General features: G+C 41.8%; 1 protein-coding gene across 1 annotated transcript; it reads left to right on the top strand.

Annotated features, from left to right (window-relative positions):
• The first annotated feature begins 34,005 nt into the window (after window positions 1-34,005).
• Window positions 34,006-62,465, top strand: LOC149321574 (uncharacterized). The gene is made up of 5 exons (XM_089514543.1): window positions 34,006-34,098; window positions 47,324-47,589; window positions 51,788-51,846; window positions 53,373-53,549; window positions 60,940-62,465. The coding sequence occupies exons 1-5, from the start codon at window positions 34,006-34,008 to the stop codon at window positions 61,008-61,010; spliced, it is 666 nt and encodes a 221-aa protein (XP_089370669.1). The 3' UTR covers window positions 61,011-62,465.
• The last annotated feature ends 9,624 nt before the right edge of the window (window positions 62,466-72,089 follow it).

Here is a 72,089-nt window from a genome sequence, read left to right as displayed (position 1 = left end):
GCACCATTTTGGCGTGTGCCAGTCCACATGGTGCACACTGTCATGACACACCTCTGGTGCTGCATCCACATGATGAAGCATCGAAGGGATATCATAAAGCTGTGAGAGCCGCAGCTATGGCGCCCCTTGGAAGGTGCCTTTTGTGGCTCTTTTTTGTGCTCTCCAGAGGCAGGATCGGGGCCACAGCATGAGGTTGCCACAGCCCTGATCCAGCCAGAAAAGGGGCGGCTGCATGCCACCCCTTGGGGCAATCTGTACAGCCCCTTAATCTTTTTCTGATTTCCTAGCTGCAGTCCCTGTTCCTATCAATGTTTGATCCCATATATGAGAATTATTGTACTATTTCTATTTCCCCATTGTCTAGGTTGAATTTGTGTAAGTTCTTCCTGGTCGTTATTTTTGTTTTCTTTATGTTCAACAGTAAACCTGCTTTTGCACTTTCCTCTTTGATCTTCTTTAGTTGTTTGAGATCTCTGAGGTTTTCTGCTAGTATTATAGTGTTGTCAGCATATCTCAGATTATGGATATTCCTTCTCCTGTTTTCACTGCTCCTTCTGTGTCCAAGTCTGCTTTCCTTACAATATGTTCTGCATATAAGTTTAACAGGTAGGGTGATAAGATGCAACCTTGTCTGACTTCTTTGCCAATTGGGGACCATTCTGTTTTGCTCTGTTCTGTTCTGACAGTGGCCTCTTGTCCTGAGTACAGATTCCTCATCAAGACAATCAGATGTGTTGTCACTCTCATGTTTTTAAGGGCATTCCATAGCCTTTCATGATCCATGCAGTCAAATGCTTTGCTATAGTCTATAAAGCACATAGTTAGTTTCCCTTTTTCCTAGAGCACAGCGGTGGTTTGTATGAGATAAGCCCTTTGCAATTTCCTCATTTGTATCACAGCAAAAAGTTTCACAATGGCCTTTTTCTCATGATGAAGGTGCTCTGCCCCTCTGAATATTTTGGGTGTCCCTTTTTGTACTTTCCCAGAAGCCCTGTTGTATACATTTTGAGAAGGGATGATCAGAATTGCAGACAGGATTCTAAATACAGCTAATTTTTGTTAGTAGGACAAAACTGGCTAATAATAGTGGAGTGAGGAATCTATTTCACTGGTATAAGGAATAGAAACACTGCATATTTGCTAAGACAAAGTGAAGTGCTTTCCTCTTTTTATTCTCTTCACAGTCAACAAAATGGTCATCGGAACAGGGCTGAAACATGGAGATTATAGTGTAGAAACATCCCTGGAGACATCATAGGAGCAGCAATCTGTATATGTGTTTTATTTATCTTGGTTAGTTTATTTTCCCCCTATTTCAGTAGTGTCTTCCTAACATAAGAAGAACAAACAAATATGCAGTGCACCTATAAGCATAAACCATAGTCAGTACCTCAGGCATTCTGCAAACCAATACTCACTCTCCCTCTGAAAAGAGTCCTCCTCCCACCCCCTTTGGTACTAACCATAGTTTAAACTGGAATGACCTCTGTACTGGTGTTGATTATGGCTAACACTAACCTTGTAGCAGTGTGTAGTAACTTGGGGTAGTTACTTTTTTAAGATGACAGCTTCCAGAATCTCAGTCACCAGCTGAAAGGCAAGACTTTCTGGGAATTGTGGTCACTAAAAAAAATCATCTTGCCTTTGATTATAATTCCACTTCAATTTCTGATTTCAAATTCTGATTAATGAGGGATCCCATGCTGCCAAGAATGGGGATGGGAGTTTTGTTTCTTTATTATATCTTTAAATAGTTGAGCCAGCACTGTTTGTTGGTTTGAACTTTGGACCAGGACTCTGTTTGTAAATTACTGTTTTTTTCTGGCATCCGAAGGAGCTGGCCAGGTGTCATCAGAGCCAAAATGGTGTAGTGGTCTGAAGGCTGGTCCAGGACTCTGGAACTGAAATTCCTTTCAGTCACAGAAACCCAGTGAGTTGCTTTGCACAAGTTACATTCTCTCAGCTTAAGAGGAAGGCAATGGCAAACCATCTCTGAAGAAATCTTGGCAAGAAAACCCTACAATAAAGTCAACATAAGTCAATCAGTTAGAAGGCATACAACAACATATTTCACCTTACTGGACAACATCCATGCTGATTTATTCTGTAACAATAAGGAGATAATGCTGCATGCATGCCTCTGGGGCTGGTTTCTAGTCAGTGAAACAGAGGTTATTGGAGAAGCTGTGTAGTAGTTGCCCTGGACCCGATAGCATGAGGCAAAATTGTTGTCATGATTGTATTCAGACATGTACGCAACATTTTAAAATGCTACACAAAGCAAGATCAATCATGGCTTGAACAGCACAATCATAACTTCCAAATGTCATAAAAATGCTTGCAAAATATTTAGCTCAATAAAAAAATAACTGAAGAAGCTGCCATCTGTTTTTTAAATATTTATTTATTTATTGCTATGATGCAAATGAGGAAATTGCAAAGGGCTTATACAAGCCACCACTTTTAGCCCACTTTTGCTGTGATACATTCAAGCTCAAGCTTCTTTGTCATGTGAAACTCTTCTGTCCATCCACTCTACTCAGATTCTGAATATGGAAGTCATTTTTGGGGAGGTTTGCAGTTTTTGGAGCTTCACTGGGAATACAGACACGGATAGTTCTAGGATCAGTTTCTTTAGGCAGTTTGATGAGGAATGGGAGGGAAGAAAAAGACTGAGAGGGAAACAAACAGGAAAGTGACAGTACTCTTTACTGATGTATAAGTTTTGAGATGGGAGATCCAGAACAGCACACAAGATTCCAAATACAGCTGATGGGGTTATTCTGGGAAAGCAAAAGAAAAAAAGTAATTTCCCAAACTCTGCCAAATTTTGGAAGGCAAATTGTTGAATGTCATCATGACAGTGTTGTTTTTATTGTTTTTGCATTAACATTATTCATGCCTTCCACCCACCCACACAAACCTGTGTGTGTTTTAAAACTGTTCGCCTTGAGTGAATAGAGAGAGTGTTTCTGCTTAGCTTCGCCTCTAGACCTGTGGAGGGGTGAGGGGACCCTGCCAGAAAATGATGGCTTTCTGCCATTGCAAGGTGCCAGGATTTTCAAGTAAAACTATTCAGAATACCTTTTGGATCTAGTTTTGAGCAGGTCTTATTTACATATAGGCCAAATTAATTCTGTATGTCAATCAGCAATAGCTGATTTTCTTCCTCGAGGAGGAAATGCATTCTCATTTTTGTTTATCTCAAACTTTAAAAATCAGAGGTTAAGTACAATGCTTCACTTTCCCCACCCCCTAATTTCTCCTGTTATTTCCTGGAAGTAAATAGGTACAAGGCATCAAAGACTGGAGTAGATCATATGCCATGGGAAGCTACATAAAACTAGTAAGCTTGCAACAATGTGAAGAAAGCAGAAGTAGTGACAAAAAATAGGAAAAAATCATTTAGAGAAATTCATAAGGGACATTACCATACAAATCCATTCACTTATAGTGAAAAAAGCAGTACTATAATGTGTAACTGAATGTGTAAAATTGTGCCAGAATGTATTACATTTTTCAAAACTGCCCAACAAATATAATTTTCTGGGCAGTGTACAAAAAGAATAAAATAATAAAATTATTGTTTAAATCGTAAGGTGTAGGATAAGACTACAGGTGGAAAGGCAGGATTTTTAAAGGATAATTGAGAGTAGTCTGGTTGTGTCTATTTTGAAAAGCAACTAATGAGTGATTTCTTTAAAATGTGAGTTGCATTAGTTTCTTTATTCCTATAAGCCTTCTTCCAACCCCCAGCCCTTTCTTAATGCCATTTTTACCTCTCTGTTTCCTGCCCTGCTCCCAAGAGAGGCTGCTTACAACTGTTGTACTTCATGAGTATCTATAACTCAACATTACCATAGCGTATACCCAATATTTCTTTTGTCCTCCTGTACCTCTGGTCAGAGAGCTTTTTGAGCAAAAACCTGCTTAACACAAATGAAAGTGGGATAAATGTTCATCTTATGAAAACCAGCTCCTCTTTCAACCTCCTTTCACCTCTGTGGAAAAAAAGTCATTTGTCTGTAGCCTGAAAGACCTTGGAGAGAGCTATGGAAACAGCTTATGTTTGATATGCATAATAGGGACAGCTTATTATAGGCGAAGAAGAGACAGACCCTTTTACTCCCTCTCTTGCTCTTATGTACAATACACCTGTCCTGAAAATAGAGCTAGAAAAATTCCTGTTTAAATGTAATTCATTCCCATTATACTTTATGAGGGTCTGAAATTAATTAATGCATTTGGGTGGCAGAAAAGTATCTCTTCTTGTTACTCATTGCCTTTTTATTATTTTTGTTGCAGAGGGGACAATGACACCATTAGGATTGCCAAGAGAAAGGCATAAAATCTGAATCAAGGCCTGGCAAAATGTTTCTAAAATGACATTAAATGATAATTTTGAAAAACAACTTGAAGACCTTACTTGTTACACAGATGGAGTAACTGCACCCCATGCATTACATTACTTTTGAAATGTAATGTCGTGTAACTTTGATGGAACTCTTAAGCAAGTCCTGAAGGTGATCACTTGCTCCAGATATTTATCTATACCATCTAGAGAGGTAGAATGGCTCTAAACATGGAGGTTCCATTTAGCTACTATTGTTAACATCCATTGATAGGCCTTTCGTCCATGAAGTTGCCCGTTACTGTTTTAAAGGAATCTAGTGACGAACTGCCTACATACCCCAAAGGTATCAGATCCTATCTGATCTTGTAAGTTAAGCATGGTCAGCTCTGATTAGTACTTGGATGGGAGACCACCAACATATGCCAGGAGCTGTAGGTTATATTTCAGAGGAAGGATGGCAAAACTACCTCTGACTATTTCTTGGCTAAGAAAACCCTGTGAAAGTCATGGAGCTGCCAAACGTTGACAGGCAGCTTGAAGGCATACACACACACACACACACACACACACACACACACACACAGTGATAATGACTTCTGTAAGTTAATTATAAGTTGTGTGAAGAAGTGTTTCTTTTATTTTGTCTCTACAGAATATTCTCTGGTTTTGTTTCCTAGCTGAAATATGGTTTTCCCAACAATCGTGAAACCTGGTTGGGAAAGATAACAGAGTGGTTAGAATTTCGCCCAGTGTTCATCTGGTTTTCACATGCCTCAAAGTGTTTTGGGCAATGATTGTGTACAAAAATACACATGGGTCCTTTGCATGAAAACTGTCAGGTCTGGCACAAAAAACATTGTTTCCATTTGCGCAAGAGTGCTCGATTTTGTGCACAAAAAGCCAGTAAGCTTTTGGGGGCGGCTGGGGGGGAGGTCATTATGTGGGAACAATGCAAAAAACAGCCATCTTGCACCAAAAAAGCTACAGTTCCACAAAGAGAGCAATACAAACCATGGGATTATCTGGAAACAGTGTTTTTTGCACAAAAAGGTGGCTCTTACACAAAATCACAATTTTTGCACAAAAGTCCCAGCTGCATTTCTGCACACAATAATTTTTCAGAGCACTTCAGGGTACACACAAACCAGGTGAGAACTGTGTAGAAACATTTGCTTTCTATGCAATGGGTTGAAAAGTGCAGAAATTATTCACTCTCACACTGTGCAGACAAAATACTAGAATATTTGCATCACTAAAACATAACTAATTGTGCCTGATGCTAAGTATTAGTGGAAAGGTGCTCCCCTTTTTACTCTTTGTACACCATTCAGTTTTGTAAGCTTCTGTCATGTTTCCCCTTTATTTTCCCCCTGGCTTCACATGCTTCCCACCCTTCTATGAGTGTTTTCCAGATCATTCCATGAATGAGAGATTTTTTTAAACTGAGAACCAACAGCCAAACTATAGTAGAGCCCATAGACAGGGCTATGGCAGTCTTTCATGGGGGAGAGCCAGCTGAAGATATGCTGTAGCTGTGTTCTTTCAATTAATTCACTTCTTAGTCTTCCTGTAAATGTGCAGGCCAGGCTTTTATATGGTGACACAGAGAGAGAGAGTACCAGGCAAGTTATCTGCCTCCTATCAGTGCTCCCCATGCTGTCAAAACTGAAGACATATGCTGCTTTTTCACACTGTGGAAACAACAAATGTTCCCTTTTCTGTGTAGTAGCTGCTGCTGCCTCATGATAGACAGAAGGGGAGCAGATTTCCTAGGCCTCCGTACAGATAAGTAGTCCATGGGTGTAGAGAAACAGGTGAGCTCTATAGCCTCAAACTTTTTTGGTGAGGATTGTGGATAGGTGGGTTCTTTGACTGACCTAATTGAATACAATAATTGAAGCAAATTCTGTGTTCTAAATATATTGCAGAAAAAAACTGAGAAGGCAAGCTCCACATGCTCTGAGATAGCTGTTTATTCGGTGTTTTTAAAATGCCCAGTGCAAGTGAGGAAATAGAAATACTCCATGGTCCTGTGTTTTGGAGAGAGTTTTCAGCTCCAGTGATTTCTTTTGAAGGCCCCTGAAGAAGGCCTTTTCTCATTGAGGCCCAAACTCATTGGGCATTCTAAAAATACTAAGGCCTGTTACAGACAGGCCAAAATAAAGCTGCTTCGAGTCACTTTGGAGGTATAGTATTTCAATGATGCATGCGTCCTAAGAGTCCAAAACCTGCACCAAAGCCATGCTCCAGTCCTAAGGACTGGAGTGCAGCTTTGGTGTGGCTTTTGGACTCTTAGGACTCATGCATCCTTGAAATACCATACCTCCAAAGTGACTCGAAGCAGCTTTATTTTGTCCTGTCTGTAACAGGCCAATATGAAAGAAGGCCATCTCAGAGCACATGGAACTTGTTTCCTCACTGTTTTCTGCTTTTCAAAGTGCTTTTCAGTGCTTTCTTTACCACCAAATTTATCTTCAGGTGAGATGTAGGGTCACCAGACTGAAAACTGGAGAGGGCGCCTGTGCCTTTAATGGCTGTGTAGAAGATGGAATTTCAGCATGTATTATTCATTACACAGCCAGGTAAGAAGCAACAGGTCCAGGAGCCTTCTCTACTTTTCACTTTGGCAACCCTCATTATTATTTGCATACACTCCAACTTTTCCCAGATGAAAACTGGGAGACGTGTGTCCAGGGAACAGCAGAGTGTGGTCAAGACGGCAAAAATTATTAACGAGGAAGGACAAGCTAGGAGAGGTTGCAATAGTTTGCTTTTGTGTTTTGCCTTTGCTTCCTCTAAGCCTACTGGGAAGGGCAAGATTCTACTCTCTCCTCTCACCTACTGAGTTAGCTGAATGAGGACTACTTTTGCTCTGGCAAATGCCATACAGAGTGAGGAAGGATCACTGGCACTATCTTCTGAATTTGCCCATGCCAGTAGAGCAGACTTTCTTATTTGTGCCACTATCTTCATTGCTTTAGCACACAGCTGAGAGAGAAAGAACTATGATAACCATTTCCATCTCATCTCATCCACAGTTAGAAGTCTCAAATAGAAGAGAATGCCTCTTGTTTTGCCTCAGGTGTTAAGCGCTTTGCAGGTGGGTACAAAACAACAACAACCCCAAAACAAAACTCTTTAGCATGTAGAAGTTATTTGTAGGAAGAAATGCCATGTACTTCCTGTAGGAAAGGTAGATTTAGGGGAATTCTAGACATACTCACTGGAAAAAAAATCCATTTATTTCAATGCTTCAAGAGTGCTTATTCCACAGCTGAAGTTATAGATAACATTGCAGTCTCTGAGCCCATTTATTATCTGATTCATTAAAAAATAATTCTGAAGTAAATACGTTCAGTATTTCTGCCTAGAATCTAGAATATTGAGACTGAGAGATCTGCAGAAAGAAACTGAACACAAACTGCAACCCAAACTTCCAATATGCTGATCCAAAATTTAAACTAGTCAGTTGTACAACAATCAGCACACATCACAGCTGCTAAATGGTTCTGCTATATTCTGCCTGCTCCTATTCCACACACTAATTCAGCATACTGTTTATGTATCTGATGATACATATGATAAAGATCCGTAAATGAGGTTCAGCAAAAATATAAAAAAGGCGCTTTGACGTAAATCCAATTTATAGTCTCAACTAGAGGAGGCACACTGATTCAGTTGCTAAAAGTTATGCCGATATGTACATAAATCCTATTGGTTATGTGTGGCTACTGGGTGTGGGTCCAGCAATTGGTTTTTGACCTCATGATCTGTAGGGTAGGATTCAAGTGTCACTCCTCATTTCCATCTTTCCTGATGGAGATTCAACTCCGTATCTTTAAAGTGTAACTACAACTGACACTCTCACAGGCTTGTTGTGACATACCCTATAACATTTCACAAATTAAAACTGGGAAGCATATGGCCAAGCAACATCAGAGTGTGGCCAAGATGGCAACAGTTGTTAATGAAGAACACACAAGCTAGGAGAGGCTGCTTTTTCCTGAGACCCATAGGAAAAGAAAGATTCCACTATCTTCTCTTCTACTGAGTTGACTACAAGCTACTTTTGCATTTTGAACTCAGTTTGCAGCAACTAAAATAAGCTGAGGACAAAGGGGAAAAGTGGGAGAAGGAGACAGAAACCGGGGCATTATAAAAGCAGCTGAAAAAGTCAAGACTGTCCCTGACAAACTGGGACAGTGGGGGGCATGTTGTGATAGTGCTGCCTGTTGTTGTTGTGAAGGTGAAAAAACTAAGGAGAGTATAACATAGTACAATGATGTGGAAAATGTATGATCTAGTAGTTGAAAACAAAGTGTATGCTATAGTACAGACAACTAAATTTACATATATACTGAATGATACATTAAAGATATTCCACAGCAGTTCCACGGCATCAAAACTAATGCAGGAAAGAGCACTCTTTCTTAAACTACTGAGAAGATGGCAAGTTGTTGTTGTTGTTATTTCTTACTGGCCCCTTCCCATGAATCAAGACAGGGAACAAGAAAAAATTAACATACGACACACAAATCAGTTAAAAACACATAATAGTTAAAAGTACACATCTGTTTAAAAGAACAAGTAAAACCAGTACACGTTAAAACAACAAATGCGTAGTTGAAACCTGCACAGTAACACCTGCATATCACTACAACAATATGTGTTAAATACGAAAGCTAGAAACACAACATCCAGTGACACAAGCATCTGTTTTCATGAATCAAGTAGACAATGGCTTTCGGAGGTAATTACGTTTTCACATTTTTATACTATCTTTCAGAGGATGTGAGTGTCAAAACCCAGGTAAAGAAACCGCTAGATTAATGTATAACTATAGATTTGGTGAAAGGAACCAGAAATATATTCTTATCTAGGTCCTTTACATCTCCCCTAGTGTTTGTAATAGCTTCCTCATGATCTACAATATCTGGATGACATCATTATGCTGTATCTTAGCATTTTGTGCCTTGGTCTCCCATGTTTTTAGATCTGATTTGTGTCCTTTTTTCAAAATTAAACAGCAGATAGTCTAGTGCAGACACTGTTGCGTTTTCTAAGGTTCCCGTTAATTTAATTTAAATATTTCCTATTTATTAAATTAAATGCTTATTTAATTCTGTTTATTGCATGAAATACTTCTCAGCCTTAGTGAGGATGGCTGGGACATTACTGTAACCTATTAATTATGCCTTCAGTAGAGTTTCTAAGCGCCCCAGTCATTCTAGGATGGGGGTTTGTTACAGTCCTAGCTTCTTCTTTATATTAAGAAGCCCAAAACCAAGAAAATGTGGGAGGATCAAGGAGAATGGAAATGGCAGCTGTAGTTGAAATTGAAATCCCCCACGCCTACCGGATGTGTATAAGCCTGGCAGTACTGTTAGGTGCTGTTGGTGTTGGATGGGTTCCTCTCAGCCTTGTTCTGTGCCCCATAGTGAGCCATTTCTGACTGGCTGCAACTGTCACTCTTGCCTAATTATGTCCCTGATCTTTTCTTCACAGTAATTAATATACAGCTAAAAGGAACAGATGGAATTTCCCCAAGACTTCTGTGTATTTGTGAGCCTGCTGCATGTTGTGGAATCCTGACAAAACTTAATGGGTGAAACTACGCCGTGTAAAAAGAAAATAATTACAAAATAGTTGTTTTGCTTTAGATTTTTGTAATGAGTCAAGTCCCTTCATTCTTCACTCTTTCCAAAAACAAATCACAGGCTATGGAAGTAATCATGATGAAACATTGCCCACGTTCAAACATTAGCACTTTTGAAGAGTTACTTTTGACATAATCATCTCAAGGAAAGTGAATTGGTGTCATTTTTTTCTTAGTTTAAATCTTGAAGTGCTTTTTAAACTTCTTTTTCATGATTGGTTTATTTTAAATTTTGGTATGTATTGTTAAATACTTGGAGCATCTGAGCTAAGGGAGAAAGTGGTTTATAAATTTCACAGACCAACAAAGCCTTCTCTCTACCTTGATTCTCTCTACTTAAAATTTTTGGCCAATTAGCTAAAGGAATTGGCGTGCTCCTCTCATAATTAATAAGGTATAAACCCTGTTTATATTTTCTCCAGTGGACAACACATTCAGTAGAGGAAAATGTCATAACAGGATATCATATTTTCCTTTATATGTCAACTCTCTTTCACATTATAAATATATAAAGCTATGATGCCATTTTAAATGCCATGATTCCATCCTATGGAATCCTGGGATTTGTAGTCTACAAAATGGCATTGACAATTCTGAGCAAAATAGCTCTTCCAGTGCCTTCCCATACTACGACTCTGTGATTCCATAGGATGCAGCTATGGTAGTTAAAGTAGAATCAGAGGGCTATAACTGTGTAGAGTGAAAAAGACTTCAGTCTTTACAGTTACTTCCATATATTGGCTTGAATTCTGGAAGATGGGTTTGCTTCTTACTGAATAATCAGGGAAGATTGGGTTGCATCCTTATATATCAGAAGCTATATGAGCTGAAGGCATTTTTATTTATTTTTTACTTTTAATACCTTCACTCATCTCCGCACCACCACCTGCCACCCCACGAAGAATAAGGTCACTCATTGCCCAAAAAGGGCATTGGATTGTGTGTCTAAAATCCAGGGAGGGCCCAGATATTAGAAAGCATGGTAGCAGTACTTGGAATGAATGTTCACAGACAGATAATTCCACAATGAAAGGGCACAATTCTCTTGTATAAGACGAAATATAGAGTGACAGCCCAGATGACTTGGAAATTAGTTCCACTAAAAGTAGAAATAATGGTGCCTTTCCCTTAAAGAAGTGTGAAGACTGCAATAAAACACACACACACACACAACCCCTTTCCTAGGCCATCCCCTCTTATACGAGTATCCATATGCCTACAAGCTTCCCATGCCACTTCCCATGTAGATTCCTACAAGCTTCCCATTACACATTCTGCTGTGCCTTAGTAACCCTGCAGTAATCAGTTTCCAAGACATTTTGGAGGTATAGTCTCTTGAATGGACATGGATCCCACATTGACAGAACCAATTTATGTGGCTCTGGCAGCTGCTTGCTTGCCCTTTCATTTTTAGCTTGAGCAGTCTGAGGATGTGGATGAGATTCTTGCAAGCCATGAAGTCAACCATTTGTGCATTTGACCTTTGAGCAATCCTGGCTAGTTAAGGCAGTCAGAGGGGACTGACGGAGAAGACAAAGAAGGCTATTAATGCCGCCCCAAGAGAGAGCCCTGCTGTTCAGCCTGAAACCTGCTCTAGTTTGTCCTCAGCTCAGGAAGTCAGCTGTAAGCCACACTGTATTGGGCAGTTACTACCTATTTTTGTCTTAAGTTCATATTTGAGCAAGATCATCAAGGATGTGAGGGTGACCCATGCAATTGTGACCCGTTTCCAGGATGGTGCTGAGTGTCTTATTTCTATCTTCTATCCAAGATAATATGAGGAGTGAAAGACCATTGGCTAACCAGGTGGATGATCTACAAAGGGAGCTGAATTAGGGGGATATTGGCTTTATGTTGAGCTGAATTCAACATGCCGGTCTAGACTGACAAAGCCTGAAACAGCCTGGGAACAAGATATCTGAAAGACCAAGTGAGTCTGCCTGAAGTCTAAGATCACCAGCAGAGACCTTGTTACATATTCCACCAGTCCACGAGGCTCAGGTGGTGGGTAGGTCCTTCTCTGTAGCAGCACTCCAAATGAGAGAGGTCAAGTTAGTCCCATCCCTTCTTAGTTCTCAGCAGTGAATGCTGTGTTGTTGCACATGGCCTTTGGCTTTGAAAATTAGGGGTGTCTGCTCTAGTTGTCTTTAAAATTGTTTGTAGAGCTATTTCTTTCTTTTTAAAAATATCTTTTTAAAAATAAACTGTTTTTGAGTTATTTTTAAGATAAGGTTTGATTTTTTTTTTCATTTTTAGTTATTTATTGCTTGTTTTAAAAGAGTTTTTCTCTCTTGTACATTGTCTCAGGGGCTCTTGCAGGCCAAGAGGTGTTAAATACATACCTTACATAAATGATAACAATCTCTTAGCAGCTTTCAGTACTATCCAATGGTGTATCCTCTCAGATCATCTGTCTGGGTTGAGGTTTGACGGCACCATACCATAGTGGCTGTAGCATTGTCTAGCAAGTAGATTTCAGAAGGTGGTACTAAGGGGGTTTCTGCTAAATATCTTGTCTATGGTGTGGTGCAGAGTCCAGTCTCATCCCATATGCTCTTTAATAGGTCCTTTCACATGACCCAATTAAACCACTATGATTTCACTTTCACTGTGTCATGGCTGCATCTTAGGGAATCCTGGGGTTTTTGGTCTGGTGAAATCATTAGAGGGGCTCTCTGGCTGAGGACTTTGAATATCCCTCCCTAAACTTCCAATCCCAGGATTCCACGGAGTGGAACTATGGCTTTTAAATTGGAGTTCTAGTGCTATAATTGTGCAGTGTGAAAGGGCCCAATATCTACATGAAACTAGTGGGGCCAATAATGTGGAGATCTGGGATATGATTATTTAAAAAGAAACCAACCCCATCAATCCTTAAATGAAAAGACCCTAGATTCAAGACAGCTGTCAATAAGGGGGAAATAATACATATGAAGCATAAGATTTTTAAAGACAATGATGGTCCAAGAGGTCTCTGTAGATGATGATTCAGATTAACAAAATCAGGAGCAGGGGTAATGAACTTACGCTAATAAGGATTTGTACTTAACCAGGCTATTTTGGACAGCTCAAAAGAAAATCTTTGTTGATGAACTCTAATACATAATGACTAACCATGGTTAAAGCTGGGGTGGGGATATTTGTCCATGACATATGCTGTTTTCAGATTGTGGATGGATACATGAAGTCAAGGGTGTTAAAGAATGCATGAAGTGAGCGTCCCTTCCAGCTGTCCCAATTTGGCAAGGAGAGTCACTTGTCAAGTATATAATTTTAATGAAGCTTGTTTGCATGTTTCTGAAAAGTTAGTTGCAGTGGGATGTGCTGAAGATTCAACACACTTCTCTGCATAACTTCTACTGAAGTAGTCTCCGTCTTATCAGATCCAGGTTAGCACTGTATTGGTTAGTTCCAGCTAGAGTAGATCCTCTCAATCAAATGCTGAATGGTGAGTTAACTGATAGGTAAATCCCACTGATTCCATGAATTTACTCTGTTCAAGACTAACAACAAGATTTAGGCCTCAGTCTCCATCCTTTCCACAAAGGGGGCTAACACCCTGGAAAACTCTAAATCTACCCAGCAGTAGTCCAAAAAAGTAACATTTCCAAACTCTGAAGCCATTATATATGCAGTCCTCTGAAATGAACACCTGGAGGCCAGGCAATCCTACTCCCCATCCATCCACAAATTAACAGGCAGTCTGAGAGAAGGTATGGGATTGGTCCTGGAAAAGAAGAACCTGGGTTCTTTAGCTGTAGCTGAGACACAGGCAGTGTTATCTCTGCACTTTCTGTTGTCCTAAAGAAGCTGAAACCTTTTGCAGTTTTGGCGGGAGACCTCAAGTGGGACAGCTGAAGCACCAGAAAAAGCTGTTAAATGTGGCTTACTCCTTGCCCTGCCCACTTTGACTATTCCTTTGCTTGTAAGCATAGCTGTACTGTAGAAGTCCGTCACCCTTAATGCTTTTGTTCCATATCGCTCCTCCTCCTTCTGCCACTACCACCCGGCTGTCTGAACCCTGCCAGCTCTAGCAAGCTGTTCCATTCAAGGCAATATTGGGTGCCAATCGATGGAAGAGAACCAAACAGCTATGACCTCATTGCCCCTTTAGCTACTGGGTCATTGTTTCTGTAATGTAAGCTGTCAAAACATAGAACTGCTCTTTCAAAGGTGAATTCAGTATCAGTGGAAAATTTGCTACAGTCAACAAAGAGCATCTCAAACAGAAGACCTGTAGCATTTGATCTAGTTCCAGTAGCATTATTTTGCTTTCTTACACAATTCATGATGTTGGGCTGCACTTTGCTCGCCCCTGTTTGAACTGGATGGCTTGGGTGATATACTGACTCTACAGACTCTTATTCTAATCCAGTTACGATCCCTGGGTTATGTGATGAATGTCATCACATCTCACATGTGTGGCCCTATGAAATCTTTAAATATGGGCAAGGTGGTCAGTTGAAATACATAGCTATCCTCGAGGCACCAGATCCTGTCTGATCTTGCAGGGTCAGCCCTAGTGAGTACTTGGATGGGAGCCCACCAACAAAAACCTGGGTGCCGTAGACTATATTTCAGAAGGAACTGGCAAAACCACCTCAGAGTATTCCTTGCCTAAGAAAACCCTATGAAATTAATAGGGATGCCATACATTGACAGTCAACTTGAAGACACACACACACAGCCTTGGTATAACTGCCGTCATCCCTAATACTACAAACAATAGAGATGTATGAATATTACAGTCCAGAAACAAAACTTGCAAACTTTTTTTTAAATTTCAACTTCCAGTAGTCATGGCCACGTTGGCTGGGGGATTTGATGAACTGTAGTCCATGAAGTAATTTTCTGAAGCTCTGCCCAAAACATATACCACATGTTGCCCAGCTCTGCCACAATGGGCTGTAGAAAACTGCTGTGATGAAGTCCTTGTGGGCTGGGAGGCGATGCAGAAATACTTTAAATAAATAAATAAATAAGAATGATCTCTTCCTTATTTTCCCCACTAAAAAATAAATATATTACTCAAACAGCATTATGTAATGTGCAGATCTAATCAGCTTCCCAGGTAGTAACAAAGCCAGAGGTAAGGCTTAACATGTTTTTTCAGAATATCATAAAACACAATTAGTTTAAATGTGCTCCAATCACAAAGGGTTTAGAAATAGATTCTGAATAAATTAACATCAAAGCAACCCTGCAGAGAAATGATTCCATTTCAATCTTAAATTACAAAGAGTCGCTGAAGAAATAATTACAACCGTTATAAAAGAAATAGAAATTAAAATAAATCCTACTTAATTAAGAAAATAACCCCTTTTCCTTTTAATGGCTGAGTTGATGACTTTCTTAAACTAGTGTTGAAGGTATAATCTAGTTTGTGGATGCCATCAAGTATCCATCAATAACCTTTTCCCTTCAAGCAAAAAGGCTTCATTTCTATGCCAAACTGTTTGTAAGCTACAACACACGTGAATGAAACAGGGGGGAAAATCCAATAGCCCATTTAGAACAGCAATTCAGCCCACGTAACTTAATTTGGATTTACTGCTGAGCAGAGCCTTGGAAGTTGCTTTTGAGAGGAATGGACATAATGGTATGTCGAAATCATTCTTAATGGAGCAGTAGTGGGATGATGCTGTAGAACTGGGACCCAAAGCATCATCCGATGAATGCTACATTATGAACAGGTTCTTTAGCATGTTACTATATTCTGTCAAGGTAAGGTAACGTTCCAAATACTCCTTCTAGGTAAACAGGCTAAGGACTGAATTTCATGAGGCCATGTCCAAAACAACTAGGAATCTTTTGTCTCCATTTTCAGTTCTTAGCCCAGTTGCCCATTGGTTCCAGCACAGCAGTGCTTCTATCTTGTGCAGTTAATATTTCTCATAGCAGTTTCTCAAGATTATGCTGACAAGAAAGATGATGTAATATTTATATCCATCCATCTATCTAGATGTCTAAATATACTAGATACCACACACACACACACACACTTTGAATGCAATGTATCCTCTCAGTAAAGATTAGACTACATATTATGCCAAATGTAAAATTAGCAAGCTGTTACTCAAAAAAGTAGAGGGGACATATAGTCCCCATCAGCAGTGACAGTGCCTTTTTGATATTTGGCGGAATGTATTAGCTCAACAGAGCCTTGTGAGAGGTTGGGTAACCTTTAGGTTCTTTTACACCTATGTATATCTCTGAACAAATTTTGTGGCTTGGTGGCATACCACCACCACCACCACCACCACCATACCAGTACTAACTGCAGAAAGACTCCAATTTTGATTAATAAAAATAGTTTATTTAGAAATGTGCAAGGGTGTAGACAAACACACAAATCTAATGCAGCCTCAAGAACCATATAGAGCTAATGAAAGAAAGGTGTGAAAGGTTAGATAGTGAGAAATCAGGAGTCAGAAGGGGTGATAATTACCAGTCCTGAAGAGGAGGTTCCACAGGAAATGGAATGGGGCTCAAACAACATCTAAGGTTTATACAGAGAGCAGAGCAGGGGAGGATGGAGTGATCAACCTTTATTTAGGCTATCTAGATCCTCCACATGTCTTCAGGTCAATGTGCCTTTCCCATGGGAAACTTTCTTGTGTTCCAAAGGTCATTGTGACCTCTTAAAAACATGAAACCCCATATACAGCGTGAAAGGGGTGTAGGGCATGCTAATAAAGCACAATAGTGGACTAAAACATTTCAGCAGTAGTCATAGGCTCCTGCAGAGTCCTGATGAAAATCTCTCTGTCTCTCTCTCTCTCTCTCTCTCTCTGTGTGTGTGTGTGTGTGTGTGTGTGTGTGTGTGTGTGTGCATGACAGAGCTAGAGTTTTGTCAGATTCTATAACTGGGGAAGAAAATCTTATCTCCCCTCCCTGTATACTGTGTTTCCCTAATATAGTTCCTAGACATCAGTTGTTAAACATTGGCCAGCATCCTGTCACTGACATATACAAATGTAAGTCCGCTTTATGCCTGTATATGTCTTTCTTTGATCATTGTGGAGGTTGTTATTCTCTTTTACCCATTGCAAAGCCTTCCCACCGCCAGACTCATGGTATCATTGCAGCAGCCCCCCAGAATGGTCAGTCCATGGCTGGTTGAGAGTATGGGGGCTGAAGAAGCATCTGGCTATGTGCCTATAACCAGGCTACATCATTTGCTGAGACCTCCAGAGCATCTCAACAGAAAATGACATGTCTCCATCTGGCTAAGAGGCATAGTCAGATTGTTCTCCAATCCCACCTCCCACTCTCCACAGTATGACTATTTGGGGGACTATTGCAGGAAAATCATGGGACCTGGTGAACAGAGAGCTTTTAAAACGGGACATTACCATAAATTTGTGGGGAAGGAGGTGCCGGGGATGCTGGATTAGGACGCTGCACACTAGGGTTCATATTCCCACTTGGCCATGGTAACTGATTGGGTGAAGCTGGGCAAATCACACTCTCTAGGTCTCAGAGGAAGACAATGGCAAATCCCCTCTGAACAAATCTTACTAAGAAAACCCTGTGATAGGTTCACCTTAGGATCACTGTACGTTGGAAAAGACTGGAAGGCATACAACAACAACAACAACAACTTTTGTATTAAAAAGAACATGTGGGGGGAGCAAAACCCAACCTCTCATCATGCTTTGCTTCTTCAATGGCATTTTTCTCCAAATTCTCTGATAATAAGAGCATATAAGAAGAAAAAATGCCTTAAACCAATGGAGGATGGCAAGATAAATGTGTGGAATGGCAGGATTCTTTCTCCACTCCTCTGTAAGCTCCTTTTAACATGAAAATGTGCAATCAAATGAATATCTGTCTTAGTTTGGAACTTCTGAATAAATGAGCAGATGGCACATGACAAGCACACCTTTATCTAATCAGGAATCATAATATGACTTGGCTGTATTATTATTATTATTATTATTATTATTATTATTATTATTATTATTTTAAAGTGTATGGGTACTCAGCTTTGACCATAAGACAAAATCCAAAGTTCATACTGTGTTGATATCCTTGCTAGGTGAACCAAAGGGTATGTCCACACTACACAGATGTAGTGCTTTAATTCCATTTTAACTGACATGGTGCCATCTAATGCAGTGGCATCACTAAGGTTGTTGTCACTTGGTGCAGTGCTCTCTTCCCTCCTCCCTCTCTCCTTCTGCCTCATTCACTTGTCCCCCAGCCAACTGGCCATCCACTGCCCAGTGACAACTGGAAAGGGGTGGGCTGATGGGCAAGCAAGGCAGTAAAAACGGAGGGAGGGACAGAGGGTGAGATTTCTTGTTGAGCTTCCCCACTTCCAGGCAGCAGGGAGGCTGGCAGGGGGGTGTGTGCATCTGTCACCCTAGCCTTCTGCCCTGCTGCCCTGGTTCCTTGGATGAAGGGAGCCAGGGCAGTGGGGAGGCTGGCAGGGGTATGTACCCACCAACCACACAACCTTCCCCACTGCCTTGGCTCCCTCAGTGGAGAGACCCAGGGCACTGAGGGAGCCAAAATGTGCCTGCTGCCATGTGGCAGCAGTGCCACACACACTTGCAGAGGGCCAGACCAGGTGTCCCCCTCCCCCGTGGTGTCACCTGGTGCGTTCTGCACTTCCTGCACTCCCCTAGTAACACCACTGTTCCTATTCAATTGTGAGATTTGTAGTCTAGTGAGGCATGTAGCATTCCTGGTTATAGGGCTCTAATGATGTAGTTCAAGGGTGGGCACTGGAGAATTCCTATTACCAGTGCAAACACAGCAGGAGGGTTTCACAAACAACACAGGAAAAAACGGAAGGGAGAAACTAACAATGCACTAAACTGTAATATGTCAAAGGAATAAATCTATCCTAAGAATAAAACTACCATTCTAACATATAAATAATAATAAATTGTTTATATACAGTACTCACATTGTAGTGATTCTGAAAAACAATAAATACACATCCAAAGTACTATAGAGAGCAGTGTATCCCAAACTAAGTCCACATATTTCCTCAGGTCCTAACAACCTCTGCTGCAGTGAAAAAGTTTCTATAAGTGGAAGCTGGCAAAAGGTTCCACAAATGGTAGATTAGTGCTCCCTCTGATCTTCACAGCTCCAATTTCAAGCTTTATTTCTACAAGTCATAGAAAATGGTCCCCACTTGGATGGCTGCAACAATACAGCATACTGAAGGTAGATGCTGTCAAAGGCAAATGAAAAGCAATGATGGCGGGAATGGGATCAAATTACTGTACTATAAATGTGCAGTGTGGATAAGTACCAAAAGATGCAAACTACATCACACTAGTTTTCAAAACTCATAGATTTTATCTCAAGGTAAGTATGATTTTTTAAAGGCATGTAGGGGTAGGAAAATGACAATGTTGGAGTCCCAGTGTTTATATTATTGATTATACAGCTCATGGAAATGGGTGCCAAGTGATAGCTCAGACTACTGCAAAGCTTGAAGAGCTGTGCCAAAAGGTAAGATAAGTTTGCCCACGTGATGTTCTACACAGCTTCCTTCACTTTTGAATTGGCTGTCAGCAGTTGCATGTTAATACAGCATTCACTTGGATCCCAGGCCTCCTGCTGTGTTAATGCATCATTTTAAGCCAGCCACTTGAAACTGGACCACAGCAATATGGAATGTCATATAGATGACTGCATTGTCAGTGTCCAGTATGCCACTGAAGCTGGGGAATATACATTTGTTGTTATGTGCCTTCTAGGCCAACTTATAGCAACAGTCCCCTAGGGTTTCCTTGGCAAGTATTATTCAAAGAAGGTGTGCAATTAACATCCTCTGAGGCTGAGAGATTGTAACTTGCCAAAAGTCATCGAGTTGGTTTCCATCCCTGAGTGAGGATTCAAACCCTGGTCTCCAAAAACCAGACAAAACCTTTGAGTAAGTGGTTAGACTTGGATTCCCTTTTCTCTACAGAAAGGAACTTATCATGTTCCCTTTCTGGGCTAAAAGAGCTGATGGGTAGGATTTCAATTTTTTTTTAAAAGTGCTATAAAAATAAAACCATATGCAGAGAGTCTAACATTTTGTAATATTTTAATGGAGTGCGTTCTCTAAAAACATACAGCCTGTACCATTTCACTGACACATTGTCCTAGTTTGAAGCAAGCTGCATCCAAGTTGAAGGGAGGGGGGATATTCCCTTTCTCAGCAGTAACTAAATGCAAGTGAGATTCAAATCCTGCCACTTTTCATAGCTGCAAGACAGTATTGGAGGCTATCAACACCAACTGAACAAAACAACAGAGAAGGCCCACAGAGAAATTGGTGCAAGTCAGTGTTTGGCCTGGCCTGGCCATTTTAAATGTGCCATCTGACTACAATACGAATGCCCAATCAACAGTCCATACAGACAGCGTTGAATGCCATAGGCAGGTCTTGGGGGAATCGATCTTATGTTCCCCCCTAAATACCATGTGGATTTTTGCTGGATCCTGGCTTTGTCAGAGGTGCCTGTGACACACCAATGCCTCACAATAGACGCAGCATGTGCAAATGAGGGATGGTGGGGGCAAGCAAGGAGGCCTATAAATATTCATGGGTGAGAGTTTCCCTGATCAAAAGGCATAATTCTGTTTTCTTTTATAATATATCTGGTTAATACAGACTTAATGAACGAATGAATAATAAATTAGTCCAATTTTGTTTTCTTTCTTTTCAGAAGTGCAGGCTCAAAGGGGGATTTTGTACGAGTTTGATTGATAGCTTAGGCTTGCTGGGAAATCTGCTACCCAATTGTTTATTAAATATGAAACAAATGATGGTGCAATCATTTTAATCTTGTTGTGGCAGCACATGCTGGTGGCGGTAATAAAGTGCAAGAGGGTGGAATCCTTACCTGGCGGTCTTCTCTGCCTTGCCTCTGTGTGTGCGTGTGTATGTTTTCTTAGCAGAAAGGGAATTGAGAGGGATGGGGGAGGGAGGATTTAAGGCTTTCCCTGGGCATGACAAAATAAGTGGGGTGAATAAAAAATAAAGACCAAAAAAGTTGTGGGGGGCTGACCTATTAAGTGAGCCTTTTTTCTCTCTTTAAAAATCCCTGAAAGACAGAACACAGCAAGTGTTTCCTTATTAGATAACTGAATCATCATGGTTCCACTTGGGAGGAAGTGTAAATTCAGAAACAGCATAAGGAGCTGTTTCACTGCCTACAGAATCTCTCTTAGGGTTCCAGTCTGTCCACACTATGTATTTAGTGCAAAATTGCTACCTTTGGTTCACTTGTTGTTTATAGGGCATCCACACAAGATTATCATTGAATCACCATCTTCCAAACTACTGTCCTCATGTCTGTCTTTTCCATCCATGCTACTACTTCTTACCCTCGAACTGTCTCAGTTTGGCAATGAGAGTCCCAATTAATGAAATTAGCTTACAGTTGTAAATGGCTTAGACACTGCTTAGGTGGTATGAAGCAGAATATAAATGAACCTTGTTTGTTTTTGTTTGTTTAATCTTCTGTCATCCAACTTTTTCAGCTGTTTTTAAAATGCCCCATTTTCTCTCTCCTGCTCTCATTATCCCTTGCTTGCTCTTCAGTAGCTGCAAATGGAGATCAAATGGCAAAAGTAGTGCTAGTACTAAAATAGTTTGCACTTAAATCAGCAGAGAGAGAGAGGAACGAAGGGATTGAAATATTGTCCTTCCCTGTAGGCTCAGGCAAAAGTAAACTACTACAGCCTCTCCTGACTTGTGTGCTCTTTCTCATTAATAACTTTTGCTATCAACCACATTCTGATGTTATTTGGTCACATATGTCCTAGTTTTCATATGTGAAATATTGGGGGGGGGGGTTATGTAGTGATTTGAGTGTAGAATTTTGGCTTCAAAAGGCCAGAGTTCAAGTAGCTCAGACATGGAAACCACTCCAGGGCATGTCACACACTCTCAGCTTCAGAGGAAGGCAATGGCAACCTGGATCTGAAAAAGAAAATCATGCTAAAAAAAGCCCTGTGATAGACTCACCTTTGGGTCTTCATAAGTCAGAAATGACTTGAGGGTACACAACAATAACAATGTACCACTTCCAGATTCTTGCCTTTTTTTACACATCAGGAAATCTGTTTAGTGGAATGGAGGGAACAAAAATGTAGTACTTGCACTACATCTGTTAAGTGAAGCTACTTTGCCTTTCCACATACTGTGGGCTTAACCTGTGCAACAAGGTAAACTATGGCCCTGTACAAACGGGCCGTTTCGTACGTACTCCGTACGTACTAGGGTTGCCTGGGGGACATCTCTTTTAGACGCCCGCAACCCTAGTACGTACAGAGTATGTACAAAATGACGGCGGCCTATCCACATGGACGCCGCCATTATGATGTCACGGCCACGCCGCCTCCAAACGGAGTGGTGCGGACGTGACATCCTGGCGCCCTTTCCGCAGCACCAGAAGGAGCTCCATTTTGGAGCTCCTTCTTGGGTTTGTGCCGTTGGAGCAGCCATTACACAGCTGCGCCAGCGACACAAAGGAGAAAGGGGCCAAGCGGCCCCTTTCTCCCTTTCCTCACTGCTGTCGGGATGTCCTTGGGGCTTGAAGCCCCAAAGACATTCCTTTCCAGGCCACGGGGAAGTGGCCTTTTGCTGCTTCCCCCGGCCTGGAAAAGGGGCGGATCGGGGCCTCAGGGCTGCCGCTGTGGCAGCTGAGGCCCCAATCCGTTGGGGAAAGGGGCAGGTACAGGCCGCCCCAAAGGGGCAGTTTGTAAACCACTCTGCTTGGCACATGCTTATATAATATTTTTAATTGCTTAATGTTTTATTTCCATTTGGGTTTTTTTAAAAAAAAATACTAAAATACTTTTCTGGCTCTATTAAAAATTAATATATTTGCAGAACTGATATCAAGGAGTGGAAGTGTTATTAATTTATTTTATAGTTTAAAATAATTGCTCTTTAACAATCTTTTTGCAGAAGAAGATCACCATCAATTTGGCATCAATGTTTTTTTAATCTAGTGTATGCATTCTAATCCAAAAGAAACATTAAACACTATGTTTATCGGCATTTCATAAACTATAATCAGGATCAGACCATGTTGCTGAAATGCAGATTATATAATATTACTGCCAGAAAATAGCAAACACAGAAAAACCTTTAACGAAAACCGAGAAAGAAAGTGTGAGCACTGGATTACAGTTGAACATTAAGAAAACAAAAATAATCACTACAGATGATTTATATAAATTTAAAGCAGGCAATGAAGACATTAAGGCAGTCAAAGATTTTCTATACCTTGGCTCAGTTATTAATCAGAATGGAGACTGCAGTTAAGAAATCAGAAGAAAACTAAGACTTGAAAAGCAGCCATGAAGGAACTAGATAAAGTCCTCAAGTATAAAGATATATCTTAAATACCAGTGTTTGAATCACCAAGACTATAGTATTACTGATTTCTATGTATGGTTGCGAAGAATGGACAGTGAAGAAAACTGACAGGAAGAGATTAACTTAATTTGAAATGTGGTGCTAGAGGAGAGTTTTGTAGATAACATGGCCTGCCAAAAAGACAATTTTTGATCTAAGAGCAAATCTCACCTGAACTAACACTAGAAACCAAAATGACCAAACCAAGGCTATTGTACTTTGGACATATCATGGGATGACATTACTAATTGGAAAAGAAAATAATATCTAATAAAGTGGAAGGCAGTAAGAAAAGAGAAAGACTGCATCATGAGTGGATAAACTCAATCAAGGAAGCCAAGGCTTCCCTGAGTTAGCAAGGCCTAAAGTTGATAACGGGGATTCTTGGAGTTCTCAAGGACAATTTTAGAAGGTTATGGAAAGGTATGTAGTTACAAAGAGCTAGTCTAGGCCATAAGCAAGCATACTTTCCATTCAGTAAAATGATGGGACTGGGGCCTGCCAGAGGGATGCATGCACTGGCAGACCTGATGCTCCTAGCAACTGAGCCAGAGAGAAGAATCATCTGTCAGCAACCATGATGCCTGATGGGGGAGAATCACAGCCCTATGCCATGCTGGATCAGAACAGAGCTTGGGAAAGCTCCTCTGGTTGTCTGGGAATGGCTGGGAGCTGTAGTCCAGAAAAGAAACTTAGGCCCTGTGCACACGGGCCCTTTAGCACGCCCTGGCGACGTGCTATGGTTGCCTCGGGGCACTGTTTCCAGACACCCCACAACCCTAGGATGTGACCAGGATGTCACAGCTGTGCGGCGCCGTATACACGGTGCGCACAGCTGTGACGTCACTGCCGCGCACCTTCCAGATGGGCGTGTGCGACAGCAATGTCATCGCGCCGCTGCAGGCAGTTTGCGGCGGCACTAAAAGGAGCCGCTTTTAGCAGTCCTTTTGTTTCCGCGTAGCCACACCGCGCAATTTGGTTGCTGCAGTGCGGTTACACAGAAAAGAGAGGCTCCGTTTCTCAAAGTAACAAGGAGTAATTTCAGAATGAGAATGGTCCCTTGCATCATGGTGACAATCATGTTCTCATTGTGATCCCTCTGTCCTAACCAGGACCCCTGCAGCTAACACCCTACCTATCACCCAGCACCCACCTGCAAGGGAGACAAATGGTAAAACGCTATTATCCTGTGTCTAGATGAGGGAAGAGCCAGAGGCAGGGGCCGTGTGTTGCAAAAATCCCAGACTAGAATGCCTAAATTTTCTCCAAATCTTGAGGAAAAGGTTGAATAACAACAACAACAACAACTATAATTTTCCATTTTGGTTGTTTTTTATTTTAATGTCATCATCCCCTTTGCAGATGTGATTGATATTTAAGGCATTGTGCATAATGATATCACCGAGGGATTCCCCTGAGATGTCACTCTTGCAATATCAACAGGGTCTGGCTCTTGTGTCACAAGGGATCATCCCTACATCTTAGATTTTGGATAGTCCTGACCTGGCACCCCTAGTTGTATACTTGAGCCTATAAATGATCTCAGTGTCTGTTGGCTGGGGCTATCTTTTGTCTATTATAATGTTGTGTCACTGGGAACCTTTTTAGCTGAAGGGGAATTCTTTAAATGACAAAATAAAAATAAATAAGATCGGTGGTAAATTTCACCCCAGACCTCCCTGAGCCTTGCCCCCATCAGTGCTGTGTGTAGAAGCACTAAGCCCCCAATAATGTGCTAAGGCAGTGGCAATTCTGCTTGCACATTACAGCAAAAGAGCAATTATTAGACAGCACTAGGAGCTGCTCATGTGGAAGATCCTTTGTGACTGGGTTAGTATTGTTGTTATTCTGGAAAGAATAAGTGACAAAGTCAGTGCAAGACAAACAAGAGCTGGTTTCACTGTTACTTAGCCAGTGTGCAGTCATGAGAAAATCTTTTCCTCTTCTTCTTCTTTCAATTAGTTCACTATGTGTTGAGAGCATCAGCCTATATAGAGTTAGAAAGGTGCAGAAAGAAAATAGACACAAACTCCATTCACACTGAATCAATCTGTAGCTGTTACAAAGTCAATCTGAGCAGCTATGCATGCAGAATACATAAATATGCAAGGTACTACACTTTGTTGTTGTTGTCGCAAGTTGTTTCTGATTTATGGTGACCTTAAGACAACTGTATCATGAGGTTTAATTGGCAAGATTTGTTCAGAGGGGGTTTGCCCTTGACTTCCCCTGAGGCTGAGAAAGACTTGCCTAAATTACCCAGTGGATTTCATGGCCAAGCAGGGACTCAGACCTTGGTCTCCAGAGTCATAGTCCAACACTCAAACCACTATGCCATGCTGGCTCATACTCCACTTACCAACTTTATTGTATTTTTTCTATAGTTCCAGATCATCACAGCAAAATGTAGTCCCAACATGGATGTTCTATGTCTACATCTATTTTTTAAAAATTGAATGTGGGTTACCTGTATCTCAGGAAAATGGTTATTTATGTGACCATTATAGACCAGGAATGCCACATTTAAAGTTTCTTTAGCACAGTAGCCAGCCATCCCTTTGACATATGCAATGTTTGTACATTAGCACTATTTTTGACAGGGAAGTACAGCACGCTAACTAACAGATGCTTCACCTACTAGGGACTGAGCATATCAGTAACATAAAACAACACTCCTGAGACATAGAGGTGTGGCCCCAGGATATCATTCTGCATGTGCTTCATATTCTTTAACCCAGCACAAGTTTCACCTCTGAGAGTACAGCCTACAGAGACTTGGCAAAGGTGAATGAATGCTGCTAGTCTTTTTTCATTGAGACGCTCTATAAAATGCAATCTGGGCCCATTTGTGTTCCAAGACAGCAGATGTCCATCCAAAGGCAACACTATTTGCGATCATTATATGGGGCAATTGAATAAGCTGTCTAAGCTTTCCAACTGCACAAGAAACTGGAAAGCCAATACCAAGGAATCGTTTCTCCCAATCCACCTGGCACCCTGTGATATTTTAAATAACCATGTAGTGCAACACTGATAGTGAAGGAGTCACCTTCATCAAGACTCAAACTGAACATTGGCAGCACTGTCCCTGAGCAATGGTGTCACTAGGGGGTGCCGGAGGTCCGGACCACAGCAGGTGACACCCTAAGGGAGGGTGACACCACTACTGCTCAAACACCTATATTTTTGTAGAAATATTGTGGCATTTGCCTGTATCTCTTTGAAATGCTTTAAGAGATTATGTGAGTGAGGTGAAGCTCAGTGGGAGAAGAAAAGAGCCCCCCCATTTATAAAAAAATTAAAAATTCAAATTTCAAAACTTTAAATGTTAATTTTTAATTGATTTTTAATATATATATTGTTTTAAACTTTTCTTTAAAAACATTTCATTTTAACTAAATCTTCACTATGTATATATAAATACATTTAGATTTTGCATATGGTATTGTAATTTGAAGGTATACTTTTAAGTTTGCTAGTTTTTTTATGTCAGAACTGTTAGCATTACATTCAGTGGTATATGGGAATGATTATTTAAGAGTAACATTAGTGCAAAAAGGCATTACTAAGGATTCTGTATGGTGTGAAACAGGAGGAGGTCAATGGGGGGGGGGGGGTGACACCAACCCTAGGGATGCCACTGTCCCTGAGCTGTGATGGCACTGTGAACAAAGCAAGAATTGACATAATTTATCTAATAGTGCAAATCATTGCAAATTTGGGGGATGAAAAGGAGTACTCTCTAGTCTAGACAGTGATGTCATTCAGCTGTTTCATACCCATTCACCAAAACTGGTTGGGAAAAATCTATTGGGTTTATGGCTGCCTCTGAATACGTGGGGCACTTCTGTATATCTCTGTATGTAAGAGAGACAGTGAAATGGGGTGTCAGGGGAAAGAAGAACAGGCAAGAACAGGATGGGGGAGGTTAAAAACTGAAGCAGTAGGGATAGGCAGGTGGGAAAATTGGTTTTTTTTCTCCCCCCTCCCAAAAACAGCATTGAGGGAAATACATTCCAATCAAGTTAACAATCATTATCGGAGATGTGGAAAATGTCATTAATTATATTTTTTTTACTTCTTCATACCCTCCACTTTCTTAATCACAATTTCCCATTTATCTTTCCATGATTCTTTATTGGCCAGGTGGGAAAATTGGAGAGGAGATGCATGCAGGTTGTAAGATGGAGATTCCACCTCAACATTAGGAAGAACTTAGCTGCTCTGATAGCCATTAGGGCTGAAGGGCAGGGTATAAATGCCATAATAAATAAAATAAAAAATAAATTAAAAACTTCCTGACAGTAAGGGCTGTTCGACAGTAGAACACACTCCCTCAGTGGGTGAAGGAGTCTCCCTCCTTGGAGGTCTTTAAGCAGAGGGTGGGTGGCCATCTGTTGGGGATGCTTTCATTGTGTGTTCCTGTATGGCACGGGATTGGACTGGATGGCCCTTGTGGTCTCTTCCAACACTATGATTCTATGATTCTAAGTGGAGGGTATGCCATATGAGAGTGTGGGAGCGAGGGTGGTCAGACATGTGGGAGCAATTCGGTAAGAGGGAAAGCAAAGCATCAGGCATGAGAACGAGAAGCTTGCAACTGAATAAGTGTGTTTAGTTGAAAAAGTAATGGGATGGGTATGTAGTTGAACAGTGTGGTGGCTAATTGGAGGAGGAGGGGAGCTGAAGCTGATAACATTGGACAAGCTGTGCCATTGGTCTTGAGTGGAGAGGGGGAGAAGAACACCCATCTCTCCTTGTCCAAGTCAGGAGTTTTGTTTGTGTGCATGGGAGTTCATTCTCATCAGGAGTTTGTTTGTACAGACACACACTTCATCATCATAATCAACACCACCACCACATGTTGTAAGGGAAGTAACAAATCATACAACAGTTGAAATTTTTGGATTAACATGTAAACATTTGGACAAAAAAACAGAACTGGAGACCAGAGTTCGAATCCTCACTAGGCCATGGAAACTCATTGCGTGATTTGGGCAAGTCACACTCCCTTGGCCTCAGAGGAAGGCAAAGGCAAACCCCTTGCCAAGAAAACATCATGGTAAGTTTGTCTTACGGCTGCAATAAGCTGGAAACAACATGAAGGCACACAAAAGCAACAACAATGAAGTCTGAAAGGTAAATGTAGTTATTTTAACTGTATTTATCTTTTTCTTATCTGTTTTAAGAAATAACCCTGTCCTTGATTAAAGTCCATAATTATATATATATATATATATATATATAATCACCAAACCCTAATTTCCTACTGCATACTTTAGTCAGGAAACTTTGTAGCTTACGTTTGTTTGCCTCAAAAATAGTGAATTTTGTTTTTTGTTTTTTAAAAAATAGATTATTATAGAAATGACCCAATATGAGCCATGGTATAATTTCAGAAATGTCAGAAAGGTAATTTCAGAATTAAAACACAAGCTTTTCTTTCATTATTCATAAGACAATATTTTTGTGTTACAAGCTGGTCTTGAGTGCTGCAAGCTTCTTTGGATGGAGAATGTAAACCAGATTTGCCAGTAGGCAAAAAAGCAGGAATCACTGGACCATCGGACAGGGAATTCAGATAAATGCACCTTGTGGAAGTAATGTCAATTTGTTCCTATGGAATGTGTCAGGCTTTTAGCTCACCCTTGTGAATTTGTGGCAGCTATGGTAACAATGAAGCCATACTGAAAGAGAGAATCACTGCAACACTTTCATGCTTCTAGTACTTCTGTCTTTTGCTTTATGTGTGTTTGTGTGCATGTGAGTGGGACAGATTCTTCTAGAGCACTCTTGTGGGCAATGCTGAGTTTTTACATCATTTATTTATTTATTTGTATCCTGCTCTTTTTCCAGAACTGGGACTCAGAGCAGCTTTACATTTCTTCTTCATCTCCCCAAACTTCCAGGTCAGAAGAGCAAGCATCTTCAGAGTGCACCTCCCCTTAGTGTTGGTGCAGTTTACTGAACCAACAAACTGGTTCCAGTTCCATGCCTCATTAAAACCTTTTGGTTCATTTAACACTCCACCTGCTGAGGTGAAGTGGCATGGAAAGGTGTTGGGACTCATACTGATGAAGAAGAAGAGTGGCCTCTCTTGGCCTATACTGCTGAGACATTCTCCACCCCGCTGAGCATAAGGAATTTACATTCCATATTTAAAACAATCTAAGGCAAGAGGTTTAAGTTGCAGGATGTAGGTTCATCCAAATTCCTTTGTGCCCTTGATCTAAGCTAAAAATGATGTCATTATTAGCAGAACATTGAAGGTTTTCAATAATCTGGACTTCTGCTAAAGCTATATTTGATAATGCTCAATATGTAAACTGCCGTTGTAGCTTGTTTTATAAACTGTCCCTTGCTGCAACCAATACAAGTCCAATGTAACCAGTAAGTCCTTTATCTTCTATTTGATTTTCACACTGTGTGTGAAAGAATTTCACCCATGACAATTAACTCTAGACCAGAACAAAGGACATGAGATGGACAGTCCATTAAAAAAACACAACCTTACTCCTACCTTGTAATGTGTAGCAAAAACAAACATCAGATAATGTGGATTGTCTGCAGCCACTGTCAAGTGTATCATTAACTACAAAATCTCAGTTTGCTGAAACTGTCTAACATGTGGAAAACTCCTAAAGTGTAAATTCCTTTGTTCACATGTTATAGGCAGTTTATGGGTATAGGGGAAATGTGTATCATATCCTCCTTCTTTTACTGTTGTAGGTTGGCCATGTAATGTTAAAAGCATCCTATTAACGCCAGTACAAAGCAGTTTGTGAAAAATATGGACACCAGATATCAAGTACAAAAACTGTCCTTGGGATGATCTCTTACATTTGGCTAGCTCTACCAGGTCACCAGCAGTTATGTGGCTATATAGTCACTGTTCATGTAACCTTATTGCTTTTATTAATACATTTGTTTCTAGAACATACCATTGCCTAGTACTGAGAACATCAATACATTTTCATTACCTTGAGGTACCAAAATTGAGAATGCTTTGGTAGTGCTAAGTATTCACACCCACACAGCAAAACATTTCAATCCTCTTAATTCCCCATCCCAGTCACTGAGTCCTTGTGATGTGTCGGATCCAGTGCTGAACCTTCAGTTAGGAAGGTCTACCTCTAAACCTCTTTTCAGGCATGGAAATTTGTGGGCAATCTACTGTCTCTTGCCTGAATATCCTTTGTTGTCGCACTTTTACACTCACTTGTCATGAGGATAAAATGAGGAATGAAAATCCTTCCCACACCATCCAGAGGAAAGGCAGGACACAAATCTAATGAATTAGAATTACTCATGAGTTTCTAAAAGCAGATCTTGAGAAAGTTACTTTTAAGTGCAAATTCCTGCCAAGAAGAGATTGACCCCCAACTAAATTAGGCATGTAGCCGAGCTCTGACATACTAGGATCTGATTTTCATGCAAACACCCCTGAAGAGTCCTGTTCAGCAATGAAGGCCAAGTGAGCACAGACATGAAATTCTGTGTCCACCTCATGAATTGAAGTAAAAAAACCAAGAAACAAAACGCTCTTATTATGTGACTGGAAAATCCTTCCTGCCCAATATCAGAATTCCTGGCAAGTCCATGTAGCTTTCCTTTTCCCCTTAAAGCCAGTCCCAGCAAGTCTACTCTATTTCCCCCCTCCAAAGTACTTTTTTCCCTGTCTTTTTTTCTGGCAGAAAGATATATATGCATAATAAGCATCTGCCCTTGCCCAAAATGTCTTCTGCTTCCCTGATTTCTCTAATCACTTAAATTATCCAAATCCAGATGCTCTCAGCTCCCACACAAGACATAATTGCTTCAGTGTCTACCAGGCTATAAACTAATCCTTTCCTGGAGCTTACACCAGCAGAGTGCTTTGAAGAGAGGGCTGTCTCAACTTGTAGCAATGTCAGCATAGTTAGAAGGTAGGGAAAATAGTAGCATACCCTCCAGTGTTTCAGAGATGAAATCTGGGATGTGTAGCCACTCAACATCAGAGTGTGCTCAAGATGGCAAAAGTTAATAATGAGGAAGAACGGACAAGCTAGGAAAGGCTGCCGCAGTTTGCTTTTGCTTGAGCCCATTGGAGGGGCAAGATTCTTCCTACTTCTCTCCTTTGCGAAGTTAATTGACTTCAAACTACCTTTGCACCTGGAACTCAGTTTGCAGCATCTGAAGGGAGGTTAACAAAGAGTTAAAGTGGAGAAAGAGTGAGAAACTGGGATATGTTGAAAGCAGTTGAAAAAGTGAGACAACAAAGGATTAATTAAGTCTGCCCTTGCCAAATTGGGAAAGGTGGAAGACAAAACAATAGACCTACAAAATAACCAGTGAAGTACCTGTTGTGGGCAATAAGGCCACAGAAGCAGCAGATGACTTCCTATAACAGTGATGGTGAACCTTTTCGAGGCCGAGTGCCCAAACTGCAACCCCAAACCCACTTATTTATCGCAACGTGCCATATCCCTCTGGCTTTCTAGTAACAAACTCTGGCAAACTCTGTACTAGGGCGATGGCACATGTACCCACAGAGAGAGCTTTGTGTGCCACCTCTGGCACGCATGCCATAGGTTCACCATCACTGTCCTATAACAACATTGCTAATTCTATTTTACAGTTCTAGAGAAGGTTAAAACCTAAATTAAGCCATGAAACATCACCTTACAACACATATATGACACTGTAGAAGAATCTGTGACTTCCCCCCACCTCCCTTGAATATTCAGTTGAATATTCACAGTCCAGTTCCTAACTGGTCTCTTCATTTGTCCTTTCTTTCTCCCCTGCCCATCATGGCACTTGACTAGTATTAAAAGCCAGCATGGCATAGTGATTAGATGTTTATCTGGGAAATATCTTCTTATCTTCCAATGAGCTATAAATTCACCAGGGACTTTTTCACATGGGGAAAACTAGAAGGTTAAACTAGTTACAATGCAGGGTCATCCAGGGCATTAGGAACAATTTCGCAGTTACTTTTCAGATGGCGTTGTGTGCAAACTGGTCAGACTCTAGACAGAAAATGAGGTGAATCAGGAAATAAGCATTTTCACAAAACTACTGTATTTGCATTTCCATTTCATTTGCAAATTCACTCTCTTCACATAATAGCAGCCCTCTGAAAACCAAGTCCCTGTTCCCAGATTTCCCAGGGTTTCTTACTGTGGCAAGGAGAGGAAGGCATGCTTGTTCTTAAAGGGATACACACACATCTCTTTCCCTGGCGCAGCTGCTGTCCTTCCTCCTGCAGCCTCTGAAAGAAAACAGCTGGTGAGAGAAGGCAGAGGGAGAGGACGTTTTGGAGGGAGAAATGGAGGACATGTCCTGGAAAAGGAGGGCATCTGGGAATATCAGTCCTCGCTGGAATCAGGCAGGTTTGTGGAGTGGCCATCTCCTCTTTCTCCCTTGTGTGTGTGTGTGTGTGCGTGCGTGTGTGTGGTTTTAAGGGAGTTTGCAAAGGAAACCTCAGCCTGCCTTCCTTCCTTCCTTCCTTCCTTCCTTCCTTCCTTCCTTCCTTCCTCTGAAACAGCTTATGGGGCAAAGATGATTTTCCTCCCCATTTTCCTTCCCTCTTTGGAGCATGTGTGGTGTGCACTTGTGGAGATGACAGTTTGGGGCATGTGCAAAAAAGTTATTTCCTATCTAGCAACAGGGATTTGTCCTCATCGGTCTGAAACCCAAATTTGCTGTCGACTCACTTTCTTGCCTAAGTAATGTGCTTTTAACTCATTGATGTGCTCTGTGTGTGATAAGCATTAGTGAATTGGTTTGCTTTTCTAGGATGCCAACACTTTAAACATTTTTGGTATGGAAGCACATAGATCCCCATGTGAAAAAGTCCCTGGTGACTTTGGGCCCAGCACTCTCTCACAGCTTAATTTACCTCACAGGGCTGTGGTGAGGATAAAGCAGGGGTAGGCAACCTGCGGCCCGCGGGCCGGATGCGGGCCAGTGAGGCCTTGGGACCGGCCCCAGCCCGGTCCTGCCGCCGATTGCCGCCAGGGCCTTTGGCCTCTCGCGCGCAGGGGCAATTGTCTATAGAAGCCTCAGAAACATGCATTTATATTAACATTTTTTAAAAAACCAGCCAATTTTTTCGTGTGTCCTCCACTTTTTAAAAAAAAGTGTCCACCATTTGAAAATTTTGTCCTACATTTGTCCCGGTTTATTTATTTATTTAATTTTTTTTAAAAAAAGTATTTAATTATTTATTTTTTGGCTTCGGCCCCCCAGCTGTCTGAGGGACAGCAACCCGGCCCCCGGCTCAAAAGGGTTGCCTACCCCTGGGATAAAGTGTGGAAGAGCCTATGAGTACCATCTTGAGTTCACTGAAGGAAAATTAGGATAGAAATTTAATACATAAAATAGTTCTCTGGAGGTGGAGAGAGAAAGAGGAAAGTGAATTCAATAGTAAGTGCAACAGGGGACAAATACAAATGAGTGCAATCATAGCTATCCAAGTTTACTTTTATGTAGCATTCACATGGATTAAAGAAGCAATGATGGAAACATCATGGGGAAGGTGACCTTACTGAGCCTTTAGAGGTTAAGTCAAAGGTTTTGTAGGGCTGGGTGTCTGCACGTGCCCAGCTCTACTATTAGTGCGCAGGCGCCATGATTGCACGTGCCCATCCATACAGGGCGCACAACGATGACATCCATGCGGTGCAGCACCCAAACAGCACTGCGCAGATGTCATCATTATGCGTGAGCACACCAATGGTGCCTTGCATGCGGCCGAAAAAGAACCCACCAGCAGCGGGTTCTTTTTAGGCCTCGTGGAGACTGCAGTGTTTGTCTGCTGCTGCCTCCTTCTGGGGGAGAAAGGGGCAGCCTCTGGCCACCCCTTTCTCCCAGTTTGTACAACCCCATAATGTCTTTGATATGAAGGGTAGGAAGTCAAAAAATTTTATTTTATTTTATTTTATTTTTGTTTTTTAGTTTTCTTGTTTTTATACTATGTTATATACTGCAATATATAAGACTATACTACTATATATTAAGAAATGTTATAGTGTACAATTTCATATTGTAAGGTTTTTTAATATATGAATAAATATATTATAGAAAAAAGCATTTTATTTTTTTCTCAGTTAAGAATGCAAATTAATTCCTGCTATCAACACTTGGATTATAAAAACTTGGACAAACCAACATTCATAAACTTAACACTGTGTTGGGTTTGGGTGATTTTTTAGATACAGGAATAATGGCTGAGGATATGCTTTCTATGGATTTCTCTTATGACACCACTTGTTTAAAAGGTTTAACACTGCCCAATGTACTATTCTCTCATTCCTACCCTGTTTTCACCCCTGATCTTGCCAGTGATGATGAGCTACCAATGGAATGAATCCACAAAAAGCAGCTACTTACCACTATTTTAAAATCTGAACTTTAGATTTAGAAAATTTAAATTTAAATTCTGAATGGCACCTAAGTGAGAGGTTACGTTTCTCTTACGTTGGAGATAAATAAACAAGTGACTATATAGATTATTTCTCCTAGCAATATAACTACACAAAATATTTCCAAAGGAAAATGCATGTAGTGCCTCTATCACTGCCTTTCCATTGCTATGTAAGCACATCTCACACCAGTCATTTCTTCCAGAACAATTCAAGCCGTGTTTCATCATCTGCAGAGATACCTGGTACTCTTACTTTGATGTGGAAGCAATGGTGTGTGTGTGTGGAGGGGGGAACATTGTGGAAGGTAGACAACACTACATCGACCAAAACTGTTCTGAATAGAACAGAATGTACAATTTGAATGTTGATCCAAAATTCTAAGCAGAACCAGTGTTGCATTTTTGAACCAGTGGTTTTCTGTCTCTTTTGTCTGTCTGCATTTGGGATTAGCACAGCCTGACCATATACCTGTTGTCTTCCCACCTGCTCATGCTGTATTTTCATTAATAACAAATATAACAAAAGTCTCCATGACTCTCATCAAAAGGAAACTCATCTGAGAAGTTTCAAGGTGCCCTGAAACAAAGTATTTCCTCCAAGTTTGGTATTCTCTACTTTCAAAAATCTATCAGCTGCAGAAATGAGGAGCATAAATTTATATTTTTTGGAGCTGGTGGTGGTGGAGGAGGAAGAGGAGAGACATAAGCGTGAGAGCACATGTACACTTTCACACAGCTTGAATGAATGTGTTTTCTCTCTGTAAAAACTCATACACACTATCATTATCTGTAAAAACAATGAGAGTAAGATCTATACAAGATTTCTTGACAATGCCAGAACCTCTCATCAAGAAAGAGCCTTGTTGTTGCTATGTGCCTTCAGGACGGTTGACTCTGACTAATGGCAACCCTCTCCTAGGGCTTTCTTGATTAAATTTCATCAGAGGGAGTTTGCCCTTGCCTCCTTTCAGCCTGAGAGAGTGTGACATGTCCAAGGTCATCCACTGAGTTTCTATGGCTGGTCAGGGATTCAAACCCTGGTTTCCAAGAACTTTAGGGTGCATCTACACTGTAGAAATAATGCAGCTTGACATCACTTTAATTGTCATGGCTCGATCCTACAGAATCCTGGAAGTTGTAGTGTTGTGATGCACCAGTATTCTTTGGCAGAGACCTTGTAAAACTACAAATCCCGGGATTCCATTGGATGGAGCTACAGCACTTAAAATGATACCAAAGTGCATTATTTATACAATGCACCAAGGTCCAACACTCAAATCACTATACCATGATGTTCAGCCAGGGCTTAATTCTCAGATTTTATATCATCACCCAAAGTGGCCTGTTTTGGATTACTATAGTTAAGCAAACTTGGAATGAGTGGCACCATGGGCTGTTTCTTATAGACAGAAAGAATATTCAGTGTCATCTATTGCCCAGCTGAAAATTTGATTCCCCAAGCCTCAGGAAATCCAGTCAGGAAAAATAACATAGAGCTGCAAATTTTGTGTTGTTTTCAGCTGGTATTCACACATTCCAAAGTGTATGGGGAAATTATTCAGTGCAGAAATACAAATAGGATTTTTTTTTGCACAAAATGTAGGGGCTTATGCACCCCGCATCCACATTTATCATACACAGAAAACACTGGCTAGCATTCTGTTATGCAATTATGCTGTTGTACACTGGGCTTATGGCTTCATAACTGTTTGGTATCCACGTTTATGATTGTGCTATCATTGCCATGGCCTTAAATGCCTTCAAAACCTACCTTAAAATCCAGGCAGCTGTGCCAAGGAACAGAATTCTGTGGTGCTGATATGATACATCCACCCATCTTGCACAGGTGAGTGGCAATGTAACAAGCAGAAGGAAGGATGCCTATGGGGTGTTGACATACTGCTGCCTGCTGATGAGAGGAGGTTGGATATGCCATCCTTCACCCCTCAACTTGCCAGTACTGGCTGGATTTTAAGGTGGATTTTGTGAGTCAGATCAAGAAAAAGAGCATAGCCATGACATCATAGCTACATGACTGAGGTGCGATCTCAGCCACATTTCCCAGAAAAGCATGCAGTTTTTGTTCAAATAGAGTGTAATGGGAAACTCTAGTTTAATGTCAGTTTCTTAACCAGGATTTCAAGCCACATGTCAAGTGTGGGAGTCAGATATATCAGAGAAGTATAGTTCAAGCTAACTATTTCACAGAAGCAGATAAAATAAAGAGGCAGAATCATAGAATCAGAGTTGGAAGAGACCGAAAGAGCCATCCAGTCCAACCCCCTGCCATGCAGGAACTCTCAGTCAAAGCATAGAGAGATGGACATCCAGCCTCTCTTTAAAGACCTCCAAGAAAGAAGACTCCACTACACTCCAAGGAAGTGTGTTCCACTGTTGAACAGCCCTTACTGTCAGGAAGGTCCTTCTAATGTTGAGGCAGAATCTCTTTTCCTGGAGCTTGCATCCATTGTTCTGGGTCCTAGTCTCTGGAGCAGCAGAAAACAAGCTGGTTCTCTCCTCAAGAAGACATCCCTTCAGCTATTTAAACAGGGCTATCATATCGCCTCTTAACCTTCTTTTCTCCAGGCTAAACATCCCCAGCTCCCTAAGTTGTTCCTCATAGGACATGGTTTCCAGACCTTTCACCATTTTAGTTGTCCTCCTTTGAATCTTTCCTGGTATTGATGTCAGACTAACTGGACGATAATTGTTGGGATCCTCTTTTTTCCCCTCTTTGAAGATCGGGACGTTTGCCCTCCTCCAGTCTGCTGTCACTTCTCCTGTTCTCCAGGAGGTCTCAATGATTATTGCCAATGGTTCCGATATTACAACTGCCCATTCTTTTAATACCCTTGGATGTAGTTCATCTGGTCCTGGAGACTTAAATTCATTTAGATTAACAAGGTATTCCTCTACTACAGGGGTAGGCAACCTGCGGCCCGCGGGCCGGATGTGGCCCGGCGAGGCCTTGGGACCTGCCCCAGCCCAGTCCTGCTGCCGATTGCTGCCAGGGCCTTTGGCATCTCGCGCGAGGGGCATGGTGGGGCAATTGTCTATAGAAGCCTCAGAAACATGCATTTATCTTAACATTTTTTAAAAAATCAGCAAATTTTTTTGCGTGTCCTCCAGTTTTTATTTAAAAAGTGCCCTCCATTTGAAAATTTTGTCCTACATTTGTCCCAGTTTATTTATTTATTTAATTTTTAAAAAATTATTTAATTATTTATTTTTTGGCTTTGGCCCCCCAGTTGTCTGAGGGACAGCAACCCAGCCCCCGGCTCAAAAGGATTGCCTACCCCTGCTCTACTATCTCTTTACTTATTCTGTGCTGATATTCCCCAATTCTGTCCTCTGGTCCATTATCCTCAGGTTGAGCACCCTTTTCCTTTTTTGAGAAGACTGAGGCAAAGAAGGTGTTAAGTAGTTCTGCCTTTTGTCTGTTAGCATTTTGCCATCTTCTCCATGCAGTGGCCCTACCATTTCCTTCTTCTTCCTTTTGCTGCGGACTTATCCAAAAAAGCCCTTTTTATTGTTTTTAACCTCTCTAGCAAGCCTGAGTTCGTTCTGTGCTTTAGCTTTTCTGACTTTACCCCTACACATGCCTGCTATTTTTTTTTATTCCTCTTTGGAGATTTCCCCCCTTTTCCATTTCTTATACATGTTCCATTTCAAACTTAGCTCAGTTGAAAGTTCCTTAGTCATCCATCCTGGTTTCTTGAGACACCTCCCATTTTTCTTCTTCACTGGAACTGTTTGAAATTGTGCCTTCAGTATCTCCCTTTTGAGAAACTCCCATCCGTCCTGAACTCCCTTCTCTTTTAGTATTTCTGAAAACAGAATCACCCTCAATAGAGAAGTATTGAGGGTGATCCCATGATCAGAAATACTAAGAGAGAAGGGAGTTCAGGACGGATGGGAGTTTCTCAAAAGGGAGATACTGAAGGCACAATTTCAGACAGTTCCAGTGAAGAAGAAAAATGGAAGGTGTCTCAAGAAACTTTACTGAAATCCGCTCTCCTAAAGTCTAGAATGCGTGTCTGACTATAGCCCATTACAGACCGCCCAAAAGGGGCGGTCTTGGGCCACTGCCAGTTGCAGCGCGGAGGAGCCGCAGCAGCCAAACCGCGCGACTCCTCCGCACTGCAAAAAAGGAGTGCAGAAATCGCACTCCTTCCGGCAACCCGGAAGAGCCGCCGCAAGTGCCAAAGCGCGCACTCGCAATGGCTCTTCCGGGTTTAGACGTCTGGACACTGCGCGTCCGTTACATCAAGATGACCGCGCCCGTCTGTATAGGGCACCGCCATCTTGCCGTACGGAATACGTGCGAGGGGCAAGGCGCGTCCGGAAGCGCTGCCCCTCGCGCGTATTCCTGGCGCAACGACGGCGCTGCTTAGGCACGTCTGTAAGGCGCCATAGTCTGTCTTCTCCTTTCCACTGTATAACAAACTCCAGGAGAACATGGTCACTTCCACCTAATGATCCCACCACTTGGACCCCATTAACTAAGTAATCCTTGTAAATCTTCAATTCTTTTGTCCTTGTATGTGAGGTTGAATAATTTCCATAGTTATCTCCTCACTCTGGAGGGGAAAAAACCCATACATTTTTTACCCAACATCCACACATCCTAAAGTATTTTGTCAAATTATTCTGTGCAGAAAAACACACCAGCTTTTGCAAAACAAAAACAAAACAAAACAAAAAAAACTGAAAAACAGTTATTTGGAGAAAAACATGATTTTTGCATGAAAATCCACTTATTTCAGATCAACATGTTGAATTTGTTCATGAAAGAAGACAAGGGGAAGCAGGAGGGGCAGTTCACTTCCAACCTTCTAACCCATGGTTTAATTTATAGTTTAGCAAACCAAAAAGTGTACATCTGAACCAGGCCATAGACTTACTGAATATGCCAACCTAAGGTACTTCATCCAGATTTGGTTCACTGATTTTCTTGCTGTCCTTTGCATTATTATTTCATTGCTTTCCTTAACACTTCCTAGGGCATTGTTATTAATAAACTAAGGACAACGGACAATACTTGCCTGCTCATCACCTCATACTTATAGCATTTCTTTCATTTGGTCTCCAAGAAGGAAGTTGCTGACATGTTCAAATGGGGAAATATAGGTCAGATTTAGCCTCTAGGCAGAATCAGAGGAGAGCCTGGAGCCATCCAAACATCATTAGATAAGGAGAATTATGGTGCCCAGGGGCAAAGCATGTCAATGCTATCCCTAGGTGTTTTATGGTTCAGTTCTTTTAGCTTTGGTACCCCAAGCAGGTCTGGGTGTCCCTCCTCTTCAGAATGCACAACTTTAATCCTTCTCCAACAGACACACAATTAACAGAGTATCCCAGATATGAGGGGTGGATTCCTTAATAGCAACAAGTTACATACCAAAGGTAAACTGCACAGCTTAACTTCTCCCCAATAATTATCCCCAAACAGTTACTCTACTGCTAAATTAATGTGGCTATAATTAACACAGGTTTTAACAAAAGGTTTTAACACAGCATTTTAACAAATCAAACCATTGATCCATTTAGTGTATTGTCTGCTACTTAAAGTGATGGTCCATGGACCAATGTCAGTCTGCAAACTATGGCTGCCAGGCTACAGTGAGTTTCCAAGGAAAAAATCTACTCCTCAATGGGCACAAATTGGTTCCTGGCACACGGGGCAGTGGGGGGGCGGACCTTGCCAGATAGGTTAAGAAACACTGGTCTATGCTAATTCTCAGCAGCTCTCTAGGATTTAGGAGACATTGGGGGTTTCTCCGTGGAAAACATGTGGTCTGAAAGTGACCACATAGTTCTCCCTAGAAAATTCAAGCAAAAGAGAGGAATGCCAATAATATACTGTGAATGCAATTAACTCCTTTTTCTTTGTAGGTATATCTCTGTTTGTTGTTGTTGTTGTTACCCACGCTCGAGTCAATCTTGACTCATGGTGACCCTGTGGATGAGACATCTCCAAGACTCTCTATCCTCTACTGTTCTTCTAAGCTCTTGCAAATTCATATTTGTGACCTCCTTAGCTGAGTCCATCCATCTAGCATGTAGTCCTCCTTTCTTTCTACTTCCCTTCCCCTTTCCCAACATTATTGTCTTTTTAATGATTTGTGTCTTCTCATGATGTGGCAAAAGTATGACAGCCTCAGTTTAGTCATCTTTGCCTCCAGGGAATTGTCAGGCTTGATCTGTTCTAGAACCCATTTATTGTTCTTTTTGCTGTTCACGGAATCCTTAGCACTGTACCTAATCAGAAGTTAGCAGTCCTTAATTTCTCAAATTGAAGCACAATATGGATGTGTTTTGATCCATATAGAGATGCAATGTCTATGTTTCTTCATGTGTACAGTGGAAACAGGAGACAGAAAAGAGGATGGGTCAAGAACCTTGAAGTAAAGGGAGTGTGTGTGTGTGTGTGTGTGTGTGTGTGTGTGTATATATATAGGTGCTTAGAGATGCACTCTAAGTGTATAGTCAGTTTCTTCTGTGTCATCTTCTTGGATATAGGAGGCACTGAGGAAGACTGGGTCGGGGAGTACATCTCTACACATATCCTTCAAGCGCATGAGATGAAGGACAAGGCTTATAGAGATCCATTCCTCACTTTGAAAGCAGAGCGAGCCCACAACCAAAAATGCTCCCTAACAGAAGCTACACTAATAATTGTGTAATTTTTACTCTTGTGCAAATTATGTTCTGGACTCAAGTATTTTGTGCTTCCTAAAATCCACTTCTGTAAAAAGAATTGATGGTTTAGTTAATTATAGGTACTTTAAAATATCTCTAGTAGGGGAAAATAATAGAATGATGGATTTGTGTAGCGTTTATCTTTCTCTTATCTCTTCACCACATTCTAAGCTTGCAAATGTAAGTACATCTTGAAATAACAGACTAATGTACTATAAATGCTCTAATGAATTCAGCTGGATCTGATTTCAGAGTAAACATCCTTAGTTACAATTACTCTGCATGTGTATTTGCAAAAGTGATATAGAAATTGTTGTTTAGATATGAGAACTGCACTGGCTTCCAATTTGTTTCTAAGCTCAATTCAAGGTGCTGGTGTTGACCTACAAATCCCTAAATACTTGGGCTAACACACTGAAAGACTGTCACCTCCCATATGAGCCTGCCAGATATTTGATAACTTCAAAGGAGGTCCTGTTGTGTGTCCCAACACTGAGAGAATTTACATTGGTGGGTACTCTGTACCTCTGCACCTCCACTGTGGAAGTACCTATCCAAGGAAGTTAGACTGGTCCCATCTCCTTGGGGAGAGCACCATTGCAGCAGAGAAGAAGTAGTGGGCACCAGCGGCAGTACTGCACTCCCCCGCAGCAGGAGGGTCTGACCGAGTGTCATCCCTCTTCCAAGGTGTCACCCAGCGTGGTCCACACCCCCTGCACCCCCTCATGAGGCCACTGGAGTCTAGGATTGTTTTTAGACTGATTTTAGGAGTTTTTGAAAGCGTATTTTAATATGTAGTTATTTTAGAGAAGATGTCAGCTACAGATGCCGATGAAACTTCAGGAAGAAAGATTTCTAGAACATGGCCACATAGCCCGAAAAACCCACAAAAAACTATGGATGCCGGCATGAAAGCCTTCAACTTCGTATTTTAATGTGCTTTAAAATGTTTTTATCTTTGTAATATTTTAATTGGTTTTTATTTTTTCATCACCCTTGTGAGCTGGGAAGCTATACAGATATACTTTTTAATTAATTAATTAATTAAATCTCTGGTCATACCACAGCCATTCATATTATTCATATTGTTCAACTACTCAGTATTATTCACAGCCATTCATATTATGCATTCATATTCAACTACTAATGTCTACTAACACTACACTTCAGAGTGAGAAGAGCAGTTGCATCATCAAAGAAACGTGGATATGTCGCTGTTGTAATGGTAGCAACATGCCCATTTAGGACTAGATTCATTCACACTTGACCAAGTGACCAAAAAAAACACATGTATATGTGAATGCAAATCCATGTCATGCATGCTAAAGTTTCCCTCCCCATGGAACATTTTCCTAACTTGAATGTTTTGGGTTTGTAAGGTGATGTATGACACTTCGTTGTTTCAGCCCCAACAGAGTGAAAACTCAAACTGCAATTCACCATTATTGGAGTTCTGTGTTCAGGCTTTTAATAAACAAATATGATGTATGTATAGACACACATACACACACACACTGTCAGCATTTGCAGTGTGGTTCAGCCCACCAGTCCCAGGTAGCAGCACCTTATGTGGGAAGAGTAACAGGCCCCTAGCATCAGTACTTGGGCCAAAATAACCATACCAGCCTTAGTAGGACTAAGTTAGAATGTAATGTGGAGTCAGAAGGTATGTAGTGGGCAGTTGTTGTAATTGTTGTTGTAGTAGTAGTTGTTGTGTGTCGTCAAGTAGTTTATGACTTATGGCACCCCAAAGTGAACCAGTGCTATTCAACATCTTTATCAATGACTTGGAGGACAAAATTGGGGACACACTTATCAAACTTGCAGATGACACCAAATTAGGAGGAGTAGCTAATACCCCAGAGGACAGGATCAAGATTCAAAATGACTTGAACAGACTGGAAAACTGGGCCAAAGATAACAAAATGAAATTCAACACAGAGAAATGTAAGGCACTGCACTTAGGGCAGAAAAATGAAATGAACAGATATAGGAGGGGGACACCTGGCTGAACAAGACTACATGTGAAAGGGATCTGGGAGTCCAAGTAGACCACAAGTTGAACATGAGTCAACAGTGTGATGCGGCAGCTAAAAAGGTCAATGCAATTTTAGGCTGCATCAATAGAAGTATAGTGTCTAGATCAAGAGAAGTAATAGTGCCATTGTATTCTGCTTTAGTCAGGCCCCACCTGGAATATTGTGTCCAATCCTGGGCACCACAATTCAACAAGGACATTGAGAAACTGGAGCGTGTCCAAAGGAGGGCGACTAAAATGGTGAAGGGTCTGGAAACCATGCCCTATGAGGAAAGACTCAGGGAGTTGGGGATATTTAGCCTGGAGAAGAGAAGGTTAAGAGGTGATATGATAGCCCTGTTTAAACATTTGAAGGGATGTCATGTTGAGGAGGGAGCCAGCTTGTTTTCTGCTGCTCCAGAGAACAGGACCAGGAACAATGGATGGAAGCTACAGGAAAAGAAATTCCACCTCAACATTAGGAGGAACTTCCTGACAGTAAGGGCTGTTCGACAGTGGAACAAACTCCCTCAGAGTGTAGTGGTCTCCTTCCTTGGAGGTCTTTAAGCAGAGGCTAGATGGCCATCTGTTGGGGATGCTTTGATTTGGATTTCCTGCATGGCAGGGGGTTGGACTGGATGGCCCTTGTGGTCTCTTCCGACTCTATGATTCTATCATGGGTTTTTCTGTGTCTGAGTGTGTGTGACTCACCCAAGATCACCCAGCGGGTTTTGATGGCACAGTGAGCAATTGTAGTCTGAATCTCCAGTCATAGTCCAACACTCAAACCACTACACTATGCTGGCTCTCTGGTGGAGCATAGGATGGCAAAAGATGTTAATTGTATTATTTCTAGTTTAAAATATAATCTCTTTTTTGAAAGCAAAATAGATCTTAATCCCAAAGAAATGTGCTTAATGTCAGAGTAGGAGAAGCAAACTCCCTTTTGTACCTGTAATCATGACAACTGTGCTCTTCAAATACCTGTGCTATGTAAATACATGTGTTATTGATATGCACTGTCAAAACTGTACGTGCTGAAAGTATTCCACAGAATCATGGAAGGGGCCACAAGGGCCATCTAGTCATCTGTTCCCCCTTGCCATGCAGGAATAAACCCAAGTACTCCTGAAAGATGCCCATCCAACCTTTATTTGAAGACCTCCAAAGAGGGAGAGTCCATCACTCTCTGAGGCAGTCCATTCATTCTTGAAGAGCTCTACAGTTTAGAAAAAGTCTTCCTAATGTTTAGGTGGAATCTCTTTTTGTTCCTTTTTTTAAAAAAATCAGGATTTTCTTGTTTTGTCCTAAAATACCAGGGATGTAGAATACATATCATTCAATGGTAGAAAGAGAAGAGAGGCATGCCCAAGCTGTGGAACATCCTGGCAAGGTCCCCTCTCTGTTGTCTTCCAGCCAGAAAGGGAAGAGTTTTAAAAATCCAGATAGGAAGCCAAGGCTTGCTATTGGGTGGGCGCTGTCCTTTCCTTTCTTTCTTTTTAAACATTTCAAAATGGTGTTTTACACAGTTTCAAATTGGCATTTTTATTCAATTCTGTATTGATGTTTTATATTCTTCTGTGTTTTCATAGCAAATTAAATATTTGAACCTCTGTGAGTCCCATCTTTGGAAGAAAGACAGGTTAGAAATCTAATAAAGCAATCAGAGAAATGCTAGTTGTGTTTTTTGCGACTGAAGGGATACACGTCTGAGGAGGGGGAGTTGGGGGGTCCCCTTAAGACAAGGGTGGGAAGCATGGAGCCCTCCAGATGTTGCTGGGCTGCGACCCCCAGGAGTCCTAGTCAACAATATTTCTGCAAGAGACAACTGAACGACAGCTGCAGCAGAATGTAATAACTCTGCGTGCGCGGCTTGCTAAGTAACTCCCATGCAGAAATAGCCTCATGCCTGGCAACCCTGGAAAGACCCCTGCAGCCAAGCCACAGGCCTTAGGCATAATGGCCTGTGCTGGTTCTAACTGCCCCTACAGCAACAGCAGAGTCCAAGGGGGAAATGTGGATGGGGTTTATCACATGAAGGCGATTGGGAGTTTATCCCATGAATATCCTGGGGAAATGGTGTAATTACGTGAAATGATTTCACACGATGTGGCACAAAACCCACCATGAAAGTGGTCACAAGTGATAAAGTGCATCTTTTTTACTTCTGGGATGTCAGTGACAATGCATTTCCAATATCACTTTCTTTGCACAATTGTGGGTGATAATCATTTGTGTGATGACTAGCTATTTTTGCATTGTTTGTGTGATGCTTTAAATGGACTTTAATCTCTCTTTAATGCTGAAATTAGCCCCAGTGCGATAAACCCCTATGAATCAGAGAGGCTGCAAGGTCCCTGCTACTTTGACAGAGAGCTCCAGGAATGTATTTTTAAGGCAACTGCTTCATACTCTTAATTTCACTAAGTGACTCCTGGCAACAATAAGGCCAGCCTAAGGTTTTGTTCAGATGAGTTTTCCCACTGCTTCTTCTGAGGCTGAGAGAGTGTGACTGGCCCAAGGTCTCCCACTGGGTTTCTATGGCCAATCAGGGATTTGAAACCTGGTCTGAGAGGCAGTGTGGTGTAGTGGTTTGAGCCCTGGGCTATGACTTTGGAGACCAGGGTTCGAATCCCTGCTGGGCCCTGGGACCTCACTGGGCGACTTTGGGCGAGTTGCCCTCTCTCAGCCTCAGAGGAGGGCAATGGCAAACCCCTTCTTTCTAAAAAGCCCCCCCTTCCTTTCCCTTCCCTTCCTCCCTTTGGCTGCATCCGCGTTGGAGAAATAACATGGTTTGGCAGCGCTTTAACTCTTTTTCTGGCTCAAGACTATGGAATTCTGGGAGTTGGAGTTTGTTGTGGGGCCCAGAGCGGAGTCTTGAGCCAGAAAAAGAGTTAAAGCGCTGCCAAACCGCGTTATTTCTCCAGTGCGGATGCAGTCAAAGGGAGGAAGGGAAGAGCCCTCCTCGCCCCTCTTCTTCCCCTCCTTTTGTGGCTCTCCAAGGGGCGCTTGCAATTAAAACACCCCCCACCCCCACCCCCACCCCTCTCCCCACACAACACACGGAGGGAGGAGGAGGAGGAGGGAGAGCAGGGGCTGGCTGGCCTTCCAGGGTTTTGTCCTCCTCCTCCTCCTCCTTTGTCCTGAGAGAGGCTCCCTTCTTCTTCTTCTTCTTCTTCTTCTTCTTCTTCTTCTTCTTCTTCTTCTCCCCCGGTTTCCACAGTTCCTGGGGAAGAAGGAGGGCCGCTCTCCTGCCCCACCGAGGGAGCGGAGGAGAGGCGGCCATAAAGGCTCCCAAGAGCAGGAGAGAGAGGAGCCCTCACTTGGGGGGAAAGGGTGGGGCACAAGGATTCTGGGGGGCAACTCGCTTCCCTCCCCCCACACCCCTCAGACTGTGACACAAAGTGGAGCCCCCGTCTTTCTGGACCTTCTCTTCCTGCCCTCCCCTCCCTTTTCGCTCTTTCGCTTTCTCTTCCTCCCTTCCTCCCCCTCTTTTTTCCCTTTCTCTTGCTTTCCCTCTCTTCTCTTCCTTTCTTTCCCCTTTTTATTCTCCTCTTCCTTCCTTCCTTCCTTTCTCTCTCTCTCTTTCTCTCTCTTTCTTTCTCCCCCTCTCTCTCTAGTCTTTGCCGAGGAGGAGGAGGAGGAGGAGGGGGGGGGTCTGGGGCGCAGGTGAGGCGCCCTTCCATTGGCTGAGGGGCTGGCGACCAGGGCCCTGCCCGCTTTGTTCTCTCGGACCGGCAGCTGAGTCCCCCCCACGCAGCCCCCCCCCCCTCTCTCTCTCTCTCTCTCTCTCGGCTGGCGAGGAGGAGGGCGCCAGCCAGGGCAGCCGGGGCAGGGATTCTGGCGGCGCAGGCAGAGGGCCAGAGCTGCTGCTGCTGCTGCTGCTGCTGCTGGGCGCCGGCTGCGGAGAAGGAAGGAAGGAAGGAAGGAGGCGCCGGGGGCAGAGGCAGCAGCAGCCCCGGACCCTCTCCCTTCTCCCCCAGAGACCCCTCCTCCGAGGAAGAGAAGGGGAAGCAGCCACAGCCAGCAGAAGACCAGCAGCAGCCCCCGAACCCATCCTCCGAGCCAGGTAGGACCGCCTTGGGCTCCTTCCTTCCTTCCCAGGGGCCCCTTTGTCCCCGTCCCTGAGCCCGAGCCCCCCGGGGCTCCGAGCCAGAGCTCTCCCTGGCTCCGTCCGAACCGGGCCGGGAGGGCAGGGCAGGGCAGGGGCCTGGGAGGGAGCCTCCTCTGAGCCGGGCTCGGCTCCAGGGAGGGACGGCCGAGGAGGAGTGCGGAGGAAGCCGCCTCCAGACTGCAGGGAGCCCCAGTGCCACAAGCCCAGAGTGTGCCCGGAGCCAGGCCCCTCCAAGCGTCTGGAGGCACCGAAAGAGGAAAGGAGGGCCGGGGCCAGGGAAGGGGGCTCCCCCGAGGCCCTTTGTGTCTCTTTGGCCAGGGCAGGGGCAGGGGCGGGAGGCGGAGGCAGGGCGGGCGGCGGGGCTCTTCTTTGGGGCTTGGCGCTGGGGCAGTGCTTCCCTTCCCTCTCCTTCCCAGGGAGCCATCTGGGGCAAGCTTCCTTAGAGAGACTGGTCTGGAAAGCCCCGCCGGCCCTTGGAGCAGCGGCTTCGTCGGCTCCTTCCTATGAAGCCCAAGTCAGCTGTGTCCCTGGCCCTCTCCCCGCCTTTCCTGGCTTTCTGTCCCATTCAGAGGCTGCTTTTTAGACCTTTCCCAGCGCTGCCTTGACGATTGTATTAACCCCGCTTTCTCTTTCTCTGTCTGTGTCCCTGTCTCTGTCTTCTCTCTCTCTCTCTCTCTGTGTCTATGTGTGTGTGGTCCATATAAGTATCTAGAAGAAAGAAAACGCCCCCCTTGGGCCAGTGAGGGGCTCCTGGCATCACCTCTGCATGGCATGCCCTCCCAGGCTGTCTCTGTAGAGACTGTAGAGAAAGGTCTGCCACGCTTTTCTTCAGGCTGCCCCTTCCCTTGGAGGGCTGTTTGCCTCTTTTTGGGGCTGGCAGCAGCTGTAGACCACTATTTCAAGCATGATAAGCAACGCAAATGTTTTCTTTCAAGAGAGGAGAGGAATGTTTCCCAAGTTTTTGTGAATGTTCTGGGTCTGGAACTAGATGAACGAACGCCTTTCTTGTTTAATCCGGTGTAATTCATCCCTGATCGGGAGAACCTGCGATCTGAAAACCAGTCCATCCCAGTGAGCAGTGATGGTGGGGTTTGTACATGCACAGGCACCCACCACATTCATCACTTGCCATCTCTGTGCAGTGAACTCTTGGGATGGGAATATTGTTACCTATGGGTGCACCAACATACATGTAGCACTTGAAAGGTATAGCTGTATTAGTCTGTAGAATCAGTCTGTAGAGAGGTCTTGTAGCGCCCTTGAGACCAACTGAAAGAAAAGGTGGCAGCATGAGCTCCTGCTGCCAACTTCTTTCTTTCAGTCCGTCTCAAAGACACCACAGGATCTCTCTCCATACCTGGAGCCCTGGGTCAGTAAGCATAGCACACGGGGGAAGAAGCCCTTTGAGAGCATTTTAAGTGTTTAATAGATCAACCGACTAGAGATACACTTTGCAAACTCTGTCTTTCCTGCCCAAAGCCAGGTGGTGTCTGGGGATCAGGAATCAAGCTGGAAACATTTGTTGGCTTACAAAAAGCAAGTGGAACTAGTGGGTTGCGTTTTTGTCAAGCCTCACAGCAGAAAGTGTTTGTAATTTTGCCTTCTCAAACCACCCTGGTGACTATCACCCTGAATAAATCTTCCAAAATGGAGGGGGGGAAGCCAGCCCCAAAAGGACTGGGAAGTGTTCATCCCTTTCTGTGTGGTTTCAGACTGGCTTGAAACCAAGATCCAGAGGAACAAAGGACCTAGGGCACTTGAGACTGCTGTTCTGTCACCGACAGGATGGAGAGCGCCAGGGATGGCTGGCTGAAGGTCCATAGTGCTCCATAGCCCACTCTGTCCATGCTAGAAATGAAGTGAAGGAAGTACTCCCATAAGCCTTCCTCATTTCTTGTGGAATTATATTGATTTCTCATTTAAGAGACTTGAAATGACTTGCTCAGATCTGGTTTGCACTCTCTTTGTTAATGAAGAAGAAAGGTGTTGGGGTGTTCTCCCCCCCCCCCCCAGTTTTGGAGGGGGAGGTGGTATTTGAGAATCAGATTATAAACAGCAACACACACCACACAGCACAACAAGCAAACACATAACAAACTACAAAGAGAATAAGGATTTGTTTTCTCCCAAGAGGTCAGGATCTGTTTCATTCCCTGTTCTCAGGATTTTATGTGGGATCCTGATCCACTCTCGGAGTATGAGTTGTGATGGGATTATGAACTGTCCTGGATCCTGCACCTGAATCCGGTGCTCTGTAGCATTATCTTGGATGCTGTGCCTTACATATTGGTGAGGGAAATCTAGCCATACACCTGTAAAGCTACCATTTTCATTTTCAAAGAGGTGACAGGAAGAGGCTAATATATATTTGTAGCTTTTGTGTTTTCATTAGCTCAGCATGTGCCTTGTGTCACCAGACCTGTATCTTGAATTTGTCAAGGTAACAACTGAGGTAACAATTCTGATATTTACACCCGTGGCAAGCAGCTGGACACACAGAATGACTGGAAAGTGGAGGAACAATTCTGGGGGTTGCTGCAATTGCTACGCTGCCATTTAGGCTAAATTGCTTTGGGAAACAAACCTTATATAAAATATAGTACAGGAAACCTTTGTTTTGTCTATTGTTTGAGATAATAGAAGGCAGCATTTTTATTAATGCAGGTAGTTTTGGGAATATTTGCTCGGTGCTGCTTAATGTATGATTCAAAAGCAACGGAGCAAAAGTAAGGCTGTTCTTATCCGATTTTGCGCCATTCTTTTTGAAACACCTGGTGTTAGCTAAAAACCCACCTTGGCTGCTTACGCTTACTGTCTGCTGCAGAGTATTTCCTAGAATCTTTTGTTCACCTGTTCAGTTGTGTCTTCCTGAACACTTTCCCCTGGTGTCAGGAGCGCAAGATAAATGCTGTTTAGGGGGAAACTATCCATATTAATCGCTATGAGGCAAAAGAACAAAATGTATTTTTTAAAGTTTGGCTCCAGATTTTTTATTTCTTTTTTCCTACAGTAAAATTTAGAAGCATTTGCTTATTTGTTTAATCCAAGGTATCTTACAGTATGAAGCGAAAGTACTCTTAAAACAATATAGACTACAGAGGGTTTTTATGTTTTCATTTTTTTTGCACCTGAGACCCTGCTTTTAGTGGAGACATCTCTGAAATCCGCCTGCCCAGTAGACTAACTTGGCTTTGCAAATAAATTGCCAAAAGGTGCTAGCCTATAATGCTTCTTTATTACTGTTTCTGCCAATATAACATTTCTTTTAGATTACTCAAAAGATTTTTTCCTGGCCACAGTCAGTCAGGAAAGTAGTTATTCACAAACTTTATCACTGAAGAGTTTTTTGGCTTTTGTCTGTTTTATTTGTATCCCGCACTCCCTTTAATTCAAGTTGGTGGTTTTACCTGTAACTTTGAGGCACGTGTGGCTGAAAAATTGTGACTAATCCACTGTGTCACCTCTTAACTAAGTGGGAATTGGGACCTTGATCTCATCCAGCCCCGGATCCAACATTTTGTCCATTGCAACACACTGGCTGCCCCGTCACATAGGACTGCCTGGCCACTATAAGCTGTTAAGCCTGTTGTTGTTTTTTACCCCACTTAGACAGTGCTTCCAATGAGAGATATGCATTACAAAAGCATATCCTCACTAAGAAGACCACAAACACGATTTATGATTTACAACAGTTCAATTGCTCAGGGACTGGAATATGTGAAGACCCTATGGATATCATCATTGCTGATTGTTGTTGTTGTGTGCCTTCAACACGTTTCTGATTTTTGGCAAACCCACAGTGATACCAAACAAAGCATTTTTGTTCTCCGGTCATCCCAGTACACTTATTTTATTTAATACCTATTGATGAAACATCCAAAGATGCATTACTGGGGGCCTAATAAAACCCCAGAGATGTTGTTTTGTGTCTGCAAATTTTAATGAATTTGGAACCAAGCATTTAGAGGGCGACCCACTGGAATCTATCACCTGTTCAAATTCTCTTTTTCTAGTTTGGTCCCTTTTCATCTCTTCCTATAATTTCCCAAACATTGCTTTTTCATTTATCTGGCATTGGTTTCATCTGGCAGATCCTTCCCCCTGTTTTTAAGGACCATTTTCTGTCTCTTACTTGCACTTTCTTTCTCTTTAGCCTGCTTGTTTCAGCTGAAAAATTGCTTCCCTTAACATCATCCTACCCTCGTCTTTCTGGTAAGTATATTCTTCAGAGGATGTGCCTACATATCTTAGTACAAGAATTGACAAGTTTGCTCTATGCCCAGGAGAAAGATAGGTTCTTCACAGTGGAACCTGTCACTTCCCCAAAATGGCGTAACCTGATGAGGGTGGGGCTTAGTATAGGACACAGGATAGATACCGCACCAAAATATCTTGCAAGGATACAGAAGTGAAGGGCTATCTAGGTATCTCTATATGTTGTATGTGGTCTTGTCTTGCTTAATTCTCCTGCTGTTTTGCCTAGATGTGTATTTTAAAATTTGCATTAGCATATTATTTTGTGCATCTTAAGGACCTTGCACCAGTGTTTCAGTGTGGGTGCCTGGAGGCTTTCAGTTGGTGTTTCACTGTCTTAGTACATTAGCACTGCCTTAATCTTTCAGTTAAGAGCTATCTTGCCTAGTGTTTTAAGGAGATGTTCCTAACTTCAGGACCCTGCAGATTTAGCATCTTTAAAAATCAAACTTAAAGCTAATAAATTTGAATATAGCTATTTTTGTTACTCTCCTGCTCACCCTTCCTGTGCTCACATTTCAGTGGTCTTTGTTTCTTTGTTTTATACTGTTAGTTGTATCTATGTTAATGGTTCAATATACTTCACTTCTGTTTGCCTTGTATCTTGACGCTTTGTGTCCTTGCTTTGTGATGTTGGCTATCATGTGTACCTCTGTAGTCATGTTTGTCCTGCATGTACTATGAGCAGAACTATTTAACAAGGATATTGGTTCTTAAGAGAGAATCCCATTTCACTTTGGTAGATCAAATCTGAAAAATAGTGACTTTGCTTTGAAGCTGCTTCGTAACCTTTGTTATAGATTCTTGATCATTAGTACTGGGGCTGGTCTTTGTGATCACTGGCTAGTTTTAGGCTGCAGGATATTAATGCAGTTTGGAGGAGCTAAATTAATTTTATAAGATGACTATGTGTCTTCAGATAATTCAGTAAAATAACAGCCTGGTGGAATCTGAAGATTGAGATAATAACCCTTTGTTTTAAACTTGAGGAATGAATGAGTAATTCTATCATTACTCTTCATCTGAAATAGAAGCTAGGTTGGGAATATCAATAAGTTTTTAATGAATCTCTTGTCATCACTGTGAGATATGATCTCTCAAAATTAAATCAAATATGCTAGATAGCTGAGGTTAGTGGTGTATGTGTGGTTGAAAGAATGACCATTATCTTCATATGTTGCATTCAACATTACAGCTGATCCATTATTCATTAGTGCTACCATTCCCTGTGTATTTAGATGCAGTATCATGTTAGACACTAAGAAAATTCTTGAAGCCAATGAATAAAATCACTGACAGTCCCCTCTCCCACCTCAACTCAGTGAGGTCATCCATGAAATAGTTTGGATTCAAGGGGGACAGTGCGGGATCAATCCTAGATTATAAGGCCACTAGTATTTTGGTCTCTGCCTTCAAAAGATTTAACTAGAATTGTGCCTAACGGATGAAAAGCAAAACAACGCAGACTATTTTCTTCTTTGTAGGAAGTGTAACTGCTGAGCTGTCATTGCTGTGGGGAGCCTTTTGTGAGATACTATCTCATTGTCTGTGCAAGCTAATACCTGGTGTCTTTCTCCTGCCGTCTGGTTCTCTACTCATGGATAGCTCAAAGAGGAAAAAGAAAGGACAGGGGAGGAGAACTGGCTCAGGAATGCAGACAGGTCAGACTCCCTCCTAGCCTTTAAATCCAAACTCCTTCATAGTATCACAAAGGCTCTGTGTATATGGGTATGTGAGAGAGAATGTATTTGCATATGTTATGGTACTCAAAAGCAAGAATTTGCTATTTTAGAATAACAAAGAAACAAACCAAGCTTCAATGCTTCTTTTAGATTTTAAAAAGGTTAGCTCTGAGCACAAAAAAATGTAGCTTTGTGCATGTGCGGGGGTTGAAATGTTTACCTTGCCAAAATACTGGAAATTATGTTTTCATGCCAATATTCATAACTTACAGTAACTAAATTAGTACTTTCAAAAATGAAATGCAAATTAAATATTGTACCAGAGGGGTGCATAACATGCGCTAAATGGTGTCCCCCCCCCCCACCTGACATGAAAGTTTAGATGCTGTTATTTGGCATGAGTTTTATTTATTTATTTCATTACTACAAAGGCTAGCTTTCTAATTAGCAATACTTGATATTCCTTTTATGTCTACTAAGGCTGGATTTGTTTCCTTGCACACTACCACACATTTTAAACAAGTTATCTTATGCCTGATGCCTGACTCACAGAACACTTCCTCCTACAATATATGTATTTGCAACAACTTTGATCAGCCTCAGTGCTAATTCTAGTATACCTCATGGATTCAATGCTGTCATTCAAAATGCCTTTGTCTGGATACACTGTCCTTTTGTGTGTGTTTTGAACCCAATTATATTGGGCTCTGCTTGCATATTTGTGATATGATCCTGTAAAGCTTGTAGCAAGATTAATATTTTTTGCAAAATCCTCATATACAAATACTTATGAAAGTTATCTTTTCTTCTTTTGCACTGGTGGTATGTTTTCTCCTATAGTAGCTGGCTTGGAAACTTGTAGCAATATACCAGAAGGCATGGCTATTCTTTGGAGTAAAATGAATTTCTTGGTTTTCTGCAATTGTACAATCATAAGGTATCTGCTGCTTCGGGGACAAAAAAATACAGACTTTTTCTAGACAAATTTTAGTCCAGTTCAGTTTGGTCTTTAGGCAATTTGTCATCTTCATAAGCTTTAGCAAGTACACTCTCCCAAATGTATTCTCTCGGGATTTTTGTACTTTAAAAAAAAAAGTCCAGCTCTTCATACTAAACCTTGCCTTCTTAATTAGAGCAAACATTTTAAAGTTCTGAATGAATGTGTTGTTTTTTTCTCTGTTGTCTCAAACTTGGATGTAGAGGTACTCAGCTCTAGTACATACGACTGTACCTGCATGTGTTTAAAACACGAATCCCTGCTCATGTTTTCTGACACAGTCCTCTTGCCAAGAAACTTGTTTGCATAACCTGTGCTTGCTCAGTCATAGAATCTGTTGCATTGTGTTTACCTTTTTGTCCCTTTTTCTCAGCACTCCTTCCTTCCTCTATTGCAAGTGTATTCTTTTCAATGAAAACAATGATATCATTCAGCAATGTCCACGCTAGGAGATTAAAGAATTTATAATGAGTTTAAAGATACTGTACAACAGGACATGAGAAATTCACTACTATTTATGCTATGGGGGGCATATGTCTGATATACTGCAGCCTCAAATCAAATCATTTCTCCTATGTCCTTTTCTTTACTCGTCTTTATCCATCTCTCAAGCCATAAATTGGAAATCATTTGAAGGCACACAGCAACAACAAAGGGCCACATAAACTGGAAAGGCTCACTTGAAATAGGTCCTCCGGATTTTAATCTGAACATTAAACATGCTATTCGAGATGCTGGATCTATTTGGGTAAGGTTCATCAGTTTGTATAGTTCCTTTAAAGTTTGGTTTGAAATGCAGAGCTTTTTCATGAGCTCAGTGACATGTTTAAATATTTGAAGAGATGTCATATTGAGGAGGGAGCAAGCTTGTTTTCTGCTGCTCCAGAGAACAGGACCGGGAAGAAAGGATGCAAGCTATAGGAAAAGAGATTCCACCTCAACATTAGGAGGAACTTCCTGACAGTAAGGGCTGTTTGACAGTGGAACACACTCCCTCAGAGGGTGATAGAGTCTCCTTCCTTGGAGGTCTTTAAGCAGAGGCTGGATGGCCATCTGTCGGGGATGCTTTGATTGTGATTTCCTGCATGGCAGGGGGTTGGACAGAATGGCCCTTGCAGTCTCTTCCAACTCTGATACTATGAAGTTTATCACACCGGGGTTAAAACTAGCGGGGGCGTGCAGGGAGTGTGATGGGAACACGATGGGTCCCAGAACGCCATTTTTCTGCACAGCGGAACACCGCCTTTGCCGCTGGGCGTTCCCGTCGCGTTCCCATTGAGTTCCAGGGGGCACAATTTCTGGGAACTGTTTCAAAGCGTTCCCAGAAATTGTGCCCCCTGGAACTCAATGGGAACATCCCGTGGCAAAGGCGGCGTTCTGCTGTGTGGAAAAATGGCGTTCTGGGACCCATCGCGTTCCCGTCACACTCCCTGCATGCCCCCGCGCACCCCTGTTAGAATGCACCGGGGAACGTTTTATGATTCTATGGAAGTCATCAGCTGATACTATCATGAGGTATAGGGGTGGGCGGGCAGATGTGAAAGAGAACAGCACTCTTATTCCTTTAAGAGTTGTGACTGAGGTTGTATGTTTAGGAAAGTATACCCAACCTCACATAATTCAGGGACATGATACTGCACAGCTTCTTGAATTACTGTGTTATTGTTACTACAGACCAGTCCTTTCACTCCCAGCTCAAGTACTTGTAAACTTACACAAATCAGATTTCTGCACTACAATCTTATAGTGCTACTATTCCACTTTTCCTGCTCTGGCTGCCTCCTGTTGCATTCTGGGCTTTGTAGTTCAGTGAGGCCTAAGAGCTCTTGGCTGAGAACTCAATCTGCCCCTCCCTAAACTGCAAATCCCAGAATGCAACAGGAGGCAGCCAGAACAGTTAAAGTGGAATAGCAACACTATAAGTGTGTAGTGCGGTAATCTCCTTTGTCTTTGTGTAGTCTAAACGTGTATAAATCTTTTAATTAGAACTAAACAGCCTAACAGCACAATCTTGCCCATGTTCACACAGTTAAAAGAGTTGGGCAGCAAATCAAGTCCTAATTTTCCCTAGAAGCCAAAAAGTGCATGAACTGATGCTGTTATACTTTGAACATGCCATGGGATGACATGACTCATAAGAAAGGACAATTAGGCCTGCTAAAGCGGAAGGCAGTCAGAACAGAGGAAGACCACATTACAGTCAAAAGTGGATGGCTTTAACGTCTTTGTGCAAAGAAATTGCCAAGAGTTTTTTCAAGGTGTAAGGTAATAAGTAGATTATGTTTTTTTATTGCACCGCATCTAGACTAAAGCTTGACTAGCTTCAAATTCTGCACACCATCCAGTGAAATTTGTCTACACACGAGGTAATCAGAAACTAAATCAAAACAATGACTGTGGTTTCTGCCCTTTCTGAGACTAAAACAAAGATTAGAACAATGGTATCCAGCAGCATTGGGAATTAACACAATAGTTTCTGCTGGGAGGCAGCTGCATCACACACTTGATCCAAATCATGGAAGAGCAGGACCAGAGCTTGGAAAGTTGCTTTTAAAAAGTAATCTGTTTATGCAACTTGTCACAAAGCCCAAATGAAAGTAATCTGTTGTTGTTGTTGTTGCTTTAAATACACAATGTATTACATTTTTTAAAGAAATCTTAGGAATAATAAAAGAATGGTCTAAATCTTGAAAAAAAATATACTCAGAGTGTCTCTTAAAATGCTCCAAAATATAGACGTATCTAGAAAACATTGGCTGTAATGTGCAAACAAATATTTCCACTTTTTACACTACTTTCAAAATTCAGTTCCAGTACATTTTAAAATGCAACTTTATTAGAAAAAGAGGGGTAATTAATTACAAATAACTATGTTGTTTGTAACTTGTTACTACCAGTTCTATGTTAGCTATAGTTCACACACATAATTCATTTCTTTGAAACTGGGCAGCATGCAAATAGTGAGATCCTTTACCCATATTTTGGTGGGGACAAAAGCTCAGACCTTACTGAGGTCGTATTTTGTGCCAGTATCCAGATTACTATTAAACATACATTTCTACATTTCTGTTCTGTTTAAAACTTTATTCAGCAAGGGAGCAGGCTGCATGGTACATATGACATTAAATGCCTTTTGCTGACAGTTTTCTTCATATATTCTCCATTTTGAGGAAACCAAGGTGCCACTGGACTACTGATGTATCTTGGGTCATAGATTTAGCTCTACACTCATTTGTCTTATACTCAAATGGGACTTGCTTCTGAATAAACACACATAGCCAGAAACTAAACTGTAAAACTGGCTAAAACACAAAATGGGACTGGTCCATGTATTTGTTATTAATCAACCAATCTAGGACTGAGCAAGATGGAACTTGTTGAAATAATGGGACAGTTGCTCACCATTTTAACATGTCTGTAGCAACATAGTTATATTACACCTAAGGGAACTCGGAAAGTCTAGATTTATTTATGCATCTGTCCTTCCTTTTATAGGGTTTGGGGAAGCATAGAGTTCTGTGAAATTTCTGTATTTCTTTCCAATTCTCTCAGTCATCTAAGGCAAGAATCCTGTATGCAAAGTTGGTTTCAGATTTTTTGGGCAGAGGGCCCCTTCTCCATGGGTATTATTAGATTTCCAAACTGAATACTGTACAGCAAAATTATTATTATTGTTTTGTCATCCTTCATACGTTTTCCCTTCTGGTCTTCTGACTTCTCCTGTTGTCTCAATGCTCAGGAAAATCACTGGGTTGTTTTTTATTTGAAATTTGTTTCATTGATCTTTAAAACATCAATTGGCCTTTGGCTGTTATCCACTATTAGGGCATGCCTGCATGGGCCAATTAAACTGGTTTCCCTCCACCCTCAGCACGACCTGTCTACATGTTGAAGGGCCAAATCCTCAGTTTGAGTGCAGACATGAAAGTAGCCCATCATTGCTGCTGACCGCAGAAGTAACGGGGAATCTAGGGCAGCTCCATTGTCAGAATACTCCAGGAGTAGCCCACAGTATTCTGGCTTGTGTAGACAAGCCCTTAGCTTATTTTCCTACTTATTTAAGCTTTTCCAAGCAGAAGAGCCCTACACTGAAGACTGGCAGGAGGAGACTACAAAAAGACAGACTCAGGTTGCAGGCAGAGATATTACTATCTCTGGAAGTACATAACATGTTTTATTCATCTGAAACATCTCTTCTCCAGAGCTGAACTGAAGGGGGAGGAGGTAAGAGTAGCAGGAAGTGCCAGGTATGTGTGTGTGTGTGCCTTCAAGCAGTGGCATCACTAGGAGGGCTGCGGTGGTGCAGTCCGCACTGGGTGACATCCCAGAAGGGAGGTGACACCTGGTCAGGCCCTCCCCTGCGCCACCCCTGTCCTTCCCCACGCACTCCAGATGTGCGTTATCCCACCCTTTTCCTCATCAGGAAAAGGACGGGGCAGCACAAGGGAAGGGAGTGAGTACTGCCCCTGGAAGCCCCACCCCCCAGAAGCCCCACTCCCACACCAGGTGACATCTGTTGCAGGGATGCAACTACCTTCAAGCTGACTTCCAGGTCCCTTAGGATCATCTCTGGAGCATTTGGGGAGCAAAAACATTGTCCAATTCTAATTTAAATATATGAGCATGTATGCAGAATTTTAAGAAATAAGAAGGAGCAGTCCACTTGGATCGTAGTACAAATATTATACCTTCATGCTGCTTGTACTGAATCATAGGCTATCACCTCTTTAAAAACACTGTGGAGGGCAGGTTCAACAAAATATCTTGCTGCCTGGTGCTAAGTAGTAAATGCCACCCCTCATTCACCCTATTGCTTAGGATGCACATTACCAAAATTCAGGTATAATATTGTGGCCCATCCGTAAGGGAAGAAATCCCAAATGCACCTGTCCGTATACCTAGCACTAAATGTACAATAGCAAAACATTAAATAAAGCTTAACATTTCCTGCCATTCCATGATATGCAAACTCAGCAGTCTGAAGAGACTCACTGTATCTAACAATAACTTTGGGTCCTCAAACTCACAGTGGTGTAAGACTCTCAAAGGATTAAACGTAATATCGATAAAAACAAAATACATTGTTGTTTTTAGCAGTCAAGGAAGAAGTATTTGTGTCAAATTAAATAGTTTCATGAAAACCTCAGGATTGCAGCTGCCAAATAATAGAAAACAAAAGGTTACAGATATATGGGGAAGAGAGAGAAATGTCACAACATTGTTATATTAAGTAACAGTGCATCCACACCTTGATAACACTCTTTTAAAAGAATGATAGATACATAAAGATAACTAGGAAGTGCAACTGGAATTGTCAGGGTAAAGCAAATGTTCCATGTAAATAAAAGTTAAAAAGGATTAGCACTTTCTGGTTCAACTAAAGAAACAGCTAACATTCTATTGATATTCATTTATTTTTGCGCTAACAGCGCACATTGTGGCTGGCACTTCCATGATTAAAGCAAGACCCAGCCTCTGGCAACTTCTCATTCTAAGCATTGCTTATTACAAGAAATTGCCGTTTTATATTTGTGTTGAGCCTGGAAAAATTATTTTTTGGTGTGTGTGTGTGTGTGTCAGGGGAGGGGGACTACAATTGACAGAAGCCTGCGGAAATTTTGTGTATTGTAGTAAAAAAGGTCATTTTCCCAGGATTTGGATTTTTGGTGTCCCCCATGGTTACTGAGAGGATTTTTTTCAAAGAAGTAGCCATGTTAGTCTCTTGCAGCATAAAAAGGAGAACAGGAGGGAGAGAATGAGACACCCAGCCAAGTGATCGATGCTGGGCACCTTGTTCTGACCTCAGAGTGAGTGACTTGCTGCAGTGATAGCCGTACCAGGCAGCACAGTGAGATGTGCACACCTGGTATAGATGGCATTGCAATGGAGAGCCCCAAATAACAGGGGGAAGTTGGGCATCTCTGGGGCCAGAATACCCCAGGCTGCTCCTGGAGCATTCTGGCCAGTACAGAAACCACCCAAGGCAGGACTTTGTACAGATTGCAATAAAACTAGCTCCATGTTAATGACCTTGTGGTATTAGATGTTATCTTTCTACTTTAGCAGTGGTATCCAGGTTGTGTTCCTACTCAAGTACATTGGTTTTCTCCTTGTGCCGCTGCTGGATCACTTACTCTTAGCACTGAGCTGTTTTAGGAATGCAGTGGTGCATAGGATCTGGCTGTAAAAAGGGAAATGGCTGAAGTATATAAAACTGTGATTATAGCATAGAAGTGGACAGGTTTCAGTCATTTACTTTTCCATGTAATGCTAGAGCTAAGGTGATTCTCGGTTATATTAACTGTTAATGGGTTTAAAACTTTTGATCTGTGAAACTTGCTGCCGTTGAATTAAGTAATTTATTTTGTTTAGTTCTCAGACACATGATCTTTCAGAGAAGCTGGCAACAGTTTGAATCATACATCAGTGAAGATCAGCAGTGAAACAAATGAGGCCAGAAAATGGAATAGGAACGTTCTAGGAAGATGGGAACATTGACAGGCTGCTAGGCTCCTACATAGCAACAGCTTTTAGTCAGAAAGCTTATTGTGTCTGTCCTAAGGCACAAAAATGCCTGTGGGTAAAAACAAATGTAATATTAATACAAAATTAAATAAGAGCTCCCAGCAAATTCTTCAGGTGATGCACAAGCCCAGATTCTTCCCCCATTTTAGGGATTGCAAAGGCAGGTATACATTCTAGTGAATCTTCTACTGGCTCAGCAGTCTTATTGCTTCTCTCCCCATGAATTGGGCAGAGTCTCAGACACCCCCCCCCCCCAGTCCCTGTTTTAAAGGTATCAAGGCATTGTTGTTGTGTGCCTTCAAGTTATTTCTGACTTATAGTGACCCTATGGTCATAATCATGGGGTTTTCATGTTTGTTCAGAGGAAGTTTGCCATTGCCTTCCCCTGAGACTGAGAGCATACATGTATGTATGTGTCTATATTCCAAAAGATCTTTTTTGTTTTCAGTGCAAAAGAGATGGAGGGGAAGTTTCTTGATAACACCACAAGGGGCCAACAAATCACCTCTGTACAGCCATACTCAGCTCTCTCAGAAGTGGTCTTTTCAAAGCCTGGTTCTAGAGATCAAAGAGACAGTGTGGAGCAGTGGATTGAGGCTGGACTAGGACTTTAGGAGACCAGAGTGCGAATCAGCACCCAGCTATGGAAACCTGCTGGGTGACTTTGGGTGCATTACCCCCTCTCTAAGACCCAGAGGATGGCAATTGCAAACCTCAACTGAATAATTCTTGCTAAGAAAACCCTAGAACATGATTCCTATAAGCTGTGGTTCATTTGAAGGCACAAAACAACAGCCAAAGATAGGAGATATATTTCCATTGAATGTGGTGAGTGTGCTTCTAGACTGAATTGAACTTCTTTAAAAAAAATCCAAAATATTGTCTGTGTCTATCTTACCTGAAATATCTTCAATAGTGCTTTCCTAGTATGAAACATAAAGAAACTTTCTTCAAACATCTAGATGCATTCTTTCTAAATCTAAGTTATTATCAGACTAAATTGGGATAATCTGCAAATAAAGATCTTTGTATCCACAAATTGCCCATGTCACAGTCCACAAGCAGGGATTTTTGATTCTGGAGATTTTATTCACAAGCAAGAGTTGCAACATAGCCCTATGTCAAAAATTAAGCACCACTATGTTCGTTGTGGCCTGTTTCTAGGTAAATGGATATTAGTTTATTGCATGATTGGTAGGACTGTAGCAGATCTCCCTTGTCCTTTAATGTCTTGTCTGTGCTTGAGTTAAGGTCTCCAACATTTCACCACTTTAAAAAGTGACACATTTTAAAAAACAACCTGCTATCATGGCAAGATCACTGACTACAGTTTTTACTGTTACACATTGCTGAAAGCATTAAAATAATTTCAACAATTACTTAAATTCACCAGCTTAGTTCTTTACTCCTATATTAATGTACAATAAAGAAAAAAATAATAATTTATGCTGTGCTATGATTTTATTGAGATACCATTCATTTTAAAATCTTCATACATCTTGTGTGACATCAGGCTTAATGATTGCAGTGGCAGATTAATATTTACTGAAGGACAAGCATTGAAAGTCCTGTGATTACTATGATCAATTATTTGAAAACTGACATGATTTAGCATTCTCAACTGCTCCAGCTATAGTCTGTGGGGCTTGAGCAGTATGAAAAGACACAGAGATAGATAGGCATACTGACAAAGGTTCTTGCTGCTTCGATTAAAACTTGACTAGCTTTAATCAAAGTGATTTTTTTAATCAAAGAAAAGGAAAATTAATAACTCTTCTAGAACATGGCCACATAGCCTGAAAAATCCACAAAAAACTATAATATTTTTCCATGCTTCTTCATGAGCTTATATCCTAGTCTAGAGGAGTAGAAAAGCCAGCTTCCATGTTATGTATCAGTATTACATACATGAACTGTTGTGCACACTTTCATACACATAAATAGGAAAACTGCAGATAATGTGTGTGGATTAGATGAGCATATGCTTTTAACTACAGCTTATTTTTTCAACTGAATCAAAAACTGAAATGAATTTAAATTGTAGATTATTGGCACAAGTCACAAATTAATTTCTCTCTTGTTTGTTTTAATTGGGGGGGAAGTCCCCCCTCCCAATGTCCTCAACATTTCCAGAAGTTTTATGTCTCTAGTGAGATCTGATAGGTGTTTCAGTCCAACATCTGAAGGGGCCACAAGTTGCCCACTCCAGTTCTCTCCCTTTCCTTCCCACCCCCATCTATATATCTCACTGCTATATATCATAGGGCAGGAGAATCCCAGACTACATAAAAACCTGTTAATAAAGATTATGCAGCATTTTAACATCCTGAAAATGAATTACAGTGAGGAACTGACATTAGGGCATTGTTTGCTTGGACACACTTTGAATTATCCAAAATAGTTCATGAAACCAACTGAGTTCTGCACCTTACAATCAAAACAAAAGCAGGGAAGGAGGGGAGAAACAGAATGGTTTGTATGGGAGAATGAGGGAGAACGTGTGCATAAAGGATGCACCTCGGCATCAAATCTACAGACTTATATTCATTTATTATTGAATTAAGGGGGGGGGGGGAACCACCAAGCATTCCTTATGCATAGTCTTGGTACGGGGGATCTTTTTTGGATTTGATTATTGGTGAATGCTGAACCATTCTAAGATGATGTGGCCAGATTAATGGTCTGAGCCAAATCTTTTGTCCTGTGCGTGCCCCTGTGTAGTATACAGAAGTAAAGAAACATAGCTGTCACTTTGTGCCTTAGAACTTGTATCTTATATTAATAATTCAGTTTTAATGCAGAAGCGAATAATAAGCTAAGACTGACAGGCCATCGGCCCATTAGAATATCTTCTGGAGCATCTTTTATGCTCACATTATAGGACCATGGTGGCGAAACTATGGCACGTGTGCCATCTTTGGCAAAGGGAGAGAAAGGAGGGCAGAGGAAGAACAGGTGCCCCCACCTTTAGCTGCCTCTCCAGAGACCTGGGAAGGTGGGGGAAGAGGAGGAACAGGCACGTACCTTTTCCTCCTCTTTCCTCCACCCTCCCTCCCCTTCAGCTGTCTCTGGGGAAGGCTCACCCCCTGAAAGCAGAGGTCCCACTCCCCAGAAGTCCTGCCCCCCCCCCCCCAGATTTCTGTCCCTGGCACCGGGTAACACCCAGTGCTGGAACACCTTTGAGTTTAGGCACTCAGTCCCTAAAGGGTTCATCATTGCTGCTATAGGAGAACCTTAAGAGCTGTTGGCAGCCTTGCACACGCCACTTGAGAATCCTTCATTTAAAGCTAATATGATTATTAGAGGTGTGGGGAGTGCAAGCAACAGGTTGTGAAGTTATGATGCTGTGTATATTATATGTTGTTTGCTGTTGTAATAGAGGCTGAGAGAGGCAGATTGATAGTTTCCTTTACCCTTTCTTTGGACTTTGGTGAATTAAAAAAAAAAAAAGTCATCCTGGGCTTTGACAAAGTAAAGGTGTGAGTGGATAAAGAGAGGCATGGATGTTTTTTTCTTGTCCTCAAAATTAACCTGCTCTTTGCTCAAAAGAAGCATACAGAACTCCCCATTCCAACTGCCTGAAGAGATGTAATGTCCTTTAAACAACCTGGTTGGGACATTCATAGGTTTAGATTCATGTGCATTTTTTTAAGGAAGTGAAAAGACCTTTGAAGAGAAATTCTTTTAAAGTGCAGTTGCTTTTCTTCAATCTCAAAGGGTTGAACTGATACAAATTCAGCTCAAGATGAACAATTACTTCCTATACCTTGCAGACGCTGCAAAAGAGAGCATCTCTATTTTAAAAAACATTTTATTCTGCTTCCTTAAAGCAGAAATATGGAATTAACCAGGGTTCTCTTGTTGCCTTTTCCACTGATATCATTCCATCATTCACATTGTGTCTTATACTTTAGATCTTTCTGGAGCATTCAAGGTACAACTCCAGTGTGGCTTCTGAACTGAGAATAGTTACGGAGTACCAAAACTATAACTGGTTCAGTGATAACACCTTTTCTGATGCCATATAGCAAAGCAACAATATTACATATATCACTGGTTTGTGATGCAGGCTGTGTGGTCCAGCTGCATATTAGGGAACATGTGATATACATCCACACAAGTCAGTTATGCACACACTTACATTGGTCTGTAGAGTGTCATGGAGACCCAACCAAAATTGATCTTTGGCACTGTTTTGTTGGGCAATATAAATGTTCTGATTTTGAGCATAATTAAATAGTCATTTCTTCTTCCTAGGTAGTTCTGGAAAAGGCAGTTCTATGAGACATGGGCAGTTTAGGAATAATTTAAAGGTTTAAATACAGCTAAATGATGCAGAGAGAAAAATAAGGCTATAGCGGAGAGCAAAAACTCATGAGTAGATTTTTTAAAAAAAGACGAAAGAAATTAGTTTTGATGCTGCCTTTGTGGATTAAGTGGGCTTTGAAGATGAATTTGAAGGTCTCCCCACTGAATCAAGCAATGTATTATGCCCACTGAAGCAGGCACAATACACTCCCAGTCTTGGCATTTGCAATGAAAAGAAATACCCACAGAGTAGTCTGCTATATTTGGCAGTTCTTTAGTCTGAAGAGAGGCTGCCAGGTTTGTTGCCAGATCTTTTCTAAAAACCAGCTTGCATGTATTCCAGCTGGGCATTCACAGAAATAGACAAAAGTGTCCCATGCTTAGTAACTTACTTGAAGAGCACTTCTTATGGCACAAAAGTCCATGTGGTTCCCAAAGTGTTTTTGTGTGGGTGAGGCTGCATCGTCCAAAAAGAAAATGAAATAATTAATTGTATAATGCAGAGGAGCCAAACTGTCGCTGTATGTTTAAAAATATAAGTTTATCAGTTTGGTGAAAAGAATGTTCAGCTTCTCAAGTTTCTTCTAAAAGGTATGTGTGTTGTTTTTGTGTGCCTTCAAGTTCCCAACCTATGGCAACATTAAGGCAACCCTATCAAGGGGTTTTCTTGGCAAGATTTGTTCAGAGGAGGTTTACCATTGCCTTCTCCTGAGGCTGAGAGCATGTGACATGCTTAAGGTGGGTTTCATGGCCAAGCGCAGAATCGAACCCTAATCTCCAAAGTTGTAGTCCAACACCCAAACCACTATGCCATGCTGGTTCTCACATATTATAGATATGTGAAAACTTCATAAGGTAACAGAGGCATCATTGCTCCTTGGGCTAATGTTGCTTTCCTTTCATAGAAAGTGAGAGCCTCTGGCAAGAAAGGTGTCAGTCTGATGTTTGCGGGGAGGGGGGGGACTCTTTGGAAGGGGTTAACATGGTCTTGGTCAGAGCTTGGAAGAGTTACAACCCCCAGTATCCCCTAGGGATGTAGCACAGTGGAGGGGTTGATGCTCATGAGGTACACAGGTGCCAATGTGGATGGAGAACGTTGGGCATTCCTGGAAGTGAATTTTAACTTGCTACTTAATGAGAGAGACAGAATTTATGTGCAAATGCAACATTGCTGTTGGGGCTTATTGTGGAATAAGATGAGCCTATCTGGACAGGCTCCACCTAAACTGGAGTGGAACCAACTTGCTGGGGCTCAATATTAGAAAAGTATAACAGCATTTAAAGTGACTTCTGGACAAGATCTAATGGGAGCTAGGGAACATCTGGTATGGGATGACTCATCACTCTGGCAAGAGGATGGAATTGTTGCAGAGCATTCAAAATAGGGACAGGATCAAACTTGGCAAGGAGCAGACAACAGAGTGAATGGTAAAGGGGGGGGGGGGACTGTAGGGTAAACATACACATCAAAGACATTTGAAAAGGGACATAATGTATAGATGTTTTAACACGAACAGGGACACCTGGATTATAAGTAGAAGGTTCAGTGACAAGGAATGCAGGTTTATCTTCATGAACTGGAGACAAACAGTTGCCTATGGTTATAACTCTGGATATAAACACCATAATGAGGACAAGATGGAATGTATTACTCTGTCTATCAAAAAAGACACAAAGAGTATAATAAATTAGAATGCTTAAAAGAAACAAACAGATCAAATGAAACTGCTGTGGGTGACGTAACAGACCTGAAAAGCAATTTTGGTACAAGTGACATATTTTCAACTTCTGATCAAAATATTCAAAATGGTCTTGAGATAAATTGAGAAGAAAGTGCTATAATTATTAATGGCTTTAGTTACCCTAACACAGATTGAGGAAATGTATATTCAGATTATAACTAAGGGGGAGGAAGAAATTTGAATATCCAAAATCAGTGTTTCTTAGGTTATCAGTTGTGAAGAGCCAACAGTTTTTCTCTCTTTCATTGATGCCATATTTGTTACCATTGGCTGCAATGGATTCTTTCTTTCCCAGAAACTCACTGGGAACAAGCAGCCCACAGCTTTAATCGACTTACATTGGTCCATGGATCACAACTTTGAGTAACATTGTATTAAATTACTGTACCTTAGAATAATTTAACATAGAACTAACCAGAAGTGTGGTGGCCTTGGACTTACTCCTAAGTGGTTGTGGATTGTAAAGAAAGTCTTGGAGGAAACTGATTGTTTGGGTCTATGCCAATCTGGTTTCAGACTTGCTTTGTTGACAAAAGGGGTCTTGATTGCCCTGCTGGATGAGTAAAACCTTACTGGTTCTTCTGGACCTCTCATTAGTTTTCAGTAACATCAGTTATGGTATTCTCACGGAATGTCTGGCTAGGTTGTACTTAGGAGAATATGGCATGTTTTTTGGCATCCACCCCGAGGGGGGGGGGCATCTGGAACAGAACCCCCACAGATATGAAGAGGAAAATGTACTCATATTCAGGCCTTCACATGCAGTTTGTAGGGAAATGAAAAAGAGGGTCATCTGCCCAGAATTAAGGGTATGTGATGATCTGACCCTCTCCACTGATATTCGTCACTTTCACCTTTTTAGACCTCCATCTTCCTGTGCCATTTTGCATCCTCCCAGCTCCAGATTGAGACACTCATTTCAGTTGCAACAAATAAGAACAGCTGTGCATAGCACTATCTGTCTGGGTTTCATTAAAATACTGTTTGTGTATATGTGTCATGCATGAGAAAGAAGGAACAAGGAACCATGTCATTGTGGGAGATGTGGGTATACCCAAGACTCATGTAAAATGTGAATGGTCTAGGCTGCACTTTATAGCTGTTACATATATTTGTAAAAAATATAATATTTCTGTTAAAAATCATGTAGTTACACTCTATGTGAATTAGCTCCTCTAAATCAGCAGGAGTGTTAGAAGAATCTGTTCCTGATTGGCCTTCCACCATAAGTTAGCATGACTCTGGCCAGGGAAGGTATGTCAGCCTTGTGTTGTCTGGATACAGAAGCAATTCAAGGGCAGTGATTATGAGCCCAAAAATGCTCGAAAGAAAAGATTTAGCTGTTTTTCTATGTCCTCCCTTGTGCTTCACAACCTGCTCATTCTGATTTGTCTAGGAGAGGGAGAGAGAAGGCAGGCAGGCAGGCCAGTGGTGTGGTGGGATAGGGGTTAGAACTTTAGACTGCCTAGAGTTTCTATGGTGAATTGATGTAAGGTGTGCTCCCCAGCTGTCAGTGAAACACCTAAAAGGTTACAAGTCAGTGGTAGCAAGGGAAGAAACTTTTGATCCAAGAAGGCAGGGCAGAAAAAGGGGATGAAGGGAAGTTCTGTGAGCAGTGGGTGTAACAGCATTGCCTGCTGGAAGGAAACCACAGCAGGGGTGGGTAAAGTCTCCCTTCTGTAAAGAAGTCTCTTTATTTGTGATATCTCCCTATTCCAACCCCATCCTTCTCCCTCTCTGCTTGTGTTTTGCATAAACCCCAAACTCCTGTCTGATTACATAAATTAACATAGATAACTAAATTAGGGTCAGCCTTGATCTTAACTGAATGTGACTGGCTTAGAAATGTCCATTCTGGAGCTGAAAAACAAGGAGAAAAGGAGGCAGTGTGCTTTATTCTCCTTTAGCATCATGGATACTCTTCGCTTTCCACTGAAGGCAGTGGTACCAAATGCCTAGTCACATCATTTGCGATCATTTATGAGAGTCCATAATCTGTCTGTTGGTGGTTGTGGCATGCAGTAAATATTCTCTGAATCTACCAAAGTGCTAGTTACAAGGGAGGGTTTTCTGTAACATGGAAATGAGAGATGATGTTGTGAATGATTCCCTGTGTCTTGCCTAAGTGCATTTTCCATTGTGGTAGGGGAATCCTGTGATAGCTGTGATCCCAGTGTGATTGGGTCCTTTTCCAGAGGTTTATGTAACTAAATTATTCACTTTTCTCCCTAGCATGGTCTGACCTGAATAAAATTAAAGCTCTTTCACAGAACACCACAGCCTAAATTCAATTGTTAGTGCTAACTAGAGTAGATCTACTGAATCATTGGAACCTAGATAAATGCTGACTTGTCAAGTTATCATTGATATGATGGCTGTACTTTACTTAGGACTGAGGAACTTTCAACATTTTTAAGGACATTAAAGAAACTTCAGAATACAAATGAAAATTAAAGATTTACTGGTAATACTATATGAGTGTTGCCATTATGCACAGTGCCCCCATGTGTGTTCCATTTTAGAATTTCACTCTTCCAATAACAGTCTCTGATGAGCCCTTGTTGAGAGAATCACCTGGAGGAAACACAACTGAAGAAATACTGCCACTATCAGTAGGGGCAGATACATACATATGTGCAATGTCATTGGGGGCTGTGCAGACAGTCCCTAAGGGGTAGCCTGCAGCCACTCCTTTTACAGTCAGAACGGGGCTGTGGGAACCGTATGCTGAGGCTCTGACCTAGCCTTTCCAGGGCACAAAAAGGAGCCGCAAAAAGCAGCTTCCTTTTGTGCCCCAGAAAGGGCATGATAGCTGCAGCACCACAGCTTTAAGTCACTTTTTTGGCACTGTGTTATGTGGATGCAGTGTCAGAGGAGTGCCATGACGCCACACACTTGTGTGGAGCGGCACATGGTGTCATGTGGTGTCATGTGGATGCCACACCCTGACTCCACCCTTAGGCCGGCCTTAATGGCCGGTCTGCAGAGGGCCTGGGTGCACAACTCCACGTCTGTGACCTTGAACTGAATGCAGATGTTGTGCATCAGGCAAAAATAGGGAACGTACATATGTGTAAGGTACTAACAAGATTCCAAACAACATGTGGTCATTAGAACTGTGCTTGAACATGGTATGTAGGGGTCTGCTCAGGAATTGTCTCCACGCAATGTTTGTTTTAGTTTACATACCATAGTTCCCACCCTGCATCTAGATGAAGAAACGGATGAAGTGTAGTTTAAGAAGGGTGCATCTACACTATAGAAATAATGCAGTTTGACACCACTTTAAGTGCTGCAGCTCTGAATTCTGGGACTTGTAGTTTTACATGTTCATTAGCTTTCTTTGTCAAAGCATGCTGGTACCTCACAAAACTACAAACCCCAGGATTCTGTAGGATGGATCAATGGTAGTTAAAGTGGTGTCAAACTGCATAGTGTCAAACTACAGTGTAATTGCACCTGACGTTAGAGGAGCATCTGGCTGTCTGTAGCAGCAGATGCAGTGGACTGCCATTACTGTACAAAAGCCTCATGAGGTTAGAGTGTTGGACTAGAATTTGAGAGGTTCAGGTTCAAGTCCCCACAGGCTAAGAGAAAGAAAGAGAGAGAAAGAGATTGACGGAATCATTGGGTGGTCTTGTGCAGTGATTCTCTGTCAATTTCTCTCTCTCGGCCTGACTTACCTTACAGAGTTCTGAAGATAAAGTATAGAGGAGAAGAGCCTTGAGGTAATTGAATGCTGCCATCAACTTGCTGATGAAGGGCTGGATATAAATACAGTATAACTAGTAAAAAAATAAACAGTAGATTCTAGTTGTTGTGTGCTTTCAAGTCATTTCTGACTTATGGCGAATCTATCACAGAGTTTTCTTGGCATGTTTCTTCAGGGGGGCGGCATTGCTAACCTCTGAGGCTGAGAGAGTGTAACAGGGTCCTCCAGTGGGTTTACATGGCTGAGTCAAAATTTGAACCCTGTTCTCCAGAGTCATACTCCAATGCTGAAACCACTACACCACACATTATTTACTTAGGGAACTATTAATAAATGTAAACTTGCCTCCTCTTGGTGTCTCAACTAGTTTAGCCGTTTTGTTGCTTCAAAACACTGGCACAGTGATCTGGTTCATGTATAGATGAGGTTCTATAAAAGTTAAAGCCTTTGTTTGCTCATCTGCTCTGTGGAGCCAGTCCTTGTCACTATTCCTCCTACGCCAAGGTTTCTAAGCTGCACCTCAGCAGCATCTGCTCAGTTGGTGGCTTCCATTGGTCCCTTTGGAGGTACTGGCCTGCTGCCAACTGCCCAGTGGTGCTGACACTGGCAGTGCTGATATCTAGTGGTGAAGAACAATCCCAACCTAGCAGAAAGTCAGTCTGTATCTAATTGTCTTTTTCATTTGTAATTCCCAAGACACTGAAAATCCAATAGCCATGTTAGAAGTTGGCACTTTACCCATTTGAAGAAATACATTCTTTATTCCTTATCTTGGCTATAAACAAAAGATAAGCGTCTCCCCTGCCAGGTTCTCACTTAAGACTGTCATTTCTATTGCTCTCATACCTGTAGCTAATAGCAGCCACCTAATCTCTTGAGGAAATATGACCATCTGAAGTTTAGCTGCTAAATTCTTCTCTTCCTCCCCCCTCCCTCTTTTATATTACTTAGCAAGAATATTCTTAGGAATAATGGCTTAGATTATAGATCTCGGTCATTATTCTAGATAATTAAGTGTCTCCTGGCCTGACTCCCCAAATCCTGATTTACAAGACAGCAGTTACTGTGAGTAATTGGGGCTTATTCTTCTGTCAGTTGAGGTGCTACAGATGTTTCTAACCACCCACCCCAATGATGTCCAATGTGACAGTCAGAAGCAGGGTCCCTGTTGTAATTCCTTTTCACACCAGAAATCACTTGTGGAAAGAGTGTGGAAACATCAGGAGAACAGAATT

The sequence above is a fragment of the Sceloporus occidentalis genome, unplaced genomic scaffold (genome assembly GCF_023333645.1).
Source record: "Sceloporus occidentalis isolate IW3139 unplaced genomic scaffold, rSceOcc1.0.p SCAF_1, whole genome shotgun sequence".
NCBI classification, from domain to species: domain Eukaryota; kingdom Metazoa; phylum Chordata; class Lepidosauria; order Squamata; family Phrynosomatidae; genus Sceloporus; species Sceloporus occidentalis.
Note: the sequence above shows the minus strand (reverse complement) of the source record. Positions and strands in the feature narration are given on the sequence as shown.

Bases quoted from the DNA above. Each gene is read 5' to 3' on its own strand.
- LOC149321574 (XM_089514543.1), top strand. From the start codon at position 34,006: ATGATTGCACGTGCCCATCCATACAGGGCGCACAACGATGACATCCAT. The intron at 34,099-47,323 runs GTGAGCACACCA...TCGGCTGGCGAG, and splicing joins CGCAGATGTCATCATTATGC to GAGGAGGGCGCCAGCCAGGG. The intron at 47,590-51,787 runs GTAGGACCGCCT...CTTTCTCTTTAG, and splicing joins GAACCCATCCTCCGAGCCAG to CCTGCTTGTTTCAGCTGAAA.